Consider the following 72,089-nt stretch of genomic DNA (forward strand, 5'->3'; position numbering starts at 1 on the left):
GGTAACGCGCTCAACAAGCCACGTGATAAGACGCGCAGGTTGACGGTCTCAGATGCAGAGGCAACTGAGATTCGTCCTCCACCACCCGGATTGAGGCAAGTCACTTTGCCACCACGAGGACTTAGAGCAAATTGGGAATTCCAAATCGGGGAGAAAAATATTTATATACGTATATATATATATATATATATATATATATATATATATATATATATATATATACAGCAAATTAAATGTTTTTTAATTCATTCATACCACCGTATCAGAAGTTGGTGACAGTGAGGAGAAATTTAATGAAAGTGAAGAGAAGAAGCTAACAGTATGCTAAGCTAATAGGCTAACCAATTAGCCTGTAAGCTAACTGGACAAAACAGAACAGATAAATGTACATTTTACAAGCAGTTTTTGAACAAGCAGAAATTGTACAAACACCTTCAGGAATAAAGAACACTTCCAAAAAATTAAGTTCAGTTTACCATTTATATCTTACGTTTAATATGATATGTGACATATAATTTCAAAGTTATTCTTTGTCATATTTAAAGAGTTAAGAGAAAATGAATCATACAGCGATTGCATAGGATTTTAAAAGTTCTTGTAGACAATAGAATCGCTTGATGATCCAAAGGGGACGTTATGTGTAGTGGCCATGTCGTGCAGTGGGTGTTACTTGTTACTTGTAGTCTTGTTACTTGTTACCCCTAATCTAACCCTTTCCCTAACCGTCAGTGGAAGTGACACCTCTTTTGGAGTTGGCACAACCCACTTTTGGAGTTACCCTGCCCTCTCTGGAGATTCTACCCTCATTTGGAGATCTCCGGCCTGCAGCTATACCTACTTGAAACCTAGTCTCGCATAGCCAGACCTTTGACTTAAACAGCACACAGGTGTCGGTTGCATAAAACTGTTTTAAACTAGTCTACCCCTAGGCTAATATTTGTTTACATTCCATGTTGCCATGGAAAATAACTGTCAGCTAGGACTGAATGGGGCTTGAGTTGAGACTTTGCAGAAGATTTTGACTTCAATGATGGTAACAAAATGTCATGTGTTTTTTATTATTTGGGTTAAAATCACTAAATTTGTTCATTAGAATAAATTTTGAAGCACTGTAGTCCTCTAATAAGCAAATATTTTCAGCAAATTAAATTATGTATTGAGCATCCACTGTAGGCCATTTTTTTTTTTTAAAGCTATTCAATGTCTTACTTTTCCCACAATGCAATGCAAATTAGACTGTCTTACTAAAGACAACTGTGAGCTTGTTTTATGCAACAGTCATTCTATGGCGTCTTTAGCTAGTCAAACTAATTGTTAGACGCAGTCTTAAGTTAATGTCTATGTTTATGCAACTGGCCCCAGGTTAGTAAACAGACTGTGGGCTGAGGCTGATACTACTTGAACTAACCATGCGTGGAGGTGCCGCCCCCTTTTGGAGTTGGCACAACCCCCTTTTGGAGTAACCACGCCTTCTTTTGGAGATCCAGCTCCCATTTGGTGATCTCTGGCCTGCAACAATAACTACTTGGAAGACTTGAGGCGTTATGTTAACCTGAACTCGTCTGTGAACCTTTCATAATTTATGAAGATCAGAATCAGATATATCAGATATATCAGATATATCCTTTATATAATATATATACATATATACATATATATATATATATATATATATATATATATATATATATATATATATATAATATACTATTGCATTTATGGGTTGTCCATATTTTGAAAATATCCAAATTCACTATTTTGCTTAACATCTTTTCAATTCATAATAATTTTTTAATGTTTTTTTTTGTTGTTGTTGTTGTTTTTTTTTTTTTTTTTTTGCTGTTTGCTTCACTGCAGACAGGATATATGAAAAGTTACCATAGTTATAGATTGTAACAGTTACTGTTGTCACTGTGGCATTTTGGCAGTAACGTTGTTGAACATGATAAATAAATAAATAAATTTGGCGGTTGTAGCTAAAGTTTCTGAAACTGTTTAGGCTAAAGTTTATCACAATAAACAAGATAGGCCTATGGCCTAAACTAGACAATAAACAAGATATACTGTACTGTAGACATGTTTGCATAAGAGCTGATTCAACATATAAAAACCCCTTAAGACATTTTAAAAGTTGGAACTATTTTTTATTTTATTTTTTTGCAGTGAAAACTGCTTCTTTTTTCAGCTCACAAATGTTCAATATACCGTATTATAATGGATGGGTACGGTTTCAGCCGAAGTCTTCGCTATCCTGCGAGAGCGCTTCATGCAAAGCAACTTTATTGTTCCCTCTCCCGCAGACAGTGGTCGCTGCACGGGCGGATTGGGATGGATTTATAGTACGGGAATCGCTACGTTATGAATTTCATAAAATCTGTGCTTCTCAGATATGGACTTTATTCTTTCGAAACCTTGCATGATTTGTTTACTCACTCTTCTCTGTTAAATACGTAAGAACGACAGGCGTGTACGGTATTAGAACCGCATCTTGTTGTTTCTAAAGGAGGCCGCTCAGGCCTCGGAGTTTCCTGAGATTTTGTAGGGCATGGTGCGCTCGGCCCACGGCACACTCGCGCCCTGATTCACCCGGTAAGACCCGACAGCGGCTCTCCACAGTGCGCACGCTACAAGTCTTTTGTTTTGCAATGGGTTGAATAGTCGTGATCGCCCTATGTATTGTTTAACTACATTCTAGGTTAGGATAGCGATTGTTCGGTAATATATCGTTATTACAATGTAAACAGAGATTAAGCAGATTTACGTAGTTTAATGTTTATTAGCATGCTATGTTGTTAGCAGCCAAGCTAACTACTAGCTCTTATGTTGTAACAAACTGCTTATCTGCTATCACAGACCACGTTGCTTAATAGCACATATTTGTTCTAAAGATAAAACATAATGTGGGACATAATTGTATTAATTGTGCAATGCATTGTCTATTCTGTGTATCTTTCTTGGTTGCTTATTCCTATCGTCCCGTTGAATGAGCTTTAGCCATGCCGCTATAGCCTATACATTGTTAGTTAACTAGTTATATGAAGCTTAATGGTTAGTGTTTATGTTATTACGTAGTTATTAATAAAAGCTAGATTTTTATAAATGTGCAATTTTATAACTCTGATGTACAATTGTGCATTAAAGTGTTATGTCTCTAATTTCAAATGCTACTTCAGCGGCAATCCTTTTGAAAGAAATAACAGCAGTTGATAGGCTAGGAACAGTTTTCATCTTTTCGGGGATAATTATTAAAAAGTGTGCACAGGTTGCTCACACAACTCTTTTTCAGTTTTACCTGGAAAGTTGATTTTTTTTATTGCTGTTTACACACTGTAGAAAGGCTAGTTTGACAATTAATTAGAGAACGTGTTTAGATGGAGTCTAATGCCGTTGTTTGGATGAGGAATTTGAGCTAAGCTTAGGAAGTAGGTAACCACAGATGTTAAAATCATGGATCATATCAGGGTTCAAAACAAACGTTCAAAGTCAATATGAAACACACTTTGATTATTTATTATTGTTATTATTATTACATTACATTTGATTATGAAAATTATAATTTTTCTGAATTAATTGTCCCATCACTCTCAACAGGTGCCCAACCATGGTATGGACCTAGTGCCCAGTTTCACTGCAGTGGTCATAGTAGTGAAGATTTTTTTACCTTCAATTCACCAGGAGCTGTTGACACTGCCAGAGCTTCAAGCTGACTGGAGAAAAAAAACACTCTTTAGGTGAAGCTGATGACTGTAGTTGTCCACAGACGCAGCTAAGTGAACTGTGGTGCCAGTCTTAAAGAGAAGCAATATCACATAGTAATACTATTATTTCACTGAAATAGTAAGCCAGAGACTTTAGAATGGCTTCTGTTCCTGTTTACTGTCTTTGCCGTCTCCCTTATGATGTCACCCGATTCATGATTGAGTGTGATGTCTGTCAAGACTGGTTTCATGGGAGGTGAGTTTGCATTTTTGCAATCTTGTTATGGTGTCTCTTATGATTTGTTTATCACTTTGTATGCCTATTGTTTCCAATTGTATTTTTCATGTAGTTGTGTTGGTGTGGAAGAGGACAAAGCAGCAGATATTGACCTGTATCACTGTCCTAACTGCCAGGTGACACATGGACCCTCTGTTAGTAAGTGTCAAAAACGCTGTACAGTTTTCTCATATGTTACTGGTGTTGATGTAAACTGCAGTAATCTTTTTTGGTTGGTAATGAACAGAGATGGTCGGACCACCTAAAACCTAATTGTGCAATACAAATGCAATAAAAATACAACTCAAACCGAGTAGCTTAGTGTGGGCATGCTAAACATATGATCCCGTTTATACCTGGTATTAAGATTTGTCTCGGGTGATCCAGCCACATGTCAGGCGAGACACATTGCGGTTTACACCTGGTCGCTAAAATGCGCCTTCTGTGAACACTTGTGTTCGGATTTCAATGGGAGGGTCTCTGATTTCATGATGACATACAGTACATCAATCACATTAAACATGTCAGTGTGTAACTGCATGATAATAAATTGCGAACAAAACTAGCGCACTGTTTCTCCCAGATGTAGGGCCCTATGTAATCCATTTTATTTTTTTCCAAATTGCATTTTTTTTTCACATGTTCTGTTTTATTTTCTCTGAATTCCATTGTAAAGTTTAATTACATTTGATAATTAAAAAAAACTGTCTAATCAAAAAATGTATTAATATAATTTTAATCAAATGAAAACAGATCAGTTACTTTTCAACATACAATTGCATTGTTTTTTATTAAATGAAGAGTGTCACACCACACAATCCAAAATTGAAGTTTTTTTTATTTTTTATTTTTTATTATAATTTTTTGGTCAAATACAGTGCTGCACAGTAGAGCATCACAGTATTAATGAAAGCAGTGATGCAATTCTTGATTGATATATTGCTTAAATATAATGTAATTATTATTGATATATTATTATTATCATCATTATTATTTGTACTAATACAACTACATCGAATATTAATTTTTACTATACAGAAGTAATATATATCTTTCGCATTTTTTCAATATCACGTGTCTAGTTAAATGGGGCTTTTATTGGATGTTTTTGACAGCTGCACTTCTCACCTCTGGAAAAGCAGTTTGCTATATGGATTAATGTGCCTATTAAACCGCAAAAGGCTATGAATTAATTATATAAATATATAGTCTGCATGTGCTACATGCTTCACAGAGAATAAAGTGCTCTGCTCTTTGTCATTAGTATACACACAGAGCGAACGTGATTTTAATGATGCAGTTAGTGTGTAAACTGTGGCTTCTTACATTCACTTACTGTTGAAGCACGCATCTCATGTAGGCTATTTGTTTAATTAAATCTCAGCCTTTTGTGGTTTAATCTCACTAGGACATATCACTATTGAAATTTATTTTAAACCACAAACAAAACTGGTACGCTGTTACTCCCAGATGCATTTGAAGTTTTAATCCAAGCACAAATGCAACATTTAGGGAAAAATTATTTTAGTGGAGTACCTGTGATAGTGAAGCTTCAAATGTGTGTGCTTCTCATCTGTGTCACTGCATGTTGATATCAGACACACTGAAGAAGATCTGTGAAGTTCTCATGCTTTTGCATGTATCCACCTTTTCAACTTTTCTGATCTTACTGTTTTTCCTTTTAAAGCAGCTTAAGTTTGTCATCTTTTGCAACACATCCGCAGGCTCGCAGCAAACACTAACGTTCTTCACATCATTGCACATTCATTGCATCCGTGGCAGAGAAACTTAAGTGTCATTCTATGCATGTTAAGTTTTTGTGGTAAATCCAAAGAAACAAATAATTCAATAACAAAGTGAAGCTGATGTCTTCTTGATTTGTTACCTAGTTATAGTGGTACTGTAAATGGCTGCCACTTGTACTCCGCGGTTCGGACCCAAGTAACATGATGTGAACAGACCAGCAGGGAGAGGGGGAAGGGAACTCTAGTTCGGACCAAGTAATCGAACAAAGTGTGAAAGCACTCTTTGACTACCTCCATATGTGTTTTTTTTTTATCTGATCACAAAAGGTTTTAGACCCCATTTAGACCAGTATTTAGCGCTGACCACTTGTGATCGGATCACCCAAAATGCATCTTAATACAAGGTCTAAACGGGGTCTCTATATCTTAGCTGAAGCTTAGTTAGAGTTAAAACTGTGTTAGAGTACACAATGTGTTATCTGCTTCTCTTCCAGTGCGTAAACGACGAGGGGCTTTAAAGCACTCTGACTCTGGAGGGGGGAGAGAATCAGGACGACCTGTTAAGACAGGCAGTGCTCAGTTTGTCAGGGAGTTACGAAGCCGCACTTTTCCCAGGTATGTTTTATTAATCTTTTACTGAGTTACAGGACAATTATCGGCAGGTCAAAATTAAGCCGCTATGTGATTAAAATGTGTTGACTCCATTGATTTAGCTCCCTTCAAACCTAAGCTAGTGAGCTAACCCAATTTAGGGTTAGCAATCAGTGTTGAATTTTTTACAAATTTCTAAAATCGTGCACAATGATGAGTATGCTGAAAAACATTTGAAACTAATTCTTGATTGTTTGTATTGCAGTGCTGACGAGGTCCTGCTGAAGCCAACAGGTGCCCAGCTCACAGTTGACTTTCTAGAGGAACGCTCCTTCAGTGTCCCAGTCTTGGTCCTTAGGAGAGATGGCTTGGGCATGAATCTGCCCCCACCCTCTTTCTCTGTATCGGATGTAGAGCATTATATCGGTAAACACCCTGAATCACTAAAGCAGTGCTATTCTTTGCTACATTAATCATATGCTTGTTTAAAAAAGTGTAAATTTGGATAGAGATTTACTGTTTTCTAATATCCTGTATTTAGGCGGTGACAAGGAAATTGACGTGATTGATGTTAACCGCCAAGCAGACCTGAAGATGAAACTGGGAGAGTTTGTGGAATACTATAACAGTCCAAACAGAGACCGAGTGCTGAATGTGATCAGCTTAGAGTTCTCAGACACCAGGTGATTATTTGACACCATTAATATCTGATGTCAGTGAAATTATATTGTAATTACAATGTGCTAATTCCCTTTTGTTGTCATGATAGTCATTAAATTAATATCTTTTTGCCAGGTTGTCAAACCTGGTAGAGACACCAAAGATAGTGAGGAAGCTGTCATGGGTGGAGAACCTCTGGCCTGAGGAGTCTGTCTTTGAGAGGCCTAATGTGCAGAAATACTGCCTGATGGGGGTGAAGGACAGTTACACAGACTTTCATATTGACTTTGGAGGAACCTCTGTGTGGTACCACGTACTCAGGGTTAGTTATTAATTATGTACCATAAAAACTATTTGATTTGTATTTTTTTTAAAGACTTGTTCCATACATTTATATTATTTTCCTTGTATATGTTTCAGGGTGAGAAGATCTTTTACCTTATTCGTCCCACACCTGCTAACCTGGCCCTTTTTGAGCGCTGGAGTTCATCCTCCAATCAGAATGAGTTGTTCTTTGGGGACCAGGTAGACATGTGCTACAAATGTTCACTTAAGCAAGGAAACACCCTCTTTATCCCAACAGGTACAATGCCTTTCTTCATATCATATGCACAGCCTTGCACATCACATGCACAGACATTTCTATTTATAATATAGCCCATGAAAAAACACTGAATAAAATAGTTACATGGTTGTGAAATTATATTGAGGTTAATAATGGTGTTTGATTCCTTGTGGATCCAGGGTGGATCCATGCTGTTCTGACCCCTGTGGACTGCCTGGCATTTGGGGGGAATTTTCTTCACAGCCTCAATATTGACATGCAGCTTCGGTAAGATAACACTTCTGTTTATTTTCCAGTCATAAACAGTCTAGTTAATATTGTACTGGGATATTTCAATGGTGGATTTTCCCTTCTTCTTCATCAGTGCGTATGAAATAGAGAAGCGACTGAACACAGCAGACTTATTCAGCTTTCCAAACTTTGAGACAGTGTGCTGGTACGTTGGCAAGCATCTACTGGATACATTTAGAGGTGAGGCTTCTCTTCATAAGGCAAATGTCTATGTTATTCTTTGCTTATTTCTGTTTTAGTGCAACATTCATTACTTGCATTTTCTGTTTTGCATTCCAACCCATTTTAGGTCTGAGAGAGAATCGACGGCATCCTGCCACTTATTTGGTCCATGGAGCCAAAGCACTCAATAATGCTTTTCGTGGCTGGACACGGAAAGAGGTTAACCTATATTAAATTCACATACGAAAGACAATTTGCTTTCCAAATAGTTGTGTCTTAACATTGTTTGGTACCATCATAAACTGTTTACTGCAAATGTATTGGTTGTTTTTGATGTTCAGTCCTTGGCAGAGCATGAACTCGAGATACCGGAGACCATAAAGATCCAGCAGCTAGTGAAGGACCTGGCTAAAGAGATTCGCCTGGTTGAGGTGGGAGTAGCCCTGGTCCATAGTTTCAAGAAAAAAGCTGGTGATGCAAAACTCATTTGTTTACCATGTTTATGTGTTTTTCTTGCAGGATATCTTCCAGCAGAACATTGGCAGGAGTGGAACACCTTTTGGTGGATCTCAGGGTCTTCCTTCTCCTCACCCCAAAGTTCCTTTAAACGTATCCCTCACTACTTTCCGACCCCCAGGTAAAAAGAGAGGCCCCAAGCCAAAGGATGTATTTGGCGGAGGAGGTCTGCTCCCTCCAGGAGCTAAGAAAAAGATCCAAAAAGGCAGAGAGATAAAGACAGAAGCCGGAGAGCTGGACCTGCTTGAGATTCATACTAAACACACTCTTAAGAAATTCCAGCCGGGGTGCAGAGTCAAAAAGAGCAAGGTATCTTCATGATTGCAACAATTGTTTGCATTGCAGTTTGTTTTGTGCTTTTTTCATTTCTCATCGTTATAAAAACATAATTTGGCTTTCCAGCTTGAGCTGTCTGATGACTGCCTAGATGACTTTGAAGAGAAGATCAACAAGAGCAAGCTAAAACTTGTGCTGACTAATGGAAAGATACAACGGTAAAACTGTCATCTTAACCAGTTTCAACAATATGAGGATTTTCAGTCTTTTGCGATGACTCTTACTTTCTTTTGAATTCGTCCTCTCTTAGGAAGAAGGGTCGTGCTGGCAGTGCTAATGGAGCAGGTAGTTCACTTCAACAGTTCCAGCCTCACATGAGTACCTTGTCTGACTTTGATTCAGATGATGAGCTTCAGATTGATGAAACCCCACCACCTCGCCGTAGACATGCTCTACCTAGCAAGAAGAAATTAGCAGGTAAAAGATCATAACCCTATTTATTTTCAAACTTGTATGATTTGTTTGTGTTGAACAAAAAGCAACTGTGTGTGGTTAATAGAGAATGACCGATATGGGATGTTTGAGACCAATACTGATTTTAGAGAGGGAAAATTCACAGATTACCGATATGGTGGCCGATATATTTAATTAATCACTGATTTTGCACCGATATGACTATGCAAAGGTACTCAACAACTTCTAGAAATGAACACTGAGAAAATAAAGAATAAATAAAAATACAGTAAATAGCTTAATAAACATCAGTACTGTATGTTTAGTATAAGTCAGTTGCTGACCATTTAAATAAAGAATAAATAAAAATAAAACAAATAGCTAAGTAAACATCAGTACTGTATAGTATTAGTCAAATGCTGACCATTAAAATAAAGAATAAATAAAAATAAAATAAATAGCTAAATAAACATCAGTACTGTTTAGTATCAGTCAAATGCTGACCATTAAAATAAAGAATAAATAAAAATAAAATAAATAGCTAAATAAATATCAGTATTGTTTAGTATCAGTCAAATGCTGACCATTAAAATAAAGAATAAATAAAAATAAAATAAACAGCTAAATAAACCTCAGTACTGTTTAGTATCAGTCAAATGCTGAATATTAAAATAAAGAATAAATAAAAATAAAATAAATAGCTAAATAAACACCAGTACTGTTTAGTATCAGTCAAATGCTGACTATTTTAATACTGCCGAGACAAGAAATAAACAGTGGCAGCATTGTTACACCGTATTCTGCTATACAAGTTCAGGGGAAACTTTCAACGGTGGAAAACCAGACTTTTAAATATTACATTTTATAAATTCAACGACTGGAATTGTTCGGTTGAAGGGGGTACCAAACTGTGAATCCTGAACAAAACAGTTTGGTGAATACATGTTTACACATTAGCTTCCTCTCAGCTGACAACAATGAAAGTAGCTACGTGATTAGCTAGTTAGCTATAAGCTCGTTGTCATAGAGAGTAAAAGACGGATGTTGTTTATTTTACTTTCCAGCATTGTGTCTCACCAATTAGGTAATAACATAGCATGAAATCAACACTCACCACCACACCATTGTCTGTTGAGCTGCAAAAAGATGCTCTGATGTTTACCTTTCAATCTGCTACATTACTTACTGCACTGACAATCTATAGCTGGCTAACAGCAAACAGACATGAGTGACAAGGTCGTCAGGGACAAGGTTAATGTTATATTAGTTATATTGAAATGGGAAAATGATGGGGTCATTGTTTATTAACTTTCCAGTATGTTTTTCACAAACTAGTTAGCAACTTACCGACACACAGCTCAACTCCGCCCTGTCTGCAGAGCCACCATCAGCTCGGCTCTGTAAACAATGGAGTCGGAGCGCGCTCTGCTGGACAAACTACGTAATGACACCAATCAATTCTAAAGCATTGTTTTCTGCATTATATGTTCTGAAAAAAAGTTTTCATATCGGTAATCATATACGCCGTTACCGATATATCGAAAGGCTAATATCGGCCGATAATATTGGTCGGGCACTAGTGGTTAATTCATTTAACATTTGGAACTAATACATGCCTCAACTGCTGGTCTTATTAAGGTCTACCAAGGAAACTACCTCGTGCCAAACCATGCAGTGACCCCCATAGAATTCGTGAGCCAGGAGAAGTGGACTTCGATATTGAGGTGATATTCAAGTCTCTTAGGTAGGCTTTTGTAATAGTTTCTAGGTGTTTGGTTGTCACTAGTATTATATTTTGTTGTTTTTAAATAGGAGGATTACACCACAGATGAAGAGATGCTCACAGTGCAGGGTGTAAAAGGGGGAGCAGGGGGGATTTTGGACTTGCTCAAGGCAAGCAAACAGGTGGCGGGTTTGGATTCTGCACTGAGGTACATCACATGCTCATTTTCTATATTGCATGCTGATCATTATTAGTCTTTTTTCTCAGAACATGTTCTTATAAAAGTGTGGCATTTCAGCTTATGGTCTAGAAGAATAATTTGTGATGGAATAGTGAAAACTGTAAGTGTAAATGTTTGTTAAATCTTCTGCACTCAACTTCAATAATTGCTTCCTTGTTACCCAGTGAGGAAGCACCAGCCTCCCCCAGCACCTGTGATGCTATCCAGGGCATGCTCTCCATGGCCAACCCTCCATCTTCCTCCTCTTCTTCCTCATCCTCCTCTCCTCTTTCTATCTCTGGAGGGGGTGAAATGCTGGGGCTCATGAAGGAAAAAGGAGGGAGAACTGGATGGGTAAGTGGTGGAATCAAGAAGAGTGAGAAGAAGACCACCTTTCAGAGACCAGGGAAACGGCCAATCAAGCGCCCTGCACGGCATCTCAGTGATGACGACAGCCTGGATGAACAGGAGACTCTGGGTACCTGTTTTAAAGACTCTGATTATGGTGAGTTCACAGATTGTTTAACATTTACACTATGATTGATAATGTTCTAGCCTGAGCAAATACTGCAACGTGGGTATCAGAAAGTACTCTATTTAATAAATGTAAATCTATGAAGAGTCTTCAAGTAATTTGTTCCACCATCTGCCTCTGTTTTCTCCAGTGTATCCATCGCTAGAATCTGATGAGGAGGACCACATAAGCAAATCCAAAATGAAAAGGAAGCGAAACTGGGATGATACTCCTTGGAGTCCTAAAGGTAACAGCATGCATGAAAGTAATGAAAACAGACATTCTTTAGAAGATGGGTTTATTAATAGACAATCCTAAACACCATTTGGACATGCATCCTCAGCTCGTGTTACCCCCACACTGCCCAAGCAGGAGCGACCAGTGAGGGAAGGTGCCAGGGTGGCATCTGTAGAAACCGGCCTTGCAGCTGCTGCTGCCAAACTGGCACAACAGGTGAGCTTATACCACTGTTTCAATAACTCTATAGACATGACCTTTACAAATGCACTACTGATATTAAGTATGTTACTGGGTATAATGCCAGGAACAACAGAAAACAATAGCCAAGAGAAAATACACAAAGAAGAAGGTCCCTCAAGAAAAGGTACATTCTGCAGCTACCCAGCTCCAACATCAGCCGGACTCTGCGCCCGTGTCTCCTCCTCTGCCTACTGAGCCTCCTGTGGACTGCATCGTTGAGGATAGGAGAGTGGAAGTGTACTCTGCCAGTCTGCTGGACCACGAGTACACAGCAGGACCAGGTCCGTTCAGCCCAGGGGGGCCAAGAGGAAGTGGCGCCATGGCCCCTGGTGTGTTCCTGACATCAAGGCGACCCTCACTTTCTCCCCAAAACAGTAGCAGCCTCCCTCCCTCTGCCCTCTCACCTGTAGGGCTGGCTACACCAACATCAGCAGGAGTATGTCAAGGTAACTAGAATCACTGGGACTATGACAAATTTTAGGAGTTAAAATTTAGGACACTTAGGAGCTGCTAAATTTGAAAACAGCTAGATTGAGGGCAGTTGTCAAAGTTTGAAATCAAGGTGTATTGTTTTATTGTGTAGGCTTAACCCTAACCCTGCTTAACGGAAATTACGCCATAGTACTACCTAGCCTCCAACCAGCGGTAATATGTGGAGTTATTTCTGCGACCAACTGACCAATCAAAACTTGGGCGACCAAGACTCTTCTCATCGACTAACCTTTGGTCGACTATCAGGGGGCTGCCCTATTATTTACTATTGCCTTTACTAAGACCTGAATCAAAATGTACATTAATTAATGTTAAGTTATTAGATTTAATTTACCTTGCAGCAAATGTAGGTGTCATTGCTGATGATGTTATACATGTTTATTTGGGAATGAGGACTGACACAGTTGAATCCATAGCATGCTCTTCTCCAGATTTATTGAAAGATTAAGAAAAAGAAAGATTAAACACTGCTTGTATCCTCTCTAGGTAACTCGTGTCACTATTACAAGTGACCCAGCAGTAAAGTTTTTACATTTTGTGGATCATTTGTAAAAAAATTCTGTTTAAAACTACTCACACACATTACTGCCATATACTCTAGTTGGAAAAAAAACAAGCGCTTGTGAGAGATATGGCGGATGACAACAGTTGCTAAGATAGGATTGGTCAGAATGCTTTTAAGGCGGGGCTTAGCGAAGGGTTAGTTGTTCTTCTGTTAACAGGCTGAACAGATTTCTTAGATCGTCGCCCAGTGTTTCTCTATTTTTTCAGCATCTCGTGCAGTTTTTAAAACACCTTTGTGAAGTTAAAAGAACCTTAGCTTTTCAAACAATTTGAGTGAATGTCAACGTGTCTTGAGACACAGCAACTAATAGAACAGAATGCAGCTGTCTAGCTTTTTTTAACGCAAGAACACCTTTTATCTGAATAGCCCTCAAGACGCTCGTCTAGTCAGTGTTTACCAACAATTATAAAATAGTGCAGATAGAATGCAAGATTGTGTAGTGCAAAACTTGAATCACATAAAACATTTCTAATTTCTTTCCTCACAGGGAAACGTCCAAAAAAAGGACTTGCGACAGCTAAACAGAGACTGGGAAAGATTCTGAAAATACATCGAAACGGCAAGCTTCTTCTGTGAGAGGTCACTGTAGATTGATAATATGGAGAGGAAACTGCAGGGAACAAAAGTGGAGAAAGCGCAAAAGGACGAGAGAGGCTGACTGATTTGGGTGTTAAAATTATGTGACCGTTTTATGGTTTTATTTGCTTCATAGGGATGAAAAGTGAAAAGAATGGTAACTTGCTGTGAGAAAATGTATGAAGGGAAATCCCAGTCATGAACATTGTAGAGCAGTTGGCATTTAGCATGGTGTTGTAGAATAGAAATTCTATTTGAAAAATAATTGGAGCTAAATGGAGATACAATTCTGACATAAAACATTAATAATGGTTACCAGTGAGTAATTGCTATAATTTGAGTTCCATCATTTGGTCTTCATTACTTTACCTCTAAAAGAAATATCTTAATTTTGAACTGCATATATGAACAATTCTCTCTTTTTTTCCCCTCAAACCCTTTTTATATCATATTTATTAATTGATTTCATTTTTAACATTTGTATATTTCTAGGAAAAAAAACTGAATGCCTAGGAGCACTTGATGTTTGATGAAATTTTATTTTACCTAAAGCCACAGAAAAAAAAAAAAGGATCACATTGTTCAAAAGATCTTTGACTGATTACTGGTTTATTTCTATATTTGACTTCCAAAATTGGAATGTGGTGGGTTGTTTGAATCGTCATATGGATGACTCTTCAGTATACTTCTCAGCAAATTTTCTCATGGCTATTTGTCTCCACAGTTTAATCTCCTGAAGCCATCCATATATTTTTGTTTTGTTTTCTAGCTTCATGTAGTATATGTTAATATAAAATTATTTTAAACCACAGAAGGCAATTTGATACACCTTAGATCGTTATTGCTGTAGTATATTCCTGTAGTAATGTCTCTTTGCTTGGTAAAGAATGTTTTTACGGTAGTGAACTAACACAATTATATCAACATATGTTGTGAATATATTTTAAGTTTGTCTTGTTTTGTTTGTTTGTTTTCCCCTCAGCATGGGCGGTAAAATGTCCTGGCACTGTTTGGTCAGAGTTAGATCTAGTTTTACTTGTTGGGCTTCCCATGTCCAAGTATAGCTGTAGAAAGTTCATAGGTCGTGGGCTGCATTTTAGTAATTGGAAAGGACACGACAATTTATATAGTATGAGATGATTTTGGGGGTTCAATGTAAATATTGTATTTTTGTTTTCCTTTTTTTTTTTTTTTTGGAAGAAAGAATTTATTGTAATTGAATTTTTCTTGACTTGTAAAAAAAAAAAAAAAAAATACCTACATGTTTTGGAAAGTGACATAGCATAAGAGTTGTTTAGTCAGTTTTATTTGTATAGGGTAAATATACAGTTATTTTACATTGATGCTTATGATATTACCAGTGTGATAAAGTTAATGTATTCTATCGCTATGCCAATTTGTTTTTGTTCATTTAGATTTTTCCCCACTTAATAATGTTAATTGTATTGTCAATATACTTTAGTTTTTTTTTTGTTTGTTTGTTTGTTTTGTTTTACTCCATGCAAGAGGAGTTAATGTACCGGCAACAATATTTTTTTAGTTTCTCCTTTGACCATTATGTCCATAATCAGTACCAAAAATATTGATATCTCTTAAATTAGTGGGCCAGTGTAAATATTATTTTACTTTAACTCTTTCTTCTGTAAATGTCACAGATATTCATCCTGCCGGATTGTCATCATGCCATCCAAATGTGTCTTGAAACTATTTGTTTTCAACATGAAGTAACAAAAGACAGTTTAAATATACTGTTAAAATAATTGTATTATTTTTAGAAGTTGTTTTTAGATTCTGAAATTTGACAGGATATTTCTGGAACATTTTGAGTTTTTTGTTCATTTGTTAGATTTGCCTTCTGCTATATATCCTCCCTGAATGTTGTTAAACACTCATTTTTGCTAAACAGCTGTGCCTTCAGGAACGTCCCAAACATAGCAACCTCACTTACATGTGCATCTGTGCACATTTTTGATACTAGTTTCAATTTAATCAGAACCAATGGGTAGCCGCTGGTCTTTACTGTTATTTAAAAACAGGGATGATGTAAAGCGAGAGGTGCAACAAAGCAAATGTTCGAAAACCTGAAAAAAAGAGGACTGTCTTTTATGTTCTTATTAAAACTCCTTACGTTTACTTAAGTTATTCTCTTCTCTATGATTTAGAGTTAATTGTGTGCATTTTAGGATTTATTTATTCTTTAACAGTATTGTCTGTAAAAAAAATTTGAACAATTAATGTTATTACAGTTCCTCTCAGTTTATATATATATGTGTGTGTGTGTGTGTGTGTGTGTGTGTGTGTGTGTGTGTGTGTGTGTGTGTGTGTGTGTGTGTGTGTGTGTGTGTGTGTGTGTAGGTATATAGCATTTTCATAGAAAAAAAGAGAAACAGTACAAGTACACATTCAGGACCATTGAAAAACCAAGTCAAATTTGAACCCATTGAATAGTAATAAGTGGACTTTGTCTTTTGCTGTTGTCACCAACTATGATTTTTGAAAAGGCTTGAGCGGATTTTTCCAAGTGAGCTCTATTAAAATATATATTTTTTAAAAGTATCGACATTGTTTGCATTTTTATCATTAGAATCCTAAGTTCATCTAGAAGTATCGTGTAGTTTCTAATTTCTTGAGAGGTTTGTAACAAACTTGACAGTAAGTTACCCGCCAACTTGCTTCTTTGTTTATTACAATGGGTCCATAATTCTATTGTGTGCCAGACGTTGAAATAATAATAATAGGTCACGTGATTTAAAGCAGCATTTCTGTTTCCATAGTAGTGTCAGTGGCGGCCATTGATTGGCTGCTGTAACCTCTCCGTCAGCCAGTGAAAATGAGCGCTTTTTACAAACTACTCCGGAAGTCAACACGCTAGTACTGCGCTCTCGAGTATTTACAGGTTTTGGATACTGCTTAACCCCGTCCTGGTACGTATGTGTGGATTGATAAACGATTAAAACATGTATAGGCTAGTAAAACATGTATATACCTATTGACCTAATGATATTCATAACCCTTTGGGCGTTGTTTACGTTAATGCTTCAGTGTTATTAAATAATGATACAATATTTCCATATTAGGGCTCATAATATGAACATTAAAAAGACCTGGTGTGTTATAGAAACTGAACCTCTGTTGAGATGGCATCCTCTAACCCTCTACAACCCCAGAACAGAACTCACCTGGATCATACTGGGTAAGTGAGCTGATCATTGTATATATTGTCAGGCTTTAATCTGTTTTAAGAGTTTTTCTCCCCCACACGTGACATTATATTTAATGTAGCAGTTTCTCTTCTCTTATTAGGATCTTGAAGAATCATGACTTGAATAAAGATAAACTCTGTGCTGTGCCCTCATCTAAAAGAGGTACTGAGAATCTGGACCCAAATGCCTCAACTGAAGCAGGAAAGGGTGTTAATAAATTGAGAGGTGTCAGCAGGCTTCCAGTACTTGCCAGATCTCTCCAACCAGGTCTAACTGACCTAACCCAAAATCCTAAATGGGAACAGAGGCCCCTTACGGTAAGGATACAGCTTTGTTTACTACTTATTAGAGAGAGACTGATATGTCGGTTTTACCAAAGAATCGGTGCCGATAGCTGTTTTTTAACTCTTTTTATTATTATTATTATTATTATTCCTCATCAATAAACCTCATCTGATGAAATATATATACACTCACTGAGTGCTTTATTAGGAACACTATGGTCCTGATAAAGTGCCCGATGTGGTCTTCTGCTTCAAGGTTCGATGAGTTGTGCATTCTGAGATGCTATTCTGCTCACAACAATTGTACAGAGTGGTTATCTGAATTACCATAGCCTTTCTGTCAGCTCAGACCAGTCTGGCCATTCTCCATTGACCTCTCCATCAACAAGGCATTTCCGTCTGAGAACTGCTGCTCGCTGGATGTTTTTTTTGTTTTTGGCACCATTCTGAGTATCTCTAGCGATTGTTGTGTGTGAAAATCCCAGGAGATCAGCAGTTACAGAAATACTCTAAACTGCCTGTCTTGCACCAACAAACATGCCACTGTCGAAATCACTGAGATCACATTTTTTCCCCATTCTGATGGCTTATGTGAACATTAACAGAAGCTCCTGACCCGTTTCTGCATGATTTTATGCGTTCCACTGCTGCCACACGATTAGCTGATTGGATAATAGGATGAATAAGTAGGTGTACAGGTGTTCCTAATAAAGACCTCAGTGAGTGTATATACAGTGGCAAGAAAAATTATGCGAACCCTTTGGAATTAGCTGGTTTTCTGCATTAATTGGACATAAAATGTGATCTCATCTTCATCAAAGTCACAAGTATAGATAAACAACAATGTGCTTAAGCTAAAAACACACAAACAATTCTAATCTTTCATGTCTTTATTGAACACATCCCATTAAACATTCACAGTGCTGTGGAAAAAGTGAACCCCATAGTCTAATGATGTCAACAAAAGCTAATTTGAGTCAGGAGTTGGCAAACCTGGCATCCAGTAAATGAATCGAGATTGGAGGTGTGGGTTAGAGCTACTTGGACTTATAAAAAGCACACAAACATTTTGAGTTTGCTTTTCACTAGACGTGGACCGTGCCTTGCAAAAAACAGATTAAAAAAAAAAGATTAAGAATTGTTGCTTTGCATAAAGCTGGAAAGGGTTACAAAGTTATCTCGAAGAGCTTAAATATTCATCTGTCCACAATTAGACAAACTTTATAAATAGAGACTATTTAGTACTATGGCTACTTTCCCTTGAACTGGCCATCCAGCCAAGATGACTCAAAGGGCACACAGCAGAATGCTCAGTGAGGTAAAAAAAAAAAAAAGAATCCTGGAGTGACAGCTAATGACTTGAAGGAATAACTGGAACTGGTTAACATCTCTGTTAATGAGTCTACTATACATAAAACATTAAACAGGCATGGTGTCCATGGCAGGACACCAGGAAGGAAGCCGCTGCTTTCCAACAAAAACATTGCTGCGCACCTGAAGTTTGCCAAAGACCACCCTGACACTCCACAACGCTACTGGTAAAATGTTTTGTGGACTGATGAAACTAAGGTTGAATTATTTAGGAGAAACACACAGCACTACATATGATGTAAAAATGGAACTGCATACCAACATAACATCATCCCAATGGTGAAGTACTTTGGAAGGAGCATTATGAATCGGGGCTGCTTTGCTGCTTTTGGATCTGGACCGCTTGCCATTATCGAGGAAAAAAAATTCCCAAGTTTATCAAGATATCCTAGAGGATAATGTCGGGGTGGCTGTGCACAAGCTGAAGCTCAGCAAAAGTTGGGTGATGCAGCGATTGAAGTAAATCCACTACAGAATGGCTTAAAAAAAAAAAGAAAACCCAACTTTTTGAGTGGCCCAGTCAGAGCCCAGACCTCAACCCAATAGAGATGCTGTGGAATGACCTCAATAGAGCCATTCACACCAGACCGGTCATGGCGCGGGACAGTGACACACTCCTTCCCTCTGTAGTGCTTGGGTCAACTCCTTGGGCAAGAGTGAATAACCCTTGAGCCTCCCATACTAAGGTCACAGTTGTTTATATACTTCATAATTTTTTCTCTCTCTATAATGTACTTGAGTTTTCCCATCTTCATATACCATCACTGTCTACCTCTCCGTAAGGACCCTGAGTAGTTAAAGTCCTAGCATCCCCCTGCTAATCGTAAAATACGACAAAAGAGGGCGACTTGTTTGCTGTGAGTTGCGACCCATGAGAAATGTGGTTTGCTGCAGCTTCCATTATTTCAACACCGTGGGAGATTGGAAAGGCCCGATCCAATCAATCGGCTGTAATGGGTTAACATCAGCTATCTTTTCAGTATCTCCAGAAGATGTTGGCGAAGGGTCAGTCGAGTAGATGAACATCTCTCATTCTTTGTGCTCGAGTATACCATCCCTATATCCCTGGTGCATAATCTGCAGGATTTCCTGCATGCATCCCCTTGTTGGATTCCAAGGTGGGTGGGGAGTAGAGATGATGAAGCATAATACGCTAAACATGGCTACCAAACACACATCCAAAAAATGACTTTTAGACCTGGACATGGACTGCACTTCTGAGAATCCATGTGCTTCTACATCTAACAATGAAGATTGGCCAAAATGTGTAATTATTGGATCTGCATCATCAGATATGCCAATCACAAAGCTATCTCCTTTTGCCATTCACAAGGGTATTACAGGAATAGCTATTACTGTTAAGGAGGTGAAGAAACTGCGATCTGGCCAGATTCTGGTGGAATGTTGTAAGAATGCTAATTCAGAGAACCTTCTTCTTGTCAATTTGCTGGTTGAACTTGATATAAAGACTTCTCCACATCCAACACTCAACTACAGCAAAGGAGTGATTCATACCAGAGAGTTGGATGATGTAGATAAAGAAGAAATAACTTCTGAACTTAAATCCCAAATAGTGATGTATGTGAAAAGAATAACAATCAAAAGAGAAGCTTGAATCATCAAAACTGGCACTTACATTATTACCTTCATTAAAAAGAATCACAATCGGGTATATGAATGTTCAAGAGGACTTATTTATACCAAATCCACTGAGATGCTTTAACTGTCAAAAGTATGGACATGGATCAAACAGCTGTAAGAATAAGCGTATCTGCGGTAATTGTGGAGAGGTGGATCATGACAAAGAAAACTGCCAGAAGCCACCCAAATGCTGCAATTGTGCAGGAGAACATATGGCTACATCAAAAGAATGCTTGATGTGGATGAAAGAGAAAGAAATCCAGAAAATAAGATGTACAAAGAAAATCAGCTACAATGAAGCACGCAAACTGGTCTCTGTGGTTCCCTATTTCATTGTAAATAAAACTTTTGCCTCTGTGGTCAAAAAAACTTTTCATTCAGTGGACTGTCAGACAGATTTGACCTGGCTGCAAAAGGATAAACCACAAACTGTCAGCAACAGTAAAGGCATACCTCCTCCTAGATCAAAGAGTGCAGGAAATCAGAATGAAACAACATCAACCCATTACCAGACCAACCAGAACTTATAAACAGAAAATAAAATAATTAACAAGAATTCTAAAAAAGCAGGATGTTCACAATCAAAAGTATCACAAGATGAGAATACAAAGCCGAAAGCAATCAAAGATGTTGAAATGAGAGTGGCCATCACAGTAGGAGCCGCTCACCAAAAGGCAGAACTAGAGGTAATATCCTTACTTTCCCAACTTAAACATGGATCACACAATTATCCAATGGAATTGCCGTGGGCTCAGAGCTAACTTCTCAGAATTGTAGCGATTAGCTGCAATTATTAATCCACTTGCCTTTTGTCTACAAGAGACACAGTTGTCACCTGATACTATCCTTTCTTTTAAAAACGTAACTTTTAAATTCTTTTGGTCCAAACAATAGACGTGCTTCTGGTGGAACAGCTATTTTAATTAGAAATTATGTGATACATAGATACATCACACTAAACAGCAATTTACAAGTAACCACAGTACATCTAACCCTCCAGAGGACTATCACAGTATGCTCCATATACATTCCACCGGATATGACTATAAAGCATCAAGATCTGGACAACCTTGTGGAGCAGCTTCCTCCCCCTTCACTTATGAGGGATTTTAACAGACATAATACCTTGTGGGTTAGTAATCAGTGTAATACAAAAGGCAAGAATATTGAGGACTTTATAAACAACCATGCCCTGTGCCTTTTGGGTCTCAAACCTATTACATCCTGGACATGGTACTTATTCAGCAATTGACCTAACCGTCTGTGAGCCTGAGCTACTACTAGATCTCTCATGGAAAGTGTGGCATGATTGTTGGTGCCAGATGGGCTGGTTTGAGTATTTCTGTAACTGCTGATCCCTGGGATTTTCACGCACAACAGTCTCTAGAATTTACTTTGAATGGTGCCAAAAACAAAAAACATCCAGTGAGGCACAGTTCTGCAGACGGAAATGCCTTGTTGATGAGAGAGGTCAACAGAGAATGGCCAGACTGGTTCAAACTGACAAAGTCTACGGTAACTCAGATAACCGCTCTGTACAATTGTGGTGAGAAGAATAGCATCTCAGAATGCTATTCTTAGATGCGGGTTGGCGCAGTTTTGGCGGCATGAGGGGGACCTACACAATATTAGGCAGGTGGTTTTAATGTTGTGGCTGATCGGTGTATTAAAGCTGATTTATGTATGATTTTTTTGGTTAAAATTGAACAAATTGCCATTATTGATTGAGTACATAAACAAGCAGTATTAAAAAAAAAAATGTCCTAACCTTATCCTGATTCACTTCAGTTAGCTTATAAATATTATTTGTATTTTGAGCTGTCAGTTTCGATTTGCCGTGAAATCACTGGCTTATGACGTTCATTCTTGCGTCTTTACGTCATGTCTGCACACTTAGGAAAGAAGTACTGGCTGTCTCATGCTCCGGCTAGAGAAACTAACTGAGCTGTTCAGCTTAGTTCAGTAACACTCACACAGTTCATGACAGCATCACTGCAGTCTAGATGGATGTTTACCTTTTATCTGTTTGGCGAAGTTGTTTACCTGCTATAATGCTTGGATATGTTTTCTGGTAGGGTTGTTGAAGCTTATATAGCTTGTCATGCTTTTATTAATCGAATATTACTCGTGTGTTAACCGATCGCGATGCATCTACGTTGTCCGGTGAAGTTACTGTGACATGTTTAATATGACTTCTGAAATTGACTTCTTGTAATTGTTATTGCATATTTAAACATATTATTTTTATGTTTAATAAAGTATATTTTATCCCCATCATTATTGAATCCTCGTTTTATGTTTTTAGTTTATGGTGTTATCGTGTGCATTGCATAGACAAGCTATTGTAGTATCTGAGGCTGGACAATACAGTATAAAAATAATAAAGTCTTTTATTGAACTCGTATCACCCATATCACGAGTTTAACCTCTTAAATTAAAAATTGCAATACTATTCAAACATTAATAGTGGATAAAACACTTGAATAATCATATTAAGATGCACTGGTAGTGGCTGAGGAGAGTCCCCTGTTCTCTATTTAAAAGTGCTTTGAGTGTAGTGTCAGAAAAGTGATTTAAGTGTAAAATTAATTCAAATATATATATATATATGAGTGTTGTTTATCTTCATCAAAGCAAGTAATATTTCAGTTTCAAATGTTTAATCATATAACATAATATCAACATGAAAATAGCACATTATGACTCCAGCTCCAGTTAAGATCACACATAGGCTATGTCCAGGAAAGCTCAAATTGGGAGATTCATCCGCCATAAGAGCAGTGCTGAAACACGACTGACGTAATGTATTCTTCTGCAAATTGCTTGCAATTTTAAGTTTCAACCACAGATGTCGCTGGAGAGCACCTTTGCATAGTGTACAAAAATTTTACATAGTGCAGCTTTAAACATCAAGACTCAGTCTTGACTACGAAATATGAAATTGCAAATATCCCTGCAGAAACCTTTGAAAATATCTCCTCTATTTAGAACTGCCTCCCTGCCTTTAAAACAATTCAGGCTCAGGAATAAAATAAAGATGTTAACTTTTCATCCAGTAATATGGAACCTTACAACAAACCTTTCACAATGGAAGAGCTATTGCGAGCCATAACCAGATCACATGATACTGCAACTGGACCCTACAATATTCACTATACATTTTTAAACAGATTTGCCTCTCACTGTCCTTTCCTTACTTTACTTTTTTTTTAAACTCCATCTGGATGTCAGGGGATGTTCCATATTCTTGGAAAGTAGTGGAAATTATTCCTATTCCAAAGGCAGGAAAGGATCATAACGATCCTTCTAACTACTGATCTTTAGCCCTGATGAGTTGCTTATGTAAAATCAGTTGTGATCAGTTCACATTTGGAAGCATAGTGTATGGCTCAGCCAGGAAATCATATATCTGACTTTTGGACACAGTTAACCATCAAGGCATACCTCTGGCACTGGGGGCCTTCAGAACATCACCAATTCAAAGTCTATATGTAGAGGCTAATAAACTTTCTCTAGAGAACAGATGTCTCAAATTAGCCCTGCAATACACAACAAAAGTAAAGACCAACAAAGAAAATCCAGCATATGATGCAATCCTCTCACCCCAGTATTCATATTTGTATGAGAGAAAACCAAGCCTTATCCAACCTCCTAGTCTACAGATTAAATCCCATCTAGAAAACAAAAAAGTTGACTTAAGCATACTGGAACAGACATACTTCTGCAATATTCCACCCTGGAATCTCAAAGAGATGTTTCGATCACACACACCTATATATACACAGATGGATCAAAGTCTGGAGATCATGTGTTGGCTGCATATGTGATCAATTACCAAAAAAGTGGAATAAGGCTCCCCAATCAGAGTTAAATTTTTACAGTAGAGGCCAATCCTATTATTCTAGCTCTGGATCACATTAAGACCACACAACAGAGAAATTTCTTAATAACAGATTCAAAATCATGTCTTCAACCATCACTCAAAAATGACCACCCAGCCCTTGTAAATATTTTAACCAAACTGTCAGCTCTCGAGGCACAGATTTTTAATATTTAGTTTTGCTGGATACCTGGCCGTTGTGGAATCCAAGGAAATGAACAAGCAGACTCTGCTGCTAAAGAAGCACTTTCTACAGATACTCCAATATGAAACCTACCGTAATCTCTTATATCATCAACAAATGGCAAACAGAATGGGATCAATGCATTAAGAATAAATTGCATGAAATCAACTCTGTAGTGGGCAAAAGACGTATCTTTAATTTCAGTAATCGCTGGGATCTGATCATTTACACCCTTTGAAGAATAGGACATTCCAGATCACACATAAGTTTTTAATATCGGATTAAGATCCACCATTATGCACCGCATGTCAGAATCCACTACCTTTGAAGCATATTTTATTGGATTGTGCTGGTTTTACTTTTTTTAGGAAATTATTTTACAGTAGCAAATACTTCTGAAGAGATTTTTAACTAAGTCAACCCTGAATCAGTTTTAGAGTTCTTATTGAAAATAAAATTTAAAAACCTTATGTAGGTTTTTAATTACTCTACCTTTCTAACTAACTGTTCACACCAGACATCCTAATAATATGGCTGAGCAAAAGCAGTTCTGTAAGGAAGAATGGTTCAAAATTCCTTCTGAACGTTGTGCGGGTTTAATCCGCAGCTACTGGAAATGCTTGGTTGAGGTTATTGCTGTCAAAGGAGGATGGACCAGTTATTAAATCCAATGGTTCACTTTTTCCACAGCATTGTAAATGTTTAATGGGATCAATAAAGACATGAAAGATTATAATTGTTTGTATTTTGTTAGCTTAAGCACATTGTTGTTTGTCTATACACTTGTGACTGATGAAGATGAGATCTCATTTTAAAAACAATTAATGCAGAAAACAAGATAAATTCCAAAGGGTTCACATACTTTTCTTGCAACTGTATACAAAACTCTTCATCTAGTGAATATATAGGCTTTAAAAAGCTTCATTTGGTAAAAACTTACATATAGAACATTGTTATGGATGCAAAGTCCTGCGTTATACACCAAATCTTATTTTTTCTGGTTATTATTTGGATTTGGATGCCCAATACACTGTTTTTGGAATTTTATTAATTTTGAGCCTTAATGTCTGTGCCCTTTATGGTAAGGAAAGACTAAGACGTTTTTTATCATTCTATAAATTGGTTTTAAAAACCTATCGGCTGACTAATCGTTATCTGCCTTTTGCACCACCTTAGTTATCGATATCGGAAAAATTCACTATCGGTCGACCGTTACTACTTATTCCTCATAATTCTAGGTTAATGCCAAATTAAAGAGACAGGTTAATGTCTCGTATGTGTGGGGGGAAATTTGCTTGAATTTTGTAACACAGGCTACAATAAATGTCGGTCTATGCCAAGCAATTTGAAGGGATCGCATAATCTTATTTTTAAAGCTTTTGTATTCCGATTTTGTATTGTACTCTCTCAGGATAATTGTGCTTCAGCAAATGACCAGGAGTGGCTGCTGAAATATTATGTTTTTTACTTTTGTCCACAGGTTAAAGCTCAGAAAAAAAGGACATGCACCAAACCGGTTCCTTTTAAATTGTCCCAGTCACGCATACACAGTCAGAGAAACACAGTCGCCACTGGCAAAGCGCACCTGACACCTTCTGCCCAGCTAACACCAGAGGCAAAACTGAGAAACTTAAATCCAAGTGCAAGAACTGAAACTACGAGCCATAAAGCTACCACACCATGTGTTCTAAGGACTCAGGCAAACAAGTCACAGCAACTAGGGGCACAATCTGTTGTGCCTCAGCCTGGTGATGTAAAAAGTGTGGCATCAACCAAAGCAATGGCATCAGGCTCTACTGACGGTTACCCACCTGCAGTCTGCAGTCAAATTGATTTAAGTTCACGTTTAGGTAGCATCACTCTTGTACAATCTAAGCTTTCCAAAGACTCCAGTTTGAGTCATTCATATAAAACTGCGCTCAGTAAAGTAGATGTTGGTTTTGATTGTCATGCACCAAAGAACAAGCACGGTTTCCAAACTATCCAAACTAAACAATCAGCAACTGATATACAAAGCCATGCAAGCACTACAGGTGAGTTGTATGTTGATCTTGTATATAATCAAAGCTTTTCTTTCTTTTTTTTTGTGGTTGATATTCTTGGTTGGTAACAGTGTTTATGTTATTTGAATACTATTGATTTTTGTGAAGTTTGTGTAAATATGTGAAGTTTGATTTAACCACTGGTTACTGATAAACAATTTGTTTGCATGTGAGTGCAGGGTCAGTTTCAACTCTTTCTTCAGATATGCACAGTGTCCTCCCATGTGACGGATCGAGTTCTGGTGGAGCTCAATGCATGATGCCGCGTTTGTCCACCTGCCCCCCTGGACCAGGAACCTCCAATAATATGGTTAGGAATGCCTAGAAAAGCTCTTTGATGAAGCCAAAATGTGTGCTAGCCCCTTGATGATCATGCGTAGGGCTTTTCCAGTCTAGTATGATGTAACCTAAAATTAGGCTCTTTTTTGCTGCAGTCACCACATTAAAATAGCAATATGTAACTTATATGCACTTAAGACGTGTATTATCTTGATAGTTGGTGCTCATGTATTTTGATCTTTTAGCCTCAAAGAGTTTCTGTGAAGAAGAGTCATCGTGGCATTGACCGCAATGCAGGTAAGTTCATCTTTATGATGATCTTCAAAGATTTTACTTTTCTCACAGGTCGCAGTAGATGAGCTATGAGTGAGTTCTTTGAGAAGCTGTGAATGGTATCTCTTCCTTTTTTTTTTTTTTTTTTTTTTTTAAGACAATGCCGGGTCCTTTTCTCCTGACCTGTCGTCACTACGTAGTATTCTGCAAAACGAAGGAATTAAAGTAGGAGATCATTTTGGGGCAACACCCCGAGCATCAACCTGTCCCACTGGCAGAGGAACATCAATATATTCTGTGAGTGCACTCCACTGAAATGTCCATTCACACATTGTTCTAATACTGTATTTTACTTCCAAATGCTACATTTAACAGAATAGATAATGAAATATGGTTCTTAAAAGTGACATTGTCTGCCATAGGCTCAAAGAGTACCTGCCAAAAAGACTCAAAAACAAACTCCAGTAGAGGCCACCAGCCCTACAAGTAAGTTTTTTGCTTCTTTGTCATTCTAATCATATTGATATCAGCAGCACTATCCAGTCATATAATGGAGTTATAGATTAAAGACCCCATGAAATCACTTGACAGAGTTTTCTTTCCTGTGTTGACATAATTCCTCTTGAAACTGGAAGTTTGGTTGGGACAAATCCGTTATAAAAAAATTTATAGCCAATAGCCTTTAGTTATGTTAGTTAGCTTGTTAGTCAGATACAGGTGATATTAGGGGGAGGGAATCTGTGTGGTGCTAAATACTGCAGGGGATATAGGCTAATGTGTACTGCAATGCATTACATTTCTAGTGTTACAAATGATTTTCTTGACTTATTGTTTAATTGGACTGCCAATAGTGAGCTTTTAGACAAGTAAAATAAATAAAAAAATATTTTAAATAAAGATTTAAGATTTAAACCTGCATTATAGTGAATTAACTACAATTTACCTGGGTCAGAAATTAAAGGAATAGTTCACCCCAAAAAGAAAATTCTCTCATCATTTACTCACCCTTATGCCATCCCAGATGTATGTGTATGACTTGATTTCTTCTGCTGAACGCAAACAAATATTTCTAGAAGAATATCTCCACTCTGTAGGTCCATTCAATGCAAGTGAATGGTGGCCAGAACTTTGAAGGTCCAAAAAGCAGATGAAGGCATCATAAAAGTAATCCATGACTCCAGTGGTTAAATCTATATTTTCAGAAGCGATATGATAGGTGTGTGTGAGAAACAGATCAATATTTAAGTCCTTTTTTTTTTTTACTATAAATCTCCACTTTCACATTCTTCTTTTGTTTTTGGCAATTCACATTTTTTTTGCATATTGCCACCTACTGGGCAGGGAGGAGAATTTATCATGACAAAGGACTTGAATATTGAACCTATCATATAGCTTCTGAGAACATGGATTTAACTACTGGAGTCTTATGGATTACTCTTATGGCGCCTTTATATGCTTTTTGGAGCTTAAACATTTTGGTACCCATTCACTTTCATTGTATGGACATATAGAGCGGAGATATTCTTCTAAAAACCTTTGTTTGAGTTCAGGAGAAGAAAGAAAGTCGTGTACATCTGGGCTGGCACGAGGGTGTGTACATGATGAGAGAATTTTCATTTTTGGGTGAACTATTCTTTTAAGGGGGGCTCGGGCAAAAATGTAATGTAATAATAGGAGGCAATATGTAGTAAGTAGTATGCTAGTATTTCATTCCAAACATAGCTTTTGTATAATATCTCTATTTTAATCCATTAAGATGGATGTGAAATGTGTCAAGTGATGCAAAATATTATATCTTCCTTTAGAAAGTGCTGTGTCCTTCTCCCCCGACCCTGCAGCCCTGTGCAGTATTCTACAAAATGAAGGTGTGAGGTTGGGGGGGGCTGGCGGAGCGACACCCAGAGTTTCAACCTGTCTCACTGGCAGAGGAACCTCCATTTATTCTGTGAGTTTGGTCATATGCCATTCATTGTGAACACACAGTTGTATGTAACTGAGTGCTATTGAGGAAGGAAGTTGTTTTGAATCATGTAACTTTATATACATCAGGCCCAGAGAGTACCCATGAAGAAGACGAAAACAGAAGCCACAGCAACAGTAGCAGCAGCATCTCATTGTAGGTTTTTTTGTTTTGTTTTGTTTTTTTGTATTCCAATTTTTTTTTTTTCCTTTGACACCATGTTTTTATCCCTTTTCTTTGTTTGTATCAACTCATTGTTTTTCTGTTATGGTGCAGGTGCAAATAGAACTCCAGTGATGAAATGGACGCCTCAACGGGTTCCAAACACCAAACCACAATCAATGGTCAGTGTTCTTTTTGGCTGACTTTACATTTTAAGCTACTGTTGTATGCAATTCAGCCTTTAAAAAAAAAAAAAAAAAAAAAAAAAAAACAGTTCAAGGAGTCATTAAATGCTCTTTTTTTTTTATATGGTTGTATTATCTTCCCTGAGGTACTCTGATAATGTTGGTAATGTGTTTTTGCATTAAAACACTCGTAATTTAGTAATATATGATCATTTTCCACCCTGTCTCTGGCCCTCTGTCTGAAATTCTCGGTTTTGCCCTAAGTGCCTCCTTAAAATTTCAACATAAACACCCACTGTTATGATTGGCTAACATCGTGCAGCCCCACAAATTCAGCCATATTTGAAACTCAACCTGAAGAGAATGAACAAGCTCCACAACATTATAAAACTAAATTTCATGGGTTACACATAACGCACATCCAACACATTGCATCCGAATATATTAAACCGTTCATCTCAAGCACAACTGTTAACACTCGCACCCTGTCTACACCGGACGTGAGAGTCGCATTACATCAAAAGCAATAGAACCCATTATAATCAATGATGCTGTCTACCATGGAAGCGTGCATTGCATTGCATTGCATTGCGCGGACAGTAAATGGATGTTACGTTCCATTTTGCACTGCACGTGCTGGCACTACTACTGCCAACAACACAAATAAACAGTTTAGAAAGTTTGTGTCGATGTGCCCGGTGTAGACCGCCTCAAGTCGCTGCGTTGCGTCAACGGAAACGCACGGTGTAAGCAGGGTGTCAGCACCATAAACAATCAAACAGTCATGACATTTGAAATATTCATGAATGGAACTGTTAATAACTGTTTTGTAAGGGTCTAAGTGTCTTTAACTGCCCCATCCTTCAATAACAGTTCCTTTGCAAAGCTTGAATCATTTTATGACTAGTTCACAAGCAATCCACATTGATATGAGGTGAAAAAACATGCAATCCACAGTGAAATATGCTGAAGACACATGATGCACATACATAGTCCACAGCACGGTGTGAACTAGACGTGCACACATCCAGTTTCCATTATCATCCTGCACTGAAATGCACATCGCAGGAAGTGCATCTAAACGGTCAAAGAAGTCCATCAGCGCTTGTTTTCATACACCAACAATTAAAAATAGTACAGATGGGCAAAAGAACGTGTCCATGATGCGTTTGTGCTCAAAACAGCAAGAGGCAGTTGCTGAATGACAGAGAATGACATCTCTTCAGAGTTGTAACTTGACACAGCGTCTTTTAAAAGCATCCCCAGATATGTATCAAGCGGTCAAAGATGTCTGTCTGTGCATATTTAAATACAAAAATACTTGAAAATAATCCAGATAGGTCCCCTTTGGAGTTCAGGAATAGTTGTTTGTCCTCTTTCAGTTTATGAACTGAAGCACCAGTGGGCGGGGCCAAGTGTGCGTTGATGTAAAAGTAGGCGTTTTTGAGCTGTAGAGGCAATTATGAATAAATGTACCAGTAGTAATGTAGGGTAGTCACGGAAGTAGAGGAGGAGACGTTTTTGCCGCTTGGTTTCAGTAAATGCTTTTATTGCACTGGGGATTAAGTTTTGAGTTCTGAAATTTACAGTATTTTTTTTTAATAGTAGAAATACCTATATGTCAAAATATCAAGGAAAATGTGATTCTTCATGACATGACCCCTTTAACACACTAATTTAATGCCAGTAATTGTTTATGTAATATAGGTAATAGTGACAATAGCAAATTATGATATATTTTAAGAAGGGCTAACATTGGGATACATTATGATACTTTTGAGGATGAACTTCCCCTTCAATCTTGACATCTCAGGCACAATCTTAGTTCCCAGAAAGCAGAGGCTGAAATAAATATGGCCTGATTCCTGTGACAATATTTTGGTCAACAGGTCAGGCTCCATTTTAGTTAAAAACACCCCATTCTCATTATTAACTCCAACCCCCTACCTTTATTTTTTCGTTGAATATTCTGCTTTACTGGAATATGTCACATTATGGAATTAAAATGGATTGTGATCTTAATGTGTATGTCAGAGCTGGGATTCGAACTTGGGTCTCTGGCGCAAGAGTCTAAATTTCCACCACTGAGCCACAGAAGGGAGTTGAACCCAATAGTCAGACACGTTATTAAATGAACTCAGAAGAGTTTAACAAAAATAGCAAAAAGGGTACAAAAAGCAATTTCTTACTGACAACCACAAAACAGAAAAATCTTTAGTCCAACAAGGATCCAAAAGGAGGAAAAAACAATCTCCAAAGAACTCAGGAAAGATACCAAAAAACAGCAAAAATAAACACAGGGAAAAAAACAATCCAAAAGGCTTTCAAAGTTTAGTACTTAGAACTAGAGCAGACTTACGGCAGCAACTGGCTAGGAACATCAATAACCAAGCAAAGAAACAAAAGGAAGTGATCAGCTTAAATACACAGCCCAGAACGAGGCACATGTGAAAACAATGGCACTGATTACAAGAGGCACAAGATAGACATGAGTACCATAGGGACCTCTAGTGGCCAAAATATAACATTGAAGCAAAAACTCTGACAGGACCCCTCCCTCTAGGAACGGCTCCTGACGTTCCCTCCCGGACGACTGGACTTGCGAGCATGAAATTCTTGAATTAGTTTGGGGTCCAAGATGTCCTTGGCAGGAACCCAGGAGCGCTCCTCAGGGCCATAGCCTTCCCAGTCCACAAGATACTGCCGGGACCCATGTACTCGACAGGCATCCAGTATTCTGTGGACTGTGTAAGCTGGCTGGCCACCAATGATACGAGGAGGGGGAGGTTTACCTGTCGCAAGAAAAGGAGAAGACAAAACAGGTTTTAACAGTGAGACATGAAAAGTGGGATTTATCTTCAAAGACTTAGGCAAGTATAGACGATAAGTAACTGGGTTTACTTTCCTGGCAATCTTGAAGGGGCAAATGAACCTCTGGGAAAGTTTACGGGATTCCACCCGCAAGGGAATGTTCTTAGTGGAGAGCCAGACTCTTTGGCCGGGGCGCAGAGTGGGGGCAGGTCTGCGTCTGCGATTGGCCTGGTGCTGATACTGCTGAGAGACCTTCAAGAGCTTGAGTCTGGTTTTTTTCCATGTCTGGCGGCAACGTTTAACGAACTGTTGAGCAGAGGGAACTGCAACCTCCACTTCTTGCTCAGGGAATAGTGGAGGGGTGTATCCCAACTGGCACTCGAAAGGGGACATGCCTGTAGCAGAGGAGCGAAGGGTATTGTGAGCGTATTCTGCCCACATGATGAAGGAAGACCAAGAGGATGGGTTGTTAGCTGCCATACACCTCAGTGTAGTCTCAAGATCTTGGTTAAGCCTCTCCGTTTACCCATTGGACTCCGGGTGGAACCCAGAAGATAGACTCACTGTAGCCCCCAGAGATTGACAAAATGCCTGCCAGAATCGGGAGAAAAATTGGGGTCCTCGATCAGAGACGATGTTTTGTGGGATGCCAAAGACTCGGAAGACGTGGTTTATAACCAGTTCAGCAGTTTCTTTAGCGGTGGGTAGTTTGGGCAGAGGAATAAATCGGGCGGCCTTGGAGAATCTATCAACTATGACCATGATAGTGGTGTTGCCTTGTGATAGCGGAAGTCCAGTGATAAAATCCATGGAAAGATGAGACCAAGGTCTATGAGGTATGGAGAAAGGATGCAATAGCCCCTGAGGAGAACAGTGAGGGACCTTACTTTGGTTGCACGTGGGATATGCGTTTACAAATGTTGTCACATCCTCCTTGATAGTTGGCCACCTAAATCGTCTTTGGAGGAACTCAAGAGTGTGAGAGGTACCAGGATGACAAGTGAGACGAGACGAGTGTCCCCACTGGAGGATCTGGGAGTGGACAGCTTTAGGGACAAACAGGCAGTGGGTTGGCCCCCCTCCTGGGTCAGGTTCTCGGGCTTGGGCTTGTTTTACAGTATTTTCCAGATCGGAGCTATTATCTTGGAACTGGGGATAATCGATGCAATAGAATCTTCCTGAGGAGTGTTTACATATACTCGGGACAAAGCATCAGGTTTTAGGTTCTTAGAGCCGGGGCGGTAGGATAAGATGAACTTGAATCGGTTGAAGAATAAGGACCAACGTGCCTGGTGGGGGTTGAGTCGCTTTGCCTGCTGAATGTATTCCAGATTTTTGTGGTCCGTGAATACTTGGAATGGGTGTTTGGCCCCCTCAAGCCAATGCCTCCACTCTTCAAGCGCTAGCTTAACTGCCAGTAACTCTCGATCCCCTACATGATAGTTCATCTCAGTCGGTGTAAGGCGGTGGGAAAGGAATGCACATGGTTGCAACTTGTTGTCCTCCCCCCTTTGGGACAGCACAGCTCCAACCCCTGCGTCCGAAGCATCGACCTCCACGATGAAGGGTTTATCTGGGTTAGGGAGAATGAGAATAGGTGCAGAGGTAAAATGGCTTTTGAGTTTGCTTAAGGCCAACTCTGCTTCATGTCCCCAATTAAAGCTGGTTGTGTTCCCCTTGGTGAGGGCAGATAAAGGAGCCGCCACAGTACTGAAGTTCCGGATGAACTTGCGATAAATATTGGCGAAGCCAAGGAAATGCTGTACTTCCTTTACCGATGAGGGGGAGGGCCAATCCACAACTGCTTGAACCTTTTGAGGGTCCATTTGTATCTGGCCAGGCTTGATAATGAACCCCAGGAACTGAACTTTGATCACATGGAACTCACATTTCTCAGGTTTAACATAAAGATGGTTATCAAGAAGACATCTGAGAACCTTACTGACGTGTTTTACATGCTCTTGGAGGGAAATCGAGAAGATGAGGATATCGTCTAAGTAGACAAACACAAATTGGTTGAGCATGTCTCTGAGAACATCATTGATGAGAGCTTGAAATACTGCAGGAGCATTAGTGAGACCGAAGGGCATAACTAAATATTCATAGTGCCCAGTGGGCATGTTGAAGGCGGTCTTCGATTCATCTCCTTGTCTGATGCGCATGAGATGGTAGGCATTGCGCAAGTCAAGCTTAGTGAAGATGGAGGCTTCTTGCAGAATTTCGAAAGCAGTGGCCATTAGCGGCAAGGGATAGCGGTTTCGAATAGTGATCTTATTAAGGCCCCTGTAATCAATACATGGCCGGAGTCCGCCATCCTTCTTCCCAACGGAAAAAAATCCAGCTCCAGCAGGGGAAGTGGATGGTTGGATGATACCTGCCGCAAGGGATTCGTTAATGTATTTGTCCATAGCAGTTTGTTCGGGGGAGACAAAGAGAATATACGACTTCTGGAGGGACAGGTTCCTGGGAGCAGCTCAATGGTGCAATCATAGGGGCGATGAGGAGGTAAGGAGGTGGCCTTCCTTTTGCTGAACACTGCTTTGAGGTGGTGGTACTGAGCAGGGACTTGAGACAGATCTAGGGCTTCTTGGGACTCGAGAACAAGATCAGGGGAGTTCTGGGCCAAGCATGTAGTCTGACAGGTGGGACCCCAACTGAGAACAGCGCCAGTGGACCAGTCAAAGTGTGGGTTATGCTGGAGGAGCCAGGGGTGACTGAGGATAATAGGGAACTCTGGAGTCTGTATAAGGTGAAAGCACATTCTCTCCTGGTGCTGGTAAGTGATGAGACAAAGGAGAGAGGTGAGGTGGGTTATTTTCCCTGGAGCTAACGGTCTTCCATCCAAGGCTGTCACAGTTAGGGGGCAGGAAGGGAAATTAATAGGAATTTGGAGACTTTTGGCAAAGGAAATATCCATGAAATTCCCGGCAGCACCAGAATCAATCGATGCCTGGAGTTGGTGTTTTTGATCTTCCCAAGTGAGTGTGATGGGAAGGAACAATCCAGAGTTGGAAGGTGAAGCTGTGCGTGTAACTCCCGTTACAGTCCTTCCTTGCCTGTACGGGACTGGGCGTTTCCCGAAAGCTCGGGGCAGGCGGAGCGAAAATGACCATACAATCCACAATATAGACAACAGCGCTCTCTCATGCGACGGTCTCGTTCTGATGGGGAAAGCCTAGTCCTTCCCAATTGCATGGGTTCCGAGGACTCGTGGGGCACTGGTAGCATTTGAGCAAGTGCTGGACTGGCAGACAATGTGGGAACAGATGGCCGGTTCAGTCTTCTCTCCCTCAGGCGATTATCCAGCCAGATTGCTTGATCCATGAGGGTCTCGAGATCACGAGCAGGTTCTCTGGTAGACATATCATCCTTGATTGCCTCAGACAGACCATTCAGGAAACACACCATGAGGGCCTCGTCGTTCCAGCCGCTCCCTGCTGCAACTGTCCGAAACTGTATGGCATATACAGCCGCGCTGCCATTACCTTGTCGGAGGGTGAGAAGTCTCTTAGAGGCTTGCCGGCCACTGAGGGGGTGGTCAAAGACTCGCTTGAACTCCTTTTCAAACACAGAATAACTTGAACAGAAGGGTGCCTGTGCCTTCCAGACCACTGTTGCCCAAGAAAGAGCCTTGCCAGAAAGGAGGGTGATAACATATGCGATCTTGGCCTGATCTGAGGGGAAGGAAGATGGTTGTAATTCAAATGTGAGGGAGCATTCAGTCAGGAACCCATCACATGCACTGGGATTACCTGAGAAATGTTGTGGTGGAGGTTGGCGAGGTTCAATCAGAGGAGAGAGCACTTGAGAATCCGGAAGGGGTACCGAGGCAGCAATAGAAGCAGTAGCTAAAGTAGAGGGCAGCCGGTCCAGGATCTGACGGACAGAAATCATGAGATCAGACAGCACTTGTGAGTGTTTAGCCATCACAGTCTCCTGCTGAACTAGTGCTGACTCATGGCATTGGATTGTGGACTCCTGCTGAGCAATTGTGGCCAGGAGTTCTTGAGCATTAGGTGTTTCTGGGTTCATAATGTGGCTTGGTTATTCTGACAGAGCCAGGATTTGAACTTGGGTCTCTGGCAGAAGAGTCTTAATTTCCACCACTGAGCCACAGAAGGGAGTTGAACACAATAGTCATACGCGTTCTTAAATGAACTCAGAAGAGTTTTAACAAAAATAGCAAAAAGGATACAAAAAGCAATTTCTTACTGACAACCACAAAACAGAAAAATCTTTAGTCCAAAAAGGATCCAAAAGGAGGAAAAAAAACAATCTCCAAAGAACTCAGGAAAAAGACACCAAAAAACAGCAAAAATAAACACAGAGAAAAAACAATCCAAAAGGCTTTCAAAGTTTAGTACTTAGAACTAGAGCAGACTTACGGCAGCAACTGGCTAGGAACATCAATAACCAAGCAAAGAAACAAAAGAAAGTGATCAGCTTAAATACACAGCCCAGAAGGAGGCACATGTGAAAACAATGGCACTGATTACAAGAGGCACAAGATAGACATGAGTACCATAGGGACCTCTAGTGGCCAAAATATAACATTGAAGCAAAAACTCTGACAGTGTACTTACATTTTTATTATGTTTAAATTTAAGTTGAATTGATATTATATTTAAATTTTTATTTACAGAGGAAGCTCTTTACCGGACAAAAGACTTCCAGATTTAGGAACTCTCCAGGTGTGAGTGAACCCCATGACCCCAGCACTGAAGTCTTGACATGCCACGAGGTAAACCCGCCCCAGGGCATAGAACCCTTTTAAGTATTTGCTTGATCTAAATATGGAATCTAGAGTTAACATTGATTTTTTTTGGCAGGGAGATGATGTTGTTCAAAGGTTATTTAAAGAGCCAGAGCAGATGGATGATGAACAGATGAAGAAAGATGATATTTCACTTGAAATACTGAACAGTCACCAAACTGTAAGATTGTATTTAACTGTGATTTTTATTTTATGCTGTTGTATTCACTTTCCATTTGCTTAATGCCCTAAAATTTATTTACATGTTGAGACATGGATATCTTTAATGCAGGCTGAACCTCACATTCACATTAAAAATGATGACAAGAAAGCAGCCCAGCCTTTCATACAAGCAGCACACAGAGGGTCAGTCATTGTTTTCTCATCAAGCCAAAGACTCTTGGGATCAGGCCGGCCTCAGGAGAAACCATTGGCAGGGGCCCCTCTGCAGCTCTGTAGAGACAGTGATACATCCCATTGTACACTGCCACTGCTGTCAGACCAAAGTAATGGATCACAGATCACTCCCATCTTAGATTATACTAAACAAATCAACACCGGCACAAAAAGCCAATCAAAAGGTAACCACTTTAAATTGTGCTTTTTTTACTTTCTTTTTAATTATACAAAATGCTACAGATATGTATTTCAATGACCATATATATATATATATATATATATATATACACACACACATTTCTATTTAAGTATCCTTAAAGGACATGTAATTAAAATCTGTGTTAAAACACCTTCTGTAAGTCAAGCCATTGGTAGGTTGACTTCCTGAAGAGTAAACACTGTGGCTTTGATGCACTATGAAAACGTTCCTCTGTTTGTTTGAGCATCCTGACAAACTCAACACAGCAACATTGGCTCAAACAATGGCATGAGTTTGGGCCAGGACTATCTGTATGCCTACCAATTGCAAATGTGGGGAGTGTTCTGGGAAACCAGTTTAAAAACAGTTAATGTGTTTCGTAATTCCATTTGGTGGTGCTATAGTGGCACAGAAATAACACACTTTGCCTTTAAGCCATAGTTTTAAGCTTCCTGAAGAGTCTACTTGTTAAAGGAATATCCCGGGTACAATACAAGTTAAGCTCAATGAACAGCATTTGTGGCATGATGTTGATTATGACAAAAATGATCCTTTTCTTTTAAAAAAAAAACAGTGAAAAGTAAAAAGTTACAGAGAGGCATCTACATTGGAAGTGAATGGAGCCTATTTTTTGAGGGTTTAAAAGCAGAAATGTGAAGCTTATAAAATTATAAAAGCACTTACATTAATTCTTCTGTTAAATCTCATGTATTTTTTGAGCTGTAAAGTTGTTTAAATCATTTTATGGTCATTTTAGAGTTTTAGGGTTTACGGCATTATGTTGTCATGGCAACAGAGTTGTAAAATTGGATATAACTTTTTACACAGAAAAGGTTAGCAAGCGATTTAATCGCAATAAAATCATGCTAACCGGCATAATGTTTATTTCTTGTGGCTATAGTTCTGAAACATTGAGAATTTTAACGTTTGCAGATTGGCCCCATTCACTTCCATTGTAAGTGCCTCACTGAACCCAGATTTTTTTTAAAGAAAAGGAGGGACAAGTTGAAATTAATTTGTGTTAATCTACATTATCCCACAAATGCTGTTGATTTGAGCTTAACTTGTATTGAAGGAATTGTATATTCCTTTAGTATTTGCATGGTGTTTTGAGTGATACTTCCACTACGTGGTAATGTTTCCATATCTGTCTGTAGTTCCTCCCCTTGTGTCTGCCCTGCGGCAACGTCATACTCCTCTTGAGGAGTTGTTTCTGGATGACGAATGCGCTACCTACACCTCTCGCCTGCTGTCTTGCCCAGTTCAGCCCCGCTGTGGAAACCCTGTAGCCACCACACTTCTGTTTCAAGACTCCACTGTGAGTAATGCAGTTTCACTTTTTCTATTTTGTTATTTTGACATTTAAAAAAATGGCATGCATGTCTCAGCATACTAAACTATCTACTAACGAACTAAATTTTGATCCATCTTTTCTGTCTCTCCTCTCTACAGTGTTTTTTACCCATTGGCCTCCCATACGTCTGAGTCCAGTTACCTCTGGTTCTTCAATCAGGGTGTTCCTCAAAATATTGCACACTGAGTCACTCCATGCATGGTTATGACACATATTTCAGTGGATGTCTGCCTGAAACAGTGTTGCACTTTTTATCTGTAGCAGCACACCCAGCAATTGGCTACTGATTGACTATTAGAATAAATATGATTTTCAATGGGATTCACAGTTGAAAATATGACTGAATGCAAGACTGTATCTTCATATTATTGGAAACTTCCCAAAACATTTTAGCCTATACTTGTCACTTATGGAAACTCAATGCTTTGAACTTGTATATTGTGTATAGTGTACAATAAATGTGTATATATAAATATGTCCATGTGCTGTGGATTTTTATTTTTTATTTTTTTCTCCCAATTTGGAATGCCCAATTCCCATTGTGCTTTTTAAGACCTCGTGGTCATGTAGTGATTCGCCTCAATCCGGGTGGTGGAGGACAAATCCCAGTTGCCTCCGCGTCTGAGACCGTCAACCCGCACATCTTATCACGTGGCTTGTTGAGCGTGTTGCCACGGAGACATAGCGCGTGTGGAGGCTTCATGCCATCCACCGTGGCAACCACGCTCAACTCACCGCGCGCCCCACCGAGAACGAACCACATTATGGCGACCACGAGGAGGTTACCCCATGTGACTCACTTTTAATTGACTATATCACAATTCCAGTGGGTCAGAAGTTTACATACACTAAATTTACTGTGCCTTTATGCAGCTTGGAAAATTCTAGATAATGATGTCAAGCCAAATGTTAGCTTCTGATAGGCTAATTGGAGTCAATTGGAGCTGTACCTGTGGATGTATTTTAAGGCCTACCTTCAAACTCAGTGCCCCTTTGTGGACCTCCCAAGTCTGGTTCATCCTTGGGAGCAATTTCCAAATGCCTGAATGTACCCCGTTCATCTGTACAAACAATAGTACACAAATATAAACACCATGGGACCACACAGCATCATACCGCTCAGGAAGGAGACGCATTCTGTCTCCTAGAGATGAACGTAGTTTGGTGCGAAAAGTGCAAATCAATCCCAGAACAACAGCAAATGACCTTTTGAAGATGCTGGAGGAAACAGGTAGACAAGTATCTATATCCACAGTAAAACAAGTCCTATATCAACATAACCTGAAAGGCTGCTCCAAAACCGGCATAAAAAAGCCAGACTACAGTTTGCAAGTGCACATGGGGACAAAGATCTTACATTTAGGAGAAATGTCCTCTGGTCTGATGATACAAATATTTAACTGTTTGGCCATTATGACCATCGTTATGTTTGGAGGAAAAAGGGTGAGGCTTGCAAGCCGAAGAACACCATCCCAACCATGAATCATGGGGGTGGCAGCATCATGTTGTGAGGGTACTTTGCTGCTGGAGGGACTGGTGCACTTCACAAAATAGATGGCATCATGAGGAAGGAAAATTATGTGGATATATTGAAGCAACATTTCAAGACATCAGCCAGGAAGTTAAAGCTCGGTCACAAATGGGTTTTCCAAATGGATAATGACCCCAAGCATACCTCCAAAGTGTGGCAAAATGGCTTAAGAACAACAAAGTCTATATTAGGTATCAGAGTGGCCATCACAAAGCCCTGACCTCAATCTGACAGAAAATGTGTGTGCAGAACTGAAAAAGCATGTGCGAGTAAGGAGGCCTACAAACCTGATTCAGTTACACCAGTTCTGTCTGGAGGAATGGGCCAAAATTCCAGCAACTTATTGAATGACAGAGAATGGCATCTCCTCTTCAGAGTTGTAACTTGACACAGCATCTTTTAAAAGTGTCCCCAGATATGTATCAAGTTGTCAAAGACGTCTGTCTGTGCATGTTTAAATACAAAAATACTTGAAAATAATCCAGATGGGAAGCTTGTGGAAAGCTACCCAAAATGTTTGACCCAAGTTAAAGGCAATGCTACCAAATACTAACAAAGTGTATGTAAACTTCTGACCCACTGGGAATGTGATGAAAGAAATAAAAGCTGAAATAAATCATTCTCTCTACTATTATTATGACATTACACATTCTTAAAATAATGATCCTAACTGACCTAAGACAGGGAATGTTTTCTATGATTAAATGTCAGGAATTGTGGAAAAACTGAGTTTAAATGTATTTGACTAAGGTGTATGTAAACTTCTGACTTCAACTGTAAATACAGTATATAAATACAACTGCATGGTATTTCAAGACAAATATTGCTTCATGGCACAAAGACTGGTAAATTTGTCTCACTAAATAAGAATCACAGGACAAAAACTGTCAACATTTTTGTCAACATTCATGTGTGGCACATTTCTTATATTATGTTAGTTAAATAATTTTTCTTATGATTTGATGTAAACCCACTAAATTCTACATGTGGGATTTAAGTTTGTTATTGCAAATACAGTCTGTACAAGCAGATTACAATGTTGTCCTGATGTTATTTTTATTCTTACACTAGCTTAACAAGCTGTCATTATTTAAAGAAAAACATAATGGACAAAAATATGGCAGCATAGGGAACTTATAAGCCATAAACTGTAGAATAAAGAAACTTCTTTTAAATAAATGGTTGAATATTAATTTACAAAAACTTTAGATTTTTTTATTTTTCTATTTTTTGCAAACACACTCCAAATTACTAAAATATCTATTATTTTATTTTATTGTATTTTTTATTTTATTTTATTGTATTTTTTATTTTATTTATTTTTTGACAGTGAAAACACTCTGAAATATATTGCTTGTCAGATCAAGTACATATCAAGACTTATATGTTCAAGTATATTAGCTATCCAAAAAAATCAACTCCTGCTCTAGTTGAAGACCCGCCCACTGCCAACCGCTGCAACTCCTTAGCTGTGTCTAGAACAGGAGTGGGCAACTATTTTGGGCTTTAAGTGCATAGGGGGCCACATTGTATTCCTTTTGAGATACAATGTTCCGCATTGATTTGGTTTTTGTATATTTTAAGCCCAGAAATAGTTGTGTACTCAATTTTCTGAAGTGTATATGTGACTAATGGGACTATTCTGCAATGGCCTAAAGTATTGTATTGCTCTACAAAGGTCGATACTTTTCTATCAGGCATTAAAAAAAACTGAATAAAGACTGAGCTTATAAATTATTTATTTTACCATCTCTACTTCCTTGTTAATATATTATTTAATTTAACACTCTACATCAGGGGTCTGTTTTTATTTGTAAAAATCGAAAATGATATAACTTAATGTTTGTCACAAAGCAGGTGAGTTTACTTATTTTATTCTCAAAACATTACCAGTTTACATGTTAAAGGGTCATGATGCAGGTCTCGTCAATGGTTTGACTTTCCATTCAGCACACAACTAAATAACACAGGCCGCATGACTATGATAAATGATTAGCTACTGCAAGAGTTCGATTAACATACAGGTGCAAGGGGACTTCAACATTTCTAAACTGCACAAATAAAAAAATACATATACATATTCATCTCTCTTGCTTTTGCTCGCATGTCAATGATGCCGAGATCTACTTTTATATTTCATTTCATCACTGAGGTTTACCTGCAAACTTAGTAGCACCAAACATCACAAGCAGCCTCAAGAATGGACACAGAGTGGCCGTATAACACTTTTCCTTGAGCAGAATATTGCACTAGAGATCACTAGGTTTGTTCAAAGGGGAAAACAACAGCTAGAAAGAGTGCACTCATGTACATGATTGCTAGATTGCACAAAATAAGTATAACATTAGGTGAAATATTTCCAATTTGTGCAAGTATAAATCTCAAATTGGGGGTGTTGCGTCTCTTTCCTGGCAACCCTGAGCATGTTATACGCTTGTGGAGGCACGTTAGGTCCCAATGCAAGATAACTGAAATATCCAATGAAATAAAAAATGCTTTTAGGATAAATGAGCTTAAACCATGTGGAGGGCCAGTGTGTTTAAACATGGTGGCATCAGCTTTTTTTTTTTTTTTGTTCCTTTTCAGATCCATCAGCTTGGGACTTTATTGTTGGTGCTGTGATTGCATGAATGATAACAACAACCCGTTGCACCAATTGAACATCTGCAACGATTCATTCTTTGGAGTGTACTGGCAATGGTCTTTTAATAAATTATGCAAACAGATGCATGTCTTGTGGTGTTTTGACTGACACCCAATTGCGATAATCCTCCTTTAATCCAGAATTCCTTGACATCCCCCAAATTTTTTCTGCCTATTAGATGCCTGCATATACCATAATTGTAGTACTCAGATTTGTTCACATTGTCAATGGTCTCTCAGCTGTGGCTGAGATTTGCTTTGCAAATCTAAGCAGTAATGGTCAGTGTGGGCAGTACATGGCTATATGCAATATGAACCGTATGCTTCAATTGCCATGCCATGTGTCTTGTTTATATTGAACCACAGCCATTAAAGTGGAACTATTCCATTTTCACAATTTAAATTAATCAGAAGCTTTATTCTAATATCATTATGATCTCATTGATGGCTATAACATCCAATCTGATTATTATGACCTTATTCAATACTACACTCTAACATCATTATGACTTCATGAGTGGACTATGGATTCTGAAAACAGTATTACCATTATTATTTGTTGCTATACATTCTATTTTATATCATTATGACATAATCTGGGCTACACATTCCTATGCCATTATGACTTCATGAGGGTACTATACATTCCAAAATTATTATGACTTCATGAGGGTACTATACATTCCAAAATTATTATGACTTCAAGATGAGCCTACATGTTCTAATATCATTATAACCTCATAATGTACATTCCTATTGACCTGTTTCAGTGACGTCACTTTTTTCCCCACAGCCACCATATTTGTGACCATCAGCAGGAGGAAACAATGGCAGTGAATGGAAAAACACCCATAAAACGATCTCAAGAAAAACATCAAAAAGTGCTGTTGATCCATGCCAAGTCCCAGGAAAGGTGTATTTAGGTCTGAGGTCTGCACAAATATTGCCAAATTTGACTTTCGCCGACATTTAAATATATTTTATCAACAATTCACCTCCATACGCCGGCGAGTCTTATGTGTGACATCTGTAGCACATTGAAGGTAAGCGTAGCACGTTGAAGGTAAATGGAATTTTGGTCACAAACATGGCGGTGCGGTCATACAGTGACGTCACTGGAAACAGGTCAATATCAATATGATTTCATGAGGTGACTTTACAATCCAAAATCATTATTAGCTCACCAGTGGCTTTGCATTCCAATATTATTATGAGCCCTCTGGACACTAAACATTACAAAATCATTATGACCTCATTGGAGGCTACACATTCCAAAATAAAGATAGGACATCTAGTGCAGTTTTTCCCAATTCTGGCCTTGGAGTACGTTTTGAATGCTTCCCTTATTTGCAAAACGCAATTCAGGTTGTGGAACACCACTAATTGCCAATCAGTAAAATCAGGTGTGTTAGGTAAGTTAAATAGACAAAATTTTGCAACGTTGGAGTTCCTCCAGAAGCAAAATTAGGCAATGTTTTAGTGGGCTTTACAAAAGCACAGGACTGACTCTTTAAAAGGACAATTGAGCATAGCTAAGCAATGAAAGCTGGGCTTACATAATCAGAATTATTCACCTTACAAATCGAAATGTTTCAACAATCAAAAATATGCCTTTTTAAAACATGGCATATAAGGTTCAATGGAGGTTATAATTAATTTTACTTTAGCAATATAGGCTAAATGAAAGCCCAATAAGTGCCAACAGAGGGGCAATAGATAATATGCTGGTAACTGCCTCTGCTCAGTTTGTTACATTATTAGATTATTGGATCCCTGCTTCAAAATCTGTGGTTTTCTTATATCTAGTTTTGTAGATGCATGTAATTTAAGGATCATTTTAGGATACATATAGATAGATTTAGTTAAACTTAAGTTCCCAAGGCTTCAGATTTGATTTGCATGCAACATTTGCAGTGTAATTCAAGTTGATATTTATATTTAGTTGAGTCAGGGGGTGTGTGACACTCACCGCAGTGTCTGTTTTTGAGAAATGAAATCCAGGGGGTGGGCACAGAGTGCTGGAATACTGTCCTATTAAACCCTTGCCTCTGTAGCCCCTTGCTTTGAGAGACAGGGAAGACAGAGTGGTAACCCTTCTTTCATTTTCCTCCTCTGCCATTACCCTGTGCCACCTACTTCTCTGGACTACCAGACCATGACAAACATAGACCATGACATCAGAGATGGACCCGACCAAGATGGGAGTTGGAAGGGCCATTGCTGTACTGACTTCAGGTGGTGACGCCCAAGGTAAGCAGGAAGTAAATGGTCTACCTCTGACATTTTCTGCTGGTCCTGTCCAGGGTACCTTTAGTAGCCCTGTTACTCCCAAGTGTGTGAAGATATTATGGTGGTCTCTGAGAGAGCGTGTCCCAAGGAAGCATAGAGGAGTAAACCTAGTTGGAAAGAGAACTTGCAGTGCCTGATTGGACAATTATATCATCATGTATATGCAGAGATGTTTTGACTACACTTGCAGTATAACTCCTAAACAGCATGAGTTTTTTTTTTTTTTTTTTGCTTCCCATCAGATTCAGTGAAATTATTCATATTTTTATGGGACAAAGCCAGTTACCTCTGTCTTTATGTAAATTGCATAGAGTAATTTTTGCTATAGCAAGACTGTCAGACAATCCTCACGCAAGCAGCATGTTGTAAATTGCATACTTACCAGCTGTTGATCACAACAACAGTCTTAAGTAAAGCTAAAGCACTTTTTGTCAGTCGCTGTGGATAAGAGAATCTGCTAAATGCCATAATTATAAATGTAATATAATTTGCTATTATTTGCAACTATCTTGTAATGGTACATTTATTTATATTTATTGTAGTCTACAAAAAAAAAAACAAAAAAAAAAAACGCATGCAAACAGAAAAGGACCAAATGTACAGACAGTAGCAAAAACAAGAATCTACTTCTGTCCTTTGATCTTCTCAGCTTTGGTTCTCTATGGTTAATGCTCATGTAGCCTTTAGCGTTAGCTTGTACCTCTGTAATTTAGGGCTATATTTAGCGCCAGTGACCTTCTGGAATGACAGGAGGTCATGGAGAGTAGCAGGCTTTTCCACAGCTGCTAACTTTTGCAACTAGAGACGTGACGTACTTTTGTGCACAACACCGTCTGAACACCTTCAGCTTTAGTTGAGTTCACAGAATGCCAAGAAAACATCTCAGACATCAGAGCTGGAACTATTAAAGGCATCAAGGGGAGCCTTCATTGTTGGAATAATAGTAGACATTATGGGCTTGTCAATGGCTCATTCCTAAACTTTTATCTATGTTATCCCCAATCCTTAAAAATTTGGTTTAATCCTTGTCAGACACCCTTTTCAACAGTAATTCCTTAGTCTGGTCAAGAACTGTCATGTCATGTGAGGTTTTCAGTAGTCATTCTCACATTGCAATACTTCCCCAGTACATCTGTAGCAAATACAAAAATTGTATTTGCTACTATTTTTTGAAGAGGTGAAAAATGAAAATTCTGTCATTTACTACCCCCCCCCCCCACCATACATATTACTTTACTATGTGGAACACAAAAAAAGGAGACAGAATGTTAGTCTCAGACTTTCACTGTGTCTTATTTCATATAATGAAAGTGAATGGTGACTGAGACTGGACATTCTGCCAAATACCTCCTTTTGTGTCTCACATAATAAAGTCACACAGGTTATCAACATGAGGGTGAATAAATGATGACAACTTGATTTAAAAGGATATTGATTTCTTAAACATTTTTGTTATGTTTGTTCAGATTCAGCTCAAAATGTTTCAGTTGTCCACTTGTCTATTGTAGGTATGAATGCTGCTGTTAGGGCTACTGTCAGGGTAGGCCTATACACTGGAGCAAAAGTCTTCTTTGTCCATGAGGTATAGTAAATAATAATTGTGCCAATCATATGTGTGTGAATTTTTTTTGATTGGCAAAGTTTTTCCACCACTTATAAATGTTTTTATTTTTATTTTTAGGATATGATTAATTTAGTATGAACAAATTTCACACCAAAACCTGTTGATATAAGTCATTATGTCAAAAATTGACAATGGAAAAGTTGGCAAGTTGTGCATGAACAAAAAAGAAATAAGTAAAATTTAAAAGGAACAATCAGTTAAATAGACAACAATAATAACAAAATGTAAAAAATAAATAATAAAAAGAGTAAAAATTAAATAAATGCTAAAACAATAAACGTGTGTGTGTGTGTGTGTGTGTGTGTGTGTATATATATATCAGTATATAGCATATATCTCTCTCTCAATGGTCGTAACAAGTTAATGTGTTAAATTAAGCATGTAGAAGAACATTTGCACATAGAAAAAAAAAAAAAGCATTGTTTCTTTGTTTCATAAACGGTGTTAAGTGTCATGGCTGTCCACTGCTTTCCTGATGTGTGCAGGGATATCAGGGATTGGTTGATGGGGGGGATTGTATCCGCCCCGCTACCTGGGAGAGTGTGTCCATGATGCTGCAGTTGGCAAGTCTGCACTATCAAATGCTTTAACTTAACCAAAGAATAAAGTTCCTCTCATATAGTATTTTTGATTGCAGTACAACTCTGATAACTACACTGAGCAATGGCAGTGGAAAAAGTTTTTTTTTTATATATATGAAAAACAAAATATACTCTCTGAAGGGTGGTACGGTCATTGGCAGTGCCCGCTGTAAGGATTTCCAGACCAGGGAGGGGCGTCTTAAGGCTGCCAACAATCTCGTCAAGCTGGGCATCACCAACCTTTGTGTAATTGGTGGAGATGGCAGTTTGACTGGTGCCAACATATTTCGTACTGAGTGGAGTGACATGCTGAAAGATCTAGTCAGTAAAGGTAACCTGCAAAGGCTTTCCACACAATAAGACTGAAGACCAATCTGTACCAAATTTGAACTATTGAAACATATCATCTTACATGTAGTGTTGCTTTGATTAATGTAACTGTATTACACAGCTCTCTTAAATACTTCATTCTTAATGGTCAGTTGTGGCATTTTGAAGTCAAATATTTGTCTATGATGACTGCTAAACTGTGTAATTAAAGGTATAGTTCACCAAAAAAGTTTAATTCTCTCATAATTTACTCACCCTCATGCCATCCCTGATGTGTATGACTTTTTTTCTACAGAACACAAAGATTTTTAGAAAAATATTTCAGCTCTGTAGGTCCATACAATGCAAGTGAATGGTGACTAGACATTTCAAGCTCCAAAAATCACATAAAGGCAGCATAAATGAACTCCATATGACTCCAGTGGTTTAACATATGTCTTCTGAAGTGATAAGATTTCAGAAGGTGTGGGTGAGAAAGATACATATTTATGTACACATTCTGAAAGTGAAAGTGAGATTTATAGTAAAAAACGGTTTAAATATTGATCTGTTTCTCACCCAAAGTGATTGCATCATTTCAGAAGACATACAGGTGCATCTCAATAAATTAGAATGTCGTGGAAAAGTTCATTTATTTCAGTAATTCAACTCAAATTGTGAAACTCGCGTATTAAATAAATTCAGTGCACACAGACTGAAGTAGTTTAAGTCTTTGGTTCTTTTAATTGTGATGATTTTGGCTCACATTTAACAAAAACCCACCAATTCACTATCTCAAAAAATTAGAATACATCATAAGACCAATAAAAAAAACATTTTTAGTGAATTGTTGGTCTTCTGGAAAGTATGTTCATTTACTGTATATGTACTCAATACTTGGTAGGGGCTCCTTTTGCTTGAATTACTGCCTCAGTTCGGCGTGGCATGGAGGTGATCAGTTTGTGGCACTGCTGAGGTGGTATGGAAGCCCAGGTTTCTTTGACAGTAGCCTTCAGCTCATCTGCATTTTTTGGTCTCTTGTTTCTCATTTTCCTCTTGACAATACCCCATAGATTCTCTATGGGGTTCAGGTCTGGTGAGTTTGCTGGCCAGTCAAGCACACCAACACCATGGTCATTTAACCAACTTTTGGTGCTTTTGGCAGTGTGGGCAGGTGCCAAATCTTGCTGGAAAATGAAATCAGCATCTTTAAAAAGCTGGTCAGCAGAAGGAAGCATGAAGTGCTCCAAAATTTCTTGGTAAACGGGTGCAGTGACTTTGGTTTTCAAAAAACACAATGGACCAACACCAGCAGATGACACCAAATCATCACAGACTGTGGAAACTTAACACTGGACTTCAAGCAACTTGGGCTATGAGCTTCTCCACCCTTCCTCCAGACTCTAGGACCTTGGTTTCCAAATGAAATACAAAACTTGCTCTCATCTGAAAAGAGGACTTTGGACCACTGGGCAACAGTCCAGTTCTTCTTCTCCTTAGCCCAGGTAAGACGCCTCTGACGTTGTCTGTGGTTCAGGAGTGGCTTAACAAGAGGAATACGACAACTGTAGCCAAATTCCTTGACATGTCTGTGTGTGGTGGCTCTTGATGCCTTGACCCCAGCCTCAGTCCATTCCTTGTGAAGTTCATCCAAATTCTTGAATCGATTTTGCTGGACAATCATAAGGCTGCGGTTCTCTCGGTTGGTTGTGCATCTTTTTCTTCCACACTTTTTCCTTCCACTCAACTTTCTGTTAACATGCTTGGATACAGCACTCTGTGAACAGCCAGCTTCTTTGGCAATGAATGTTTGTGGCTTACCCTCCTTGTGAAGGGTGTCAATGATTGTCTTCTGGACAACTGTCAGATCAGCAGTCTTCCCCATGATTGTGTAGCCTAGTGAACCAAACTGAGAGACCATTTTGAAGGCTCAGGAAACCTTTGCAGGTGTTTTGAGTTGATTAGCTGAATGGCATGTCACCATATTCTAATTTTTTGAGATAGTGAACTGGTGGGTTTTTGTTAAATGTGAGCCAAAATCATCACAATTAAAAGAACCAAAGACTTAAACTACTTCAGTCTGTGTGCATTGAATTTATTTAATACACGAGTTTCACAATTTGAGTTGAATTACTGAAATAAATGAACTTTCTACGACATTCTAATTTAGTGAGATGCACCTGTATATTAAACCACTGGAGTCATTTTAATTACTTTTATGCTGCCTTTATGTGATTTTTGGAGCTTGAAAGGTCTGGTCACCATTCACTTGCATTGAAAAGACCTACAGAGCTCAAATATTCTTTAAAAAAATGTGTTCTGCAGAAGAAAGTCATACACATCTGGGATGGCATGTTGGTGAGTAAATGATGAGAGAATTTTAATTTTTGGGTGAACTATCCCTTTAACTGTTGTCCCAGGTAGTTGATTTCCTGATACATATTAAAGAAACTACTAAACTCAAATCTGCATTTTGTAACAGTTTATTTATTTGGTATATATTTATTTACACTTGCACCGGGGTCCTGATCACTCTGTTGGGGTTAATTTTGCTATAATAACCCGCTGTATGATCATAAATTCTTCACATACACTTCCCTAAGCAGAGAAATATACTGAATTGACAGTCATGTTCTTCATTTGCACACAGGTCAGATCACCAAGGAGGAGGCCAAGGCTTCATCTCATCTGAATATTGTGGGCTTGGTTGGCTCTATCGACAATGACTTCTGTGGAACAGACATGACCATCGGCACAGACTCAGCCCTGCATCGTATAATTGAGGTGGTGGACAGCATCACCACAACTGCACAGAGGTCATGAATATGCACTGTTTATCAAAACCAGTAATGAACGATCTTCAGAGATCTCTGACTTCATTTGTTTAAGCATTTGTCCCTAAATTCTGCTTTTGATGTCTTTGCTTTGACCCACAGCCACCAACGTGCTTTCATCCTGGAGGTCATGGGAAGACACTGTGGGTAAGGAGGTGTGTGTGTGTGTGTGTAAACATGCATCCACTAAAGTGAGTTTTCATACCTAGCAGTATTAGAGTCAAGAGCCAGATTCAGAACAATACCAGACCCCCCCCACCCCCACTGACTCTGTGGAGGCCAAGGTCCAGACAAAGACCTTACCCCCAGACCAAGACCTGTTGGTCCAAGAACAAGGCTGTCCATTTTATTGAAGTGAAAAAGAGAAAATGCTGAATTTATAGCATCATTCATTTCACTTTGTACAGTGGCTAAGTAGCCATTCAGCACTAGACCAAGACCAAAGTCAAGTTTATGTGGTCTTGAAGTTCAAAGACCTAGACAAAACTCTAATACCCAAATATCTGATGCAATGTATAGTTTCAATGCCAGAATCTCCCATTAAATGACTGGAAGTAACTTGTATTTCTTTGAGTAGTTGTTCAATATGTCTCTGTATGTTTCAGTTACCTAGCTCTGATTACTGCTCTTGCATGTGGTGCTGATTGGGTGTTTATTCCTGAGATGCCCCCAGATGACGGTTGGGAGGAGCACTTGTGCAGAAGACTCACAGAGGTACATTCAAAGACAGAGACTACACAAAAAATACCCTCAAAGGTTACATAGTTGTCACAAAACCATCCTGTTAACAGTTCCTCTCTTTGTCAGCACAATTTCAGTTTTCACATTTAAGTTAAATTATAGCATCTTATGATACAATTGCAAGAAAAAAGTATGTGTCCCTTAGATGGATTTATCTGGATTTCTACATAAGTTGATCTGATCTTCAACTAACACAGTCTGCTTTAAAAATAGTACTCAAACAGTGATATATTTTCATGTCTTTATTGACCTCATTGTGTAAGCATTATCAGTGCAGACTGGAAAAAGTATGTGAACTCTTGAATTTAATAACTGATTGACCCTTTATATGCAGAAGTAACCTCAACTAAACATTTCCTGTCATACCTGCACAATGGTTAGGAGGAAATTGACCGTTATCTATACAAAAGTTTTTATTTGAGTGAACCATGTATTTGACTGATAATGGGTTCACATATTTTTCACACATTTCTGCTTGCAACTGTACAGTACATTAGTTTTTTGTACCATGTCTTAAAGGAAAAGTTCAACCAAAAATGAAGATTCTCTCATAATTTACTCACTTTCATGCCATCCCAGATGTGAATGACTCTTTCTTCTGCAGAACTCAAACAAAGATTTTTAGACCAATATCTCAGCTCTGAAGGTCTTCACAATGCAAGTGAATGGTGATTAAATCTTTGAAGCTCCAAAAAGCACGTAAAGGCATAAAAGTAATCCATACGACACCAGTGATATAATCCATGTCTTATGACCAATTGGTTTTGGGTCATAACAGACCGAAATATAACTCCTTTTTCACTGTACACCTTGCCATTGCAGTCTCTAGGCACGATCATGATTTTAAGCTTGATTATAATTCCTAGTGCTTGGCGCATGCACAGAGGACTAGATGGCACTATAGGTAGGGTAATCGAGCTTGAAATCATGATTGCCAAAGAGACTACTGATGTCAAGACTTATAGTGAAAACGGAGTTACATTTTGGTCTGTTCTCACGCAAACTGATTGGATTTCTTCAGAAGACATGGATTAAACCTTATGGATTAAACCTTTTATGATGCCTTTGTGCTGTTTGAATTGTGAGGACCAACAGAGCTGAGATATTCTTCTAAAAAAAAAACTTCATTTGCGTTCAGCAGAAGAAAGAAAATCACACATCTGGGATGGCATGAGGGTGAGTAAATGAGAATTTTTATTTTTGGGGGAACTATTCCTTTAATCATGCAATCTTTGTTATTTTTTCTCCTTACAGACCAGAAAGACAGGTTCTCGTCTAAATGTCATCATTGTGGCTGAGGGAGCGATCAATAAACAGGGGAAACCAATCACTTGTGATCAGCTAAAAGATGTAACTTAACCCCTCTCACTGTTTTATCCATACTCTTATTTATAAAAGTACCAGTATAGCTTCGTAACAGTTACACTTTAATTATCTTGATCAATTCTGGCACAGCTGGTGACAAAGAGGCTGGGCTTTGATACCCGCGCCACTATCCTGGGTCATGTGCAGAGAGGTGGCACTCCCTCAGCCTTTGACAGAGTGCTGGCGAGTACACCCTCTTTTTATCTAATTTTTTATCTCTCTTTTCCCTCTAATGACTTTCACTCCTTTTATGTCATAGCAGTTTAAATGTGTGTGTTTGCTATATATCAGGGCAGTAGGATGGGTGTGGAGGCTGTCATGGCTCTTCTGGAAGCCACTCCAGAAACTCCTGCCTGTGTGGTCAGTCTCTCTGGAAACCAGGCTGTCAGACTCCCCCTAATGGAGTGTGTGCAAGTGGTGTGTATAAACACACATTATGTTTTATAAAGAGATCCACTTTTAAGGCTTACAATGAACTACAACAAATTTTCTCATTTATTTCTGTCTCTCAGAACTCACTTTCTTTATCCAAATTATAGACCAAGGATGTCACTGTTGCAATGAAAGAGAGTAGATTTGACGATGCTGTGAAACTCAGGGGAAAGTATGTTTAGAGATGTCTCCTTTTCTTTCTATCTGCCCTCTGCTTTTAAAACATGAAGTTGTCTAGAATCATAATGTTTTCTAGCATCTAATGATGCAAAAATGTCTGTCTGTGCAGGAGTTTTGAGAATAACTGGAACACCTATAAACTCTTGGCCCATGTGCGGGTCCCAGACACCAAGGTGAGCAAATATATTGAGTAATACTTACATTCTGAAGTTTTTAATTCTGAATTTTTTATTTTGTGCATCTACTTTGCCTTCATCAGAGTAACATTAATGTGGCTATTATGAATGTGGGTGCTCCATGCGCTGGAATGAATGCAGCTGTGCGTGCAGCTGTCAGGATTGGTATCATACAGGGCCACAACATGCTGGCGATTCACGATGGCTTTGAAGGTCTGGCTCAGGAAAAGGTAAATAGCCAGACTGCCTTTAATCAAGGCATTAACATATGATGCTAACAGTGCTTCAGCACTTATTGGAATCACAAGTACTCTAATGTTCATGTATAAATGGTGTTTTAATGTTCTTAGATTGAACCTATTACGTGGAACACTGTTGGAGATTGGACAGGAAAAGGTGGCTCTGAATTGGGCACCAAAAGGTACTGTTTACAGTCCACAACTTTAGAATGTAATAATTTCTGACTTTATCATTCTTGGTAATATCTTCTCTTTTTTTCTGTTTCTACAGAGTATTACCTGGAAAGTACATGGAGGAGATCAGCTTAAATATTGCCAAGTACAGTATTCACGCTCTGGTCATCATTGGGGGTTTTGAAGCAAGTGAACATCTTGTTCTTAATTGTGTTTTAAAATGGTGTAATACATATTCTGTCCAAATGACTGACAACCCCATCTTCATATCAGGCATTTTCAGGTGGCTTGGAGATGGTCCAAGGCAGAGAGAAGTATGAAGAGTTGTGTATTCCCATGGTTGTCGTTCCTGCTACTGTATCTAACAATGTGCCTGGCTCAGACTTCAGCATCGGAGCTGACACTGCCCTCAACACCATCACCATGGTAAGAGATAACGCACTAAAATAGATATATTAGACTCAGTTGGGCATGTCCTCACATAAGGCCTTGTCCTGCTGAAGACCTGTGACAGGATCAAGCAGTCCGCAGCGGGCACTAAGCGTAGAGTGTTCATCATTGAGACTATGGGAGGATACTGCGGCTACCTGGCTACAATGTCTGGCCTCGCCGCAGGAGCTGATGCTGCTTATATATATGAAGAGAAGTTCAGCATTCGTGACTTAGAGGTGAACTAGCAAAGCACTCAGAACAAACATGGGCTCCAAGAGGTAATGGATACAAGTTGTTAATTCACAAGGAAACATATTGACCAGTTCTATTTGAATACCTCTAAATTATTTGTTTACAGAGAAATGTGGAGCATCTTCTTGAGAAGATGAAGACTACTGTTAAGAGAGGCCTAATTCTCAGGTTTGTCTCATTCAGTATTGTTACATTTGTAAAGGTAACATTTAAAGTGATAGTTCACCCAAAAATGAAATTCTCTTATTTACTCACCCTCATGCTATCCCAGATGTGTATGACTTTCTTTTGCTGAAGACAAACAAATATTTTTAGAAGAATATTTCCACTCTGTAGGTCTATACAATGCAAGTGAATGGTGACCAGGCCTTTCAAGCTCCAAAAATCACATAAAAGCAGCATAAAAGTAATCCATATTACTCCAGTGGTTAAATCTATGTCTTCTAATGCGAAATAATAGGTGTGGGTGAGAAACAAAACAATATTTAAGTCCTTTTTTTATTATAAATCTCCTCTTTCACATTCTGAAAGTATCTGGAGATTTATAGTAAAAAAATTATTGAAATATTGATCTGATCTCACCCAAAGCGATTGCCTTGCTTCAGAAGACCGATTAAAACACTGGAGTCATGTGGGTTACTTTTATGCTGCCTTAATGTGATTTTTAGAGCTTCAAAGATCTGGTCACCATTCACTTGGACCTACAGAGTGGAAATTTTCTCTTAAAAATCTTTGTGTTCAGCAGAAGAAATTTATACACATCTGGGATGGCATGAGGGTGAGTTAAGGATGAGAGAATTTTGATTTATGGGTGAACTATCCCTTTTGCTTTCCCCTTTGGGGTGAGATTTCTTAAATTAATATTCAGGTATAAATGCAAATGAACTTTATTTAACAGCATCTGTGACATGGTTTCATTTACCACAGAAAATAATAGTAGTAGTCTTACTTCAAAAAGAGAATTTAGGTAACTTTACAGCTCGAATATCAGAAAAAGAATAATAATAACAGGAATTCAAGTAGGTTTAAAAAAAAAAAAAAAAGCTTCACATTTGAGTACACCATAGGCTTCCATTGTAAGTGAATCATTGTACATGTTATCCAATGTGTGTACATAATGAGGGATGAATCAAAATTATTTTTTGGTGGTAATCAACATCATGCCATTGATGCTGTCCTTAGAGCTTATTTTTAAACCTTTTTTTTAACCCAGTATATTATTTAAATTGGACGAAACTAACACCTTTTAACCAACATGTCTTGCAGAAATGAAAACTGCAATGCCAACTATACCACTGATTTCATCTTTAGCCTGTACTCAGAGGAGGGAAAGGGTGTCTTTGACTGCCGCAAGAATGTCCTCGGCCATATGCAGCAGGTACGAGGCACGACGAGAGACTATGAATTTTTGTAAAACTGCAACATGCACACTTAGTTGTTTTAAAGGTGCAATGTGCTATTTCTACATCACCTGCGGCACCAAACGGAATTGCTAAAATAATCAGTGTTCCCTATCTACCATTATTTGGACAAACAGGATGTCCCGCCTAAAACTCATGCTGTTGGTTGAGTCCATATTGCTAAGTCAGGCTGCTGAAACATACAGATTGCAATTTAATTTGGTGCTGGTAGTGGCATGGTAATTACACACTGCACCTGTAAGTTTCTCACAAATTTGAATATTTATAGGGTGGCACCCCAACTCCTTTTGACAGAAACTTTGCTACCAAGATGGGTGCTAAGTCTGTTCTCTGGCTGACAGAGAAACTGAAGGAGTGTTATAGACATGGTGAGAAAGACTTCCTACAAATGAATATTTCAGATCTAAATGCTTATTTAACACTTAAATAACACAGTTTGTATTATATATTTGGCTAAGTCTCTTTGTTGACTGTATATAGGCCGAATCTTTGCCAACACACCAGACTCTGCGTGTGTTTTGGGCATGAGGAAGAGAGGACTTGTGTTCCAGCCTCTGGCTGAACTGAAAGAGCAGACAGATTTTGAGTAAGAATCCTCCATTATCCTGAGTCATTAAATCCATATAATTCAGATTTAGGCTGAAACAGAAGTTTGCTATCACAAACACATCCCTCATTTCAATATCCTTCTCAGATGTCAAAATGCTTTTGTCTTTACCCTAGACACCGTATTCCAAAGAGCCAGTGGTGGATGAATCTGAGGCCTATTATGAAGATCTTGGCCAAGTATAAGATTAATCTAGACACCTCAGAGCATGCTCTTATGGAGCATGTTATCAACAAGAAGGCTCCAGTAAACATGTCTCTTTCAAAGTCGTCATGAGCAAGAATGGGGATGTTCAGACAACACAGAACTTCTTACTTTACAAACATATGGAACAACAGATGATCTTGAATGTATTATATCTCAGTTGATTTATCATCTACTGCACTTCTAATTAATTGTTCCCATATATGTCTCTTATCCTTTTGTTTGTATAAATAGTATATATGGTAAACAGTATCACAACATGTGAATAAAAAGTCTTATTATTAAATGCCATTGTTGTCGGCTATTTTATTGGAGGGAAGGAAAGCCTCTTTGTAGTGTAAAGACAGTCTTCAGTAACAGCATGTTATTGCTTAAATCTTCGAGGATTACCAAAGGACATACATTGTACCAAGATCAACTAGAATGTGGTTGACTGAGCCTAAATATTGCTGCATATACTGTACAGCAAAACTCGCCAAGGACCGACAATATTGACCCATTAGTCTGTGTCAAAGTGACATGTAAGGCTGAAGGCAACATCCTGCAACATTTTCGAAAAATATTTCTGATCACTGTTAGTTTGGTAAAATTGACATAACTAATGGTTTTTGGTCATATCCAATCATGTTTTAAGATCAACAATGTTTTGCATTAAACTGCAATGGACAGCAATACACCTGAACGAGGTTGCCATAAGGGTATCAAGATAAACAATCTCTGAATTGATTATACATCATATTGTTCCATTAGCAATATATATTATATAAGCAAAGTATATAAAAGAAAATTGTTTAAATTTATCAATAACTATGGTACTTTTTATGTTAAATTTCAATGGAATTTGTCAGATGGCACAATTTATTTTTTGTGATTGAACTCCTAATGCACAGCATTTCCCTACTGCTCACACATTTCACAATAGCACAGTCTGATTATTTACTAATTTAATACCCATATAACTCGGAAATGTCTGAGACCGAATGCATAATACAACAAAATCTTGGGTAGGCCTAGCCCACCTTTGTCAACTGGCCTATGTAATTTATTGAAATGTAACCTGGGACGCTTTCCATTCCAAATAAAGGACTTCGCTATACTCTCAAATTGCTTGAAATAAGAGAGGAGGACATCTACAGGGAGAGATTGTAGTAACATATTCTCATAATGAGGAACATCTTTTATATTTACATTTGTTTAATAATTGTATATATTATACAGTGTTTTTTGACATGCTTTAATAAATCAAAAAATTGGGGGGGGGGGCATTTCGGTACCCTTCGGATTGTGTTTTGTAAATAGGCATTCCGATAAAGTCACTGAAACTTTTTTTTAAAATATATTTCTGAATATAAATGGGTTGTTCCCTTTTGTTTTATTTAGGCCTATGGTTTGTGAGTTTATGGTAGCCTACTAATAATCTTGAGCGCTTTAAGTATTTTGTTGCATTTGTCAAAGTTGCCGAAATTGAGCAATGCGTGTGGTGCAATCTTTTGCTTTGTAGAGACATATTACAGTTTCGAGAGGTCAAACATTACCTCAGTTGCAGCAATGCAAAACCTGTTGCAGCAATTTTCACTGCCCTTTTTGCATGGCAAGTGTGTTTAAGCAGACAAGACTGGACAAATTAAAATTGCATCTCCAAAGCCACTCCAAGGCAGTTGTCAATGGAGATATAAACATCTTGAGTTGTTTGTCAGTATATGTAGCACAAATATTTATATTTACCTTTCCTTTTCACAGATGTGGCTAGGGCTGTAGAGCATCACTCTATTTCCACTGTCTGTACTGAGCAACTACAGTTTTTTGTTATTAAAATTTTTATTGTTTCCATCCACAAAAACCAATACACACAACATAAACTATGGAATCAGTTATATAAATTAAACCCCTCCTCCCGAACGTCCCCCCCCCAACCAACACAAACATGCATAACATGTGGTCACTTACAATTATAAAAAAATTTTTTTGAAACAAACTAAAAAATATATACTTTCAAAAAACAAGAGTGCACATACACATCAAACTAAAAATTAAAAATCCAAAATCTCTCTCCACTGCCCCTCCCCGAGAACCCTCCAAAAAAATCGAAATATCCACCCCACTTCCTATTAAACAAATCCCACTTTCCCAACCTTCTATGGATCACCTCCTCAAATGCTGCAACCTCACCCATCTCTTGAATCTCTAGATGTAGACTTTTTTAGAATCCTAGCCCACACTCCCTCCTCCAATACCAAGTTTAAATCTCTCTCCCATATTCTCTTGAGAGAAGTTGAAGCTCCATCCCCCAGACTCTGAATTAACAGGGAGTAGTACACTGATGCCTCATGACCTTTTCCAAAAGCAGTAATCACCACTTCTAGAGTATCTGCCCTTTTAGGGGGGTGTATTCTATTCCCAAAAATAGTACAGAGCAGGTGGTGCAGCTGTAAGTACCTGAAGAACTGAGATCTAGGAATCCTGAAATTTTGGACCAAATTTTCAAACGATCTCAACACTCTCATATAGGTCACAGAGTGTATTAACCACCCCCCCCACCCCCACTCCGACCAGCAGAAAGGGGACTCACCAATACGCAACTTTGGGTTTAGCCATATGCTCGAGGCAACATTTAAATAAATGTCTGAATTAAACACTCTGGACACTTTTGTCCATAGTGAGTGCAGATGCAAGATAACAGGTTGCGACTTAACTTCTCCATTTAGTGTAATAGAAAGGCTTTGTAATAGTAAAATAGGGCAAGAACTTTCTGTTCAATTCCAAACCAGGGAGGGACTCTCTCAGGTGGAAGTGACCAATGAGCCAAATGTCTGAGACCAAATGCATAATAATAAAACAAAATTTTGGGTAGGCCTAGCCCACCTTTGTCAACCAGCCTATGTAAATTATTGAAATGTAACCTGGGATGCTTTCCATTCCAAATAAAGGACTTCGCTATACTATCAAATTGCTTGAAATAAGAGAGGGGACATCTACAGGGAGAGACTGTAGTAGGTAGTTGAATTTTGGAATACAATTCATTTTAATAACATTAACCTTCCCAATCATCATTAAATGTAATGAAGCCCACCTAATCACATCACTCGAAAACCTTTTTATTAAAGGGTCAAAATAAACTCTGACTAAATCACATAAATTTGCTGGGAATAAAATACCCAAATACTTGTCAATGCTTCGGATTTAGACCAATTAAGTCTGTATCCCGAAAATTTAGAAAAGGAACTGATAATTCTGTGGAGGCAAGGCATAGATCTAGTGGGGTCGGAGACGAATAATAAAATATTGTCTGCGTAAAGTAAAAGCTTATGTGCCACACCTCCCGCTGTCACCCCTGGAAAATCATCCTCCTTTCTTATCGTGGCTGCTAATGGTTCCAGGGCAAGACAGAACAATAATGGGGAAAGAGGGCAGCCCTGCCGAGTGCCCCTATCCAGAGTAAAATAATCTGAAATTAATCAATTTGTTTGTACCGCTGCTACAGGGTGTCTATAAAGTAACTTAATCCATCCAATAAAAGTATTTCCGAACCCATATATTTCCAAAATCTTAAAAATATAATCCCATTCTACCATATCAAAAGCCTTTTCGGCGTCAAGTGAGTCTGATCATTCACCACTGACCACATAATACTGACGAGATGCCTAATGTTGTCAGAAGAGCTGCGGCCCTGAATAAACCCCACCTGATCTATACGTATAAGAGATGACATAACTTTACTTAATCAGTTAGCCAGAATTTTTGACAACATTTTTACATCTAGCTGGATCAGGGAAATTGGACGGTAACTCTTATACTCACTTGAATCTTTGTTCTTTTTAAGAATCAGACTGATCCAAGCTTGTGTCATGGTTGAAGGAAGCTTTCCATTCTTTAATGATTCCATATAAACTTCTAACAAAAGTGGAGCCAGTACTGTAGCATAAGATCTAAAATGTTCAGCAGCAAAGCCATCTGGCCCCGGAAACTTGCCAGTAGGCAGGGCCTTAATTACCTCGTCAAGCTCCTCCAAGGTTATCTCAGAATCAAGAGAATTTTTTTGCTCAGTCGTCAGTTTAGGGAGTTCTAATGATTCCACAAAGTTTCAAATATCTTCATCAGCAGATGAAGACATGGAACTATAAAGATCAAGATAGAGCTCTTTAAAAGCATTATTAATATCAATGGCTGAGGTAAAAATTTCACCACCAGCAGATTTCACTGAGGGAATGGTAGAAAAAGACTCTCTCTGCTTTAGATATCTAGCCAAAAGCTTCCCTGCTTTGTCCCCAGACTCCTTGCCCTGAATAACCAAAACTCCACTTTCTGCAGCAAAATAGTATTATATCTGTATTTCAAACGGGTCAATTCTCGGAGGCCATCAGACGACATTTGGCGCTTCAGCTCTGCCTCTGCTCTTTTAATATTCCCTTCCAACTCCACGAGTTCTAGATTCTCTATGGGGTTCAGGTCTGGTGAGTTTGCTGGCCAGTCAAGCACACCAACACCATGGTCATTTAACCAACTTTTGGTGCTTTTGGCAGTGTGGGCAAGTGCCAAATCCTGCTGGAAAATGAAATCAGCATCTTTAAAAAGCTGGTCAGCAGAAGAAAGCATGAAGTGCTCCAAAATTTCTTGGTAAACGAGTGCAGTGACTTTGGTTTTCAAAAACACAATGGACCAACACCAGCAGATGACATTGCACCCCAAATCATCACAGACTGTGGAAACTTAACACTGGACTTCAAGCAACTTGGGCTATGAGCTTCTCCACCCTTCTTCCAGACTCTAGGACCTTGGTTTCCAAATGAAATACAAAACTTGCTCTCATCTGAAAAGAGGACTTTGGACCACTGGGCAACAGTCCAGTTCTTCTTCTCCTTAGCCCAGGTAAGACGCCTCTGACGTTGTCTGTGGTTCAGGAGTGGCTTAACAAGAGGAATATGACAACTGTAGCCAAATTCCTTGACACATCTGTGTGTGGTGGCTCTTGATGCCTTGACCCCAGCCTCAGTCCATTCCTTGTGAAGTTCACCCAAATTCTTGAATCGATTTTGCTTGACAATCCTCATAAGGCTGCGGTTCTCTCAGTTGGTTGTGCATCTTTTTCTTCCACACTTTTTCCCTCCACTCAACTTTCTGTTAACATGCTTGGATACAGCACTCTATGAACAGCCAGCTTCTTTGGCAATGAATGTTTGTGGCTTACCCTCCTTGTGAAGGGTGTCAGTGATTGTCTTCTGGACAACTGTCAGATCAGCAGTCTTCCCCATGATTGTGTAGCCTAGTGAACCAAACTGAGAGACCATTTTGAAGGCTCAGGAAACCTTTGCAGGTGTTTTGAGTTGATTAGCTGATTGGCATGTCACCATATTCTAATTTTTTGAGATAGTGAATTGGTGGGTTTTTGTTAAATGTGAGCCAAAATCATCACAATTAAAAGAACCAAAGACTTAAACTACTTCAGTCTGTGTGCACTGAATTTATTTAATACACGAGTTTCACAATTTGAGTTGAATTACTGAAATAAATGAACTTTTCCACGACATTCTAATTTATTGAGATGCACCTGTATCTTTAATCTGTTTAAGACATTTGAATTGTAGATGTTTATTTATCAATGTAATGACTCTCCTGCTCTTACTTGAGCCAGCACTAAAGAAAACATGCCCACCCCATATCTTCCCAAATTTTTCAGCTTTCTGCGGGGTAAGATGCGTTTCTTGAAGAAACACTATATCATATTTCTTACGTTTAAGAAAATAAATAACCTTCCTTCTTTTTATGGGGTGCCCCAACCCATTCACATTCCATGTGGAGAGAGACAATCCACTCATATTAACATCTAACATTTTTAAATATTAGAGAAATTAGATTGTGTGTCAAAAATTAAATTATAAAGACCACATTCCACATTAGTGAAATCAACCCCCAAACTTTCCCCAGAACAGAAAAAACAGAAAAAAGAAAAAAACATGAGCACGACAGCACCAACCGGCGTCCATCCCTCTAAACTCAGCAGTCCATATATGCCTAGGAGAGCCCCCACAACAACTTTGCCGTCGGATCGCTCAAGTCCAGTGTTTCTATATAAACATTTGTAATACAGAATTACACAACAGAAGATAATCTATAATACAAACTCCAGCCCATAAGCAGAATAAACACACACACAAAAAAAGTGTAGATTCATCCACTTAATTGTCTCGAAGGTGTGTTCCTCCACAAAACAAGCTCCAGCCGCTAGCGGAACCAGCACAAAAAAAAAAAAAAAAAAAAAACAGGCCATTCAGTTCTTCGGGCAGTCAAACTCACTCCAATGTCCTGCAAGAATATTGCACAAAACCAACTCCAGCCAACAGGAGGCATAAGCACCCAAAATGAGCAGATTCATCCACAAGCTGTCCCGAAGAAATGATAATACACAAAACAAACTCCAGCCGCTATGCGGAACCAGCACAAAAAGAGACGATAAAGGCACCCAGTTTCCTCGGACAGTCGAGTGTATGTTCAGTGAGACGGGTCCACTAGGCAGAAACATGAAAATCACCAAATGGCTTACTCACTCCAATGTTTTCATGTTGGCCAATGTTTGCTGTGGGCATGTAAATATTTTACAGCCATCCTTAGTATCTATTCTCAGTTTGGCCGGAAACATCAGAGCAAAAGCGACCTTCCATTGGTGTAAGAGATTCTTGCATCCCCTAAATTGATCACATTTCTCTCTTGTTGAAATCGCAAAGTCTGGGAACAAGAAAATGCTGTGGTTCTTCCAAGAGAGCTTTCCTTTACTCCTTGCCTCATGTAACATGAGATCTTTATTGGATGATCTCAGGAATTTGGCCAGAATTGATTGGGGCCTGTCTCCCTCCATGGATCTCCGAGCCGGGACCCTGTGAGCTAGCTCGATTTCCAGCTTATGGCCTGTTCTGTCAAACAGAATCAGGAAGAGCCCGTCTAGGAATTTCACCATATCTCTGCCTTCTTCATGATCAGGAATTCCAACAATTCGAACGTTGTTTCGCTGGCTATGATTCTCAAGGTCTTCCAATTTTTCCAAAATGCGTTCCAAATTTCCCTTAGTCGCTAGCGTATTATTAGCTAATTCCCTCTCCGATGACTCCAGATAATCAATCCTTCTCTCGATGTCCGACAATCTTGTAACCAACTCAGAGAATTTTATCTCCATGGAAGTGATTGATCAACGTATTGCAGCAAGATCTTCCAAGTCCACTATGACCTTCATCAGCATTGCCGACATATTCATCAATTCACGCTGGATTTCTTTCAGTTCACCGTCCGAATTGAGTCCGGGGCTTTCGGCCTGCCGCTGAGGGGAATCAGCTTGAGCACGTAAGTGTCTTTTAATGTCTCCAGAGCCCGAGGATTTTGAATTCTTTGACATATTGTCTTCTTCTAACAGTTAAGAATCAGGGTGTATTGAATCTCACCGGTTTATGACACAAATATTATTAAAACTAGCAAAGTGCGCAGAGCTCACCGCTCACACGTCCGCTCCTCACATGGTGTCATGTCGGCAGATGCATTTATTGAAAACAACTTACAGTGCATTCTATTGACTTATGCATTTCCTGGGAACCCAAAACATTGCCATTAATATCATCCTTGCTCTATCTCTACTGGTTGAAATGCAGGATCTCTGTAGCTCAACTGATAGAGCATGGATCATGCTTAACCTGGCATATACGATACTGTAAACACATATTTGCATAGTACTTTTAATGCAATTTGAACTGTTCGTGTTTTTGTTGTTTTTCAGTATGCTCTGCACATTGTCTTCCGTGCACCCTTTGATTTTACCTCTGTAAGTAATTTATTACCACTTCAAGTAATTAAATTGGACTTCATGCTGTTGTTGCAGTTGATATTTAAAATGGTCTTTTTTCTGTCTTCAAGGGTGACCTTCCCATTATAAGGAAATGGTGGACTCTAATTCTTTTGGAGAACTTTGGAATTATTTCTGAAAGGTATCTCCCTATTTCCCTCTAGACCACACTAGCCACCCCCTAAAAGACAATTTTAAATTAACCAAAAATGTATGCTACAGGACAGAAGACTTTGTTCAGGAGTCACTTCCAAGAGGAGAACAAGGCACTCCCAGCAGCAATGAGGTACAGTATGTGTCAAATATAGACATATACATATATTTATGTATGGATATATAACACACACACACACATATAAACTCAGCAAAAAAAGATATAGATATGGATCTCTCTCTCTCTCTCTCTCTCTCTCTCTCTCCACACACACACACACACACACACACACACATATAAACACAAAAAAAGAAATGTCCTCTCACTTTCAACTGCTTTTATTTTCAGCAAACTTAACATGTGTAAATATTTGTATGAACATAAAAAGATTCAACAACTAAGACATAAACTGAACAAGTTTCACAGACAAATGACTAACAGAAATGGAATAATGTGTCCCTGAACAAGGGTGTTAAATCAAATGTAACAGTCAGTATCTGGTGTGTCCACCAGCTTCATTAAGTAATGCAGTGCATCTCCTCCTCATGGACTGCACCAGATTTGCCAATTCTTGCTGTGAGATGTTACCTCACTCTTCCACCAAGGCACTTTTAAGTTCCCGGACATTTCTGGGGAGAATGGCCCTAGCCCTCACACTCCGATCCAACAGGTCCCAGATGTGCTCTATGGGATTGAGATCCGGGCTCTTCGCTGGCCATGGCAGAACACTGACATTCCTGTCTTGCAGGAAATTACGCACAGAACGAGCAGTATGGCTGGTGGCATTGTCATGCTGGAGGGTCATGTCAGGATGAGCCTGCAGGAAGGGTACCACATGAGGGAGGAGGATGTCTTCCCTGTAATGCACAGCGTTGAGACTGACTGCAATGACAACAAGCTCAGTCCAATGATGCTGTGACACACCGCCCCAGACCATGACGGACCCTCCACCTCCAAATCGATCCCCCTCCAGAGTACAGGCCTCGGGGTAACGCTCATTCCTTCGACGATAAACGTGAGTCCAACCATCACCCCTGGTGAGACAAAACTGTGACTCGTCAGTGAAGAGCACTTTTTTCCAGTCCCGTCTGGTCCAGTGAAGGTGGGTTTGTGCCCTAAGGCGACGTTGTTGCCGGTGATGTCTGGTAAGGACATGCCTTACAACAGGCCTATAAGCCCTCAGTCCAGCCACTCTCAGCCTATTGCGGACAGTCTGAGCACTGATGGAGGTATTGTGCATTCCTGGTGTAACTCGGGCAGTTGTTGTTGCCATCCTGTACCTGTCCCGCAGGTGTGATATTCAGATGTACCGATACTGTGCGATATTCAGATGTAATGATCCTGTGCAGGTGTTGTTACACGCAGTATGCCACTGTGAGGACAATCTGCTGTCCTTCCTGTCTCCCTGTAGCACTATCTTAGGCATCTCACAGTACGGACATTGCAATTTATTGCCCAGGCCACAACTGCAGTCCTCATGCCTCCATATAGCATGCCTAAGGCCAGTGTTGGGGAGTAACGGAATACATGTAACGGGAATACGTATTTAAAATACAAAATATAAGTAACTGTATTCCACTATGTAATTAGAATACGGTTACATTCAAAAAGTATTTTGATTACTGAAGAGATTACTTTACATTTTATTGTCATTTGTTTCATTTAATATTTAGTCCTTTCAGATGGAAAACATTTATACATATAAATGGTGCGATCCAAGTGCATTTGAACAGTGGTGAAACACTTTCTTATGTGTTACATTCATACAGCAGACAGAGAAGTACGTTTGAAGTAAGTTTGGAGCACAAGAAACAGAAATAAACCTTGTGTAAATTGTCAGCTTTACGCTAAGCTAAAATGCTACTTCTAGCCATTTTACCTGCACCTTACCAGGCATGATCATATTTTTTCATCAAGAAAATTTACGTTGGATCATAATCTCTTTCTTTGTAAGATCTTTCAAAATCTTATTCTTTTTTTGTAATTAACATTTTTATTAAATCATACAATAACAATGAAATGTACAACATATATATATATATATAAAATCAATATTTAAACCCCACAACACCCCTTCCCCGACCCCGCCCCCCCAAAAAACAACCCTGTGGTCAAACCATAGACCAAATAAAAATCAAACCGACACACATACATTATATATATATATATATATATATATATATATATATACACATAAATACATACATACACACACATAATAATCATACTAAATATAATACACTACTCTCTCCACACCCCACCCGAGAGCCCTCCAAAAACTCCAAATACCTGCCCCATTTCCGAATAAACTTATCCAAGCCACCCCGTCTTCCCGATGACACCTCCTCATAAGCTGCCACCCTCCCCACCTCCGTGCACCACTCCGGATATGGGGGCGCACCAGCTGACCTCCAACCCCTCAAAATAACCTGCCTGGCGATCACACGTGTCAGAACCCAGTTCTCTATATGGCCATCCCCCACATCGATGACCGCCCCATCGCCCAGAACACAAAGTCTGGGGCAAAATGAAACCTGAGTGCCCACCACGTCGCACACAAAATTCTGAACCTTCAACCAGAATTTCTGGATCTCGACACACCACCAAAAATCATGGGCCATGTCTCCATCCTCCGATTGGCATCTCCAGCAAGTGGGTGTGTCTTTAAGACCAAGTCTATACAGTCTAGAGGGGGTCCAATAAAATCTATGCAAAATTTTGAATTGTATAAGACGCACCCTTGCATCACTAGATGCAGACTTAACGTTTTTAAGAATCTTAGCCCACACTCCTTCCTCCAATGCCAAGTTGAAATCTTTCTCCCATACACTCTTGAGAGAAGTTAAGGCTCCATCCCCCAGACTCTGAATTAACAGGGAGTAGTACACTGATGCCTCATGACCTTTTCCAATAGCCGCAATCACCTCTCCCAAAGCATCTGCCTCCTTAGGGGGATGTGTGCTACTCCCAAAAATAGTACAAAGCAGGTGGCGCAGTTGTAAATACCTATAAAACTGAGGTCTGGGGATCCCAAAATGTTGGACCAAGTTTTCAAACAATCTCAACACACCACTTTCATATAGGTCACCGAGTGTAGCAACCCCCCTCACAATCCACTCCGGCCAGCAGAAAGGAGACTTGCCAATACACAGTCTTGGGTTCTGCCATATGCTCGAGGCAACATTTAAATAAGTGTCCAATTTAAACAATCTGGACACTTTAGTCCATACCGAGTGTAAATGCGAAATAACAGTGTGTAACTTTACTTTTCCGATTAGTTTGATAGAGATGCTTTGTAATGGCGAAATAGGGGCAAGAACTGCCTGTTCAATAACAAACCAGGGAGGGGCTCTCTCAGGTGGAAGTGACCAATGAGCCAAATGTCTGAGACTGAACACATACTAATAAAACAAAATCTTGGGTAGGCCTAGCCCATCTTTGTCTATTGGCCTATGTAACTTATTAAAATGCAGTCTGGGACGTTTTCCATTCCAAATGAAGGACTTCGCTATGCTATCAAATTCCATGAAATAATAGAGGGGGACATCTACAGGGAGAGATTGTAGCAGGTAGTTAAATTTTGGAATACAATTAATTTTAATAACATTAACCTTCCCAATCATCGATAAATGTAATGAAGCCCACCTGCTCACATCGCTCGAAAACCTTTTTATTAAAGGGTCAAAATTAACTAACTAAATCAGACAAATTTGCTGGGAATAAAATCCCCAAATACTTAATGCCCTGTTTGGGCCACTGGAAGGCGCCCGGCTGAAAAGCCGTTACTGGGCAGTATGCTGTCAGAGCCAAAGCTTTGGATTTAGACCAATTGACTTTGTATCCTGAGAACTTGGAAAAGGAATTAATAATTCTGTGGAGGCAAGGCATAGATCTAGTAGGTTCAGAGACAAATAATAAAATATCATCTGCGTAAAGCAGAAGCTTATGCGGCACAGCTCCCGCCACCACCCCTGGAAAATCATCCTCCTTTCTTATCGTGGCTGCTAATGGTTCCAGGGCAAGACAGAACAATAATGGGGAAAGAGGGCAGCCCTGCCGAGTGCCCCTATCCAGAGTAAAATAATCTGAAATTAATCCATTTGTTTGTACCGCTGCTACAGGTTGTCTATAAAGTAACTTAATCCAACCAATAAATGTACTCCCAAACCCATACATTTCCAAAATCTTAAAAAGATAATTCCATTCTACCATATCAAACGCCTTTTCGGCATCAAGTGAGATGGCAGCGATCGGAGATTGATCATTCGCTACTGACCACATGATATTGATGAGACGCCTGATGTTATCAGAAGAGCTGCGGCCCCGAATAAATCCCACCTGATCTATAATTGGATCAGGGAAATTGGATGGTAACTTTTATACTCGCTTGGATCTTTGTCCTTTTTAAGAATCAGACTGATCCGGGCTTGTGTCATGGTTGGAGGAAGCTTTCCATTCTTTAATGAATCAGTATAAACTTCTAATAAAAGTGGAGCCAGTTCTGTAGCATAGGATCTAAAAAATTCTGCGGCAAAACCATCTGGCCCCGGAGTTTTGCCAGTAGGTAGGGACTTAATTACCTCATCAAGCTCCTCCAAGGTTATCTCAGAATCAAAAGAGTTTTTTTGCTCAGTTGTCAGTTTAGGGAGTTCTAATGATTCCACAAAGTTTCTAATATCTTCATCAGTAGATGAAGACATGGAACTATAGAGATCAAGATAGAATTCTTTAAAGGCATTATTAATTTCAGTGGCTGAAGTAAAAATTTCACCATCAGCAGATTTCACCAAGGGAATAGTAAAAAAAGACTCTCTCTGCTTTATATATCTAGCCAAAAGCTTCCCTGCTTTGTCACCCGACTCAAAGTATGACTGTCTTGCCTTGAATAACCAAAACTCCACTTTCCGTGACAAAATAGTATTATATCTGTATTTCAATCGGGTCAATTCTCTGAGGCCATCAGCTGACATACAGCGCTTCAGCTCTGCCTCGGCACTTTTAATATTTCCTTCCAACTCCACAAGTTCTTGTGCTTTGGATTTTTTGATGAATGAGGCATACTGTATGATCTGACCCCTAAGAACTGCCTTAAGTGCCTCCCAAGCCACGCCCACAGAGGATACCAAGGACCAGTTGGTCTCCATATAAATATTGATTTCAGTCTTTAACATTTGTTGGAAATCAGGATTTTGCAGAAGGGATACATTAAGGCGCCAACTATAAGATTTCTTTTTCTCTGTATGTGGCATCACCTCTAAACTCACCAGGGCATGATCCGAGACTAAAATGTTTCCAATTGAGCAATCCGCAACAGATGAAATGAGGGATTTGGATATAAAAAAAAAAATAAAAATCTATTCTAGAATAAATCTTATGGACTGATGAAAAAAATGTATAGTCCCTACCAGATGGGTTCAAAAGTTTCCAAATATCTGTAAGACCAAGATTTTTACACATCCTGTGAAGCGTCAGTGTTGCTCTAGGGGGCTTGCACAATTTTGCTTCACTATGATCAAGGATTGAGTCCATCAAAAGATGAAAGTCTCCTCTCTATATTACATCATGAGGAGTGCAAGCGGTTTGCAACATCCCTTCAAGATCTATAAAAAAGCCTTGATCATCAGCGTTAGGTGCGTAAATATTAGCCAAAATCAACCTTTTTCCTTGATTTTCTGCTAAAATAATAATGTCTCTTCCTAATTTATCTTTAATCTGTTTGAGACATTTGAATTGTAGATGTTTATTTACCAATATAATGCCTCCTTTGCTCTTACTTGAGCCAGAACTAAAAAAAACATGTCCACCCCATATCTTCCCAAATTTTTCAGCTTCCTGTGGGGAGAAATGTGTTTCTTGAAGAAACACTATATCATATTTCTTACGTTTAAGAAAAGTAATAACCTTCCTTCTTTTTATGCGCCAACCGGCGACAATCCCTCTAAACTCAAAAGGTCCATGAACGCCCACGAGAGTCCCCGTGACAACTTTGCCATCGGATTGCTCAATTTTGCCTCACAAATTTGTGGTGGCAAAATTACATAACAGAAAATACTTTGTAAAATAAACCCAGCAAATAGGAAGAATGAACACAAAGAATGTGTAGATTCATTCACAGAATTGTTTTAAAGGTGTGATCTTCCACAAAACAAATTCCAGCTGATATAAAACCGTTCAGATTCCTCAGACAGACAGACGAGTGTTCAGTGAGCTGGCTCTTATGAGTTCAGCGGATGACGTAATCATTCCAATGTCCCGTAAAAAAAACCTCAACAAAACAAACTACAGCCTGCAGGAGGAATAAGCATGAAGAACGAACAGATTAATCCACAGCTGTTCCAAAGGAGTGTTATTCAACAGAACCAGCTCCAGCCACTAGGCGGAATCAATACAAAAAGAAACAAAACCGGCATACCTGTTCCCCAGATGGTCGAGTCAATTCACTCAGAGGCCGCATAAAAGTATACACCATGACTTACATAATCCGTCGACTTCATAAAAGACATCCTTTGTGTGAGCATGTAGATATTTTGCGGTCATCCGTAGTGTCCACTCTCAAACTGGCCGGGAACTTCCATGCAAAATTTCTTTAAGCAAAAGCGTTATTCACAAAACAAGCTCCAGCCGCACGGTGGAGCCAACGCAAAAAGAAAAAAGAAACCAGAATGACGCCCAGCTTCCTCAAGAGTAAGTACAGCGAGTCGACCCACTCACATGAGAAACATCCAATGGTTTACTCAGACATTGATTCTATAAAAGACATTGACTGATTTGGACATGTAAATACTTTGCGACCGTTTTTCATTTCTATTCTCAGTTTGGCCGGAAACAAGCAGAGCAAACGAGATCTTTTCTGATGTAAGAGTTTCTTGCATTCCTTGAACCGATCGCATTTCTCTCTTGTCGAACTCGCAAAGCCCGGGAACAAGAAAACATTATGGTTCTTCCAAGAGAGCTTCCCTTTGCTCCTCGCCTGGCACAACACAAGATCTTTATCGGATTATCTCAGAAATTTGGCCAGAATCGATCGGGGCCTTTCTCCTTCAGCAGATCTGTGAGCTGGGACTCTGTGAGCTCGCTTGATTCCCAGTTTGTGGCCTGTTATGTAAAGCAGACTCGGGAAAAGCTCCTCAAGGAATTTCACCTCCTCATGCTCAGGAATTCCAACAATTCGAACATTATTCCTGCGGCTTCTATTCTCAAGATCTTCAAGCTTTTCAAGGAGATGTTCCAAATCAACTTTGGTCGCGGGCGGATTAGCAGTTAATTAATTTTTCAACATCAGTCACTCTTGTAGC

At 39.0% G+C, this 72,089-nt stretch overlaps 3 protein-coding genes across 5 annotated transcripts; all 3 read left to right on the top strand.

Annotated features, from left to right (window-relative positions):
* Nucleotides 1–2,304: 2,304 nt before the first annotated feature.
* On the top strand, nt 2,305–15,942 carry LOC127420597 (histone lysine demethylase PHF8-like). Its single transcript, XM_051663010.1, has 22 exons — nt 2,305–2,589; nt 3,592–3,954; nt 4,049–4,134; nt 6,215–6,335; nt 6,577–6,737; nt 6,853–6,994; nt 7,107–7,293; nt 7,392–7,554; nt 7,716–7,803; nt 7,901–8,007; nt 8,117–8,208; nt 8,331–8,420; nt 8,509–8,814; nt 8,908–8,999; nt 9,092–9,258; nt 10,873–10,958; nt 11,047–11,165; nt 11,363–11,682; nt 11,843–11,938; nt 12,035–12,144; nt 12,236–12,617; nt 13,716–15,942. The coding sequence occupies exons 2-22, from the start codon at nt 3,857–3,859 to the stop codon at nt 13,802–13,804; spliced, it is 3,102 nt and encodes a 1,033-aa protein (XP_051518970.1). The 5' UTR covers nt 2,305–2,589; nt 3,592–3,856; the 3' UTR covers nt 13,805–15,942.
* A 351-nt stretch (nt 15,943–16,293) lies between these two features.
* Nucleotides 16,294–39,249, top strand: LOC127420601 (uncharacterized). 3 transcript variants are annotated; one of them, XM_051663021.1, is made up of 16 exons: nt 16,294–16,728; nt 16,882–16,997; nt 17,108–17,324; nt 25,848–26,400; nt 26,589–26,719; nt 26,934–26,985; nt 27,119–27,258; nt 27,384–27,447; nt 28,767–28,906; nt 29,011–29,077; nt 29,198–29,265; nt 36,722–36,820; nt 36,909–37,013; nt 37,125–37,413; nt 38,588–38,748; nt 38,883–39,249. In XM_051663021.1, the coding sequence occupies exons 2-16, from the start codon at nt 16,942–16,944 to the stop codon at nt 38,913–38,915; spliced, it is 2,175 nt and encodes a 724-aa protein (XP_051518981.1). In that variant the 5' UTR covers nt 16,294–16,728; nt 16,882–16,941; the 3' UTR covers nt 38,916–39,249. The 3 variants fall into 3 exon arrangements, with proteins under 3 accessions (XP_051518981.1, XP_051518982.1, XP_051518980.1); XM_051663022.1 differs by having other exon boundaries at nt 16,923–16,997; nt 26,613–26,719; XM_051663020.1 differs by having other exon boundaries at nt 16,923–16,997; nt 38,883–39,248.
* Nucleotides 39,250–44,928: 5,679 nt separating this feature from the next.
* Nucleotides 44,929–57,102, top strand: LOC127420600 (ATP-dependent 6-phosphofructokinase, muscle type-like). Its single transcript, XM_051663019.1, has 22 exons — nt 44,929–45,208; nt 46,756–46,829; nt 47,357–47,434; nt 47,594–47,783; nt 50,412–50,577; nt 50,698–50,742; nt 51,201–51,309; nt 52,591–52,686; nt 52,792–52,884; nt 52,993–53,118; nt 53,241–53,305; nt 53,423–53,486; nt 53,573–53,719; nt 53,840–53,910; nt 54,000–54,087; nt 54,176–54,328; nt 54,406–54,570; nt 54,693–54,754; nt 55,853–55,964; nt 56,276–56,375; nt 56,488–56,593; nt 56,731–57,102. Exons 1-22 carry the CDS (start codon nt 45,130–45,132, stop codon nt 56,888–56,890), a joined length of 2,349 nt encoding a protein of 782 aa, XP_051518979.1. The 5' UTR covers nt 44,929–45,129; the 3' UTR covers nt 56,891–57,102.
* Nucleotides 57,103–72,089: the final 14,987 nt, after the last annotated feature.

Source organism: Myxocyprinus asiaticus, chromosome 29 (assembly GCF_019703515.2).
Source record: "Myxocyprinus asiaticus isolate MX2 ecotype Aquarium Trade chromosome 29, UBuf_Myxa_2, whole genome shotgun sequence".
In the NCBI taxonomy this organism is placed as follows: domain Eukaryota; kingdom Metazoa; phylum Chordata; class Actinopteri; order Cypriniformes; family Catostomidae; genus Myxocyprinus; species Myxocyprinus asiaticus.

Bases quoted from the DNA above. Each gene is read 5' to 3' on its own strand.
- LOC127420597 (XM_051663010.1), top strand. From the start codon at position 3,857: ATGGCTTCTGTTCCTGTTTACTGTCTTTGCCGTCTCCCTTATGATGTC. The intron at 6,995-7,106 runs GTGATTATTTGA...TCTTTTTGCCAG, and splicing joins TTAGAGTTCTCAGACACCAG to GTTGTCAAACCTGGTAGAGA. The intron at 7,555-7,715 runs GTACAATGCCTT...TTGTGGATCCAG, and splicing joins CACCCTCTTTATCCCAACAG to GGTGGATCCATGCTGTTCTG.
- LOC127420601 (XM_051663021.1), top strand. From the start codon at position 16,942: ATGGCATCCTCTAACCCTCTACAACCCCAGAACAGAACTCACCTGGAT. The intron at 17,325-25,847 runs GTAAGGATACAG...TTTTGTCCACAG, and splicing joins GGGAACAGAGGCCCCTTACG to GTTAAAGCTCAGAAAAAAAG. The intron at 26,401-26,588 runs GTGAGTTGTATG...ATGTGAGTGCAG, and splicing joins AAGCCATGCAAGCACTACAG to GGTCAGTTTCAACTCTTTCT.
- LOC127420600 (XM_051663019.1), top strand. From the start codon at position 45,130: ATGACATCAGAGATGGACCCGACCAAGATGGGAGTTGGAAGGGCCATT. The intron at 45,209-46,755 runs GTAAGCAGGAAG...TGTCTATTGTAG, and splicing joins TTCAGGTGGTGACGCCCAAG to GTATGAATGCTGCTGTTAGG. The intron at 54,329-54,405 runs GTAAGAGATAAC...GTCCTGCTGAAG, and splicing joins CCCTCAACACCATCACCATG to ACCTGTGACAGGATCAAGCA.